At 34.7% G+C, this 72089-nt stretch overlaps 2 long non-coding RNA genes across 3 annotated transcripts; one reads left to right on the top strand and one right to left on the bottom strand.

Moving 5' to 3' along the window:
- Positions 1-5811: 5811 nt before the first annotated feature.
- Positions 5812-28238, bottom strand: LOC127838877 (uncharacterized). Its single transcript, XR_008030016.1, has 5 exons — positions 27992-28238; positions 10134-10284; positions 7992-8070; positions 6565-6994; positions 5812-6130 (listed from the first exon to the last, which is right to left on the bottom strand). It is a non-coding gene; the product is annotated as an uncharacterized LOC127838877 (long non-coding RNA).
- Positions 28239-30789: 2551 nt separating this feature from the next.
- LOC127839283 (uncharacterized) lies at positions 30790-36268 on the top strand. 2 transcript variants are annotated; one of them, XR_008030270.1, is made up of 4 exons: positions 30790-31063; positions 32020-32069; positions 32453-32558; positions 35819-36268. It is a non-coding gene; the product is annotated as an uncharacterized LOC127839283 (long non-coding RNA). The 2 variants fall into 2 exon arrangements; XR_008030269.1 differs by lacking the exon at positions 30790-31063 and having other exon boundaries at positions 31161-32069.
- Positions 36269-72089: the final 35821 nt, after the last annotated feature.

Genomic DNA, 72089 nt, shown 5'->3' on the forward strand with positions numbered 1-72089 from the left:
TTAATATGATTATAGGTGCTACCTAATTTACGGGCAAAAGCTTTTTAAGTTTTTTGATAACCATGTTTTTTATATATATATATGGACATGATTGTGTTCAAAATATTATAATTGTTGCAATAATTAAGTAATGCATTCAAAAAAATTAATCTTAAAACGAGTTGCATGTTTCTAGCATCTTATATATATTTTTTTCTAGCCACAGTAATTTAAAGCTGGTTCGGTGGCTGTGGTATAGTGGGTGGGGTGTCTGCTAAATGCCTTAGTCACTGGGAGGTCTCTGTATTGATCCCTTAATTGGGTGCATTCTTAAAGCGGGTATATACGATTTTGTCAAATATTTATGAATTTATATAAGCTGTGTAAAAAACGTATTATATATATAATTCCATATAATTTAAAATAAAAGTTAAGAAGAACATGTGTCGAAAAATGCGAAATAAGCCAGATATTTAATTCTGAAATGGAAAACGGCTGTACAGCCGAATTCGCCAGCATGTATACCATACATGTACGATTTGAATCTAAACTTAGTTTAACGGTTTATTTGAATTCCTGCAACGATATCTATTCCTACGACACACGGACACTATCTCCGATCCTAATACAAAGACGAATACTTCGGTTATTGTAGGAAAATATGTACGTCACTATCGGCTCGGGGCGCTAATTTGTCTTTGCTGCATTTTATGAAATTCGGCTTTAATGTATAATTTTTCTTGCCTATTTTGTGTTATTGTAACATATTTTATCAATATATTACAATTAAACACATACAAAAATCGTATATACCCGCTTTAAGGTAGTGCACCTCTAATGATTTCCCGCGATTTCTTCGAAGGTTGAAGAGCCTACTATTAGGTGCCGTAGCCTAGTGGTTAAGGCGATAGACTAGAAATCTTTTGGGATATTCCCGCGCAGGTTCGAATCCTGCCGACGACGTATACTTTTTTGCGACGCGTTTTATTTATTTTCTAACGTAATTTGATTTAATATATGGCATATAAGCTATATTTATTGTTAAATATGTTGCAATTTTTATGCACATTTTTCAATTATTAAAATTAAAACAACGTTATGGCGAAATTGGGTGATTTACTGTTGAAAATACGAACCATGCATGTTGCATTTTTATTTTTATTTCAAAAAGTAAACGGTAAATCTGTCTAGTTCTTGGTATTTTTGCTGTATATAGTGTTTCTATAAAAACTAAGTTTAAAATATGACTTAAATGATACTATTTTGAATTTTATGACACTTTGTTTTTAACCGACCCAATTTTTACTTGGCTGAAATCACTTACATTTCATGGTGCTCTTCCATAGATAAAAACTTGTAAAAAATAAATGTCTGTAAAAGAATACTTATTTCATCTTGTTTAAACTTTAAACACCTTTACAGCATCTGTACACACCAACTGCATGCCCATATTTGGAAATTTGAATGAATTATGGAACTTTTATATACCCCAGGGGTGAAAATAAACTGGACAAAAGCCGAGCGTGGGGGTGGTTTTGAAAAAATCGGTATATTTTTTTAAAAAGCATGGAAAGCCTACCTACAAATTTGCATGTAGTTCAGTGAAATGATGCTGATTAAGAAAATAATTAATTAGATTATATTTGGATATGTGCCTATTAGAGGTGCACTACCTTAAGATAAACCTAAAGATATACTATTGCGTACCATTTGGGTTGAAAGTCAAGAAGACCTACAAGGTAAAACGAGAAATGTACGTTGAAGTACAATAATTGTACGTCGACATACACATATAAAATACACTTCGAAGTATATATTTGTACGTCAAAGTACAATTTGTACTTCGACATACATGTTTGTTCTTCGACGTACACATTTTCTGAACAGCCAATAAAAAACCTTGTCTCTTGAGCCGCTTTTCCTTCAGATTTATTCATAATAAATGCTTAAAATCTCTTTTTTAATTGAGGACAAAATGAATAAAAATATCAGAATGGCAAAAAAACCACATAGAAGTATCAAGTATTTAATGCATTGAAATAGATTATATACAAATTTGAAAAAAAAAAATTCAATTGTTACCTTTTTAAAATTAAAATTATTCAGCATATTGTGAGTATTTATTGATCATGCGGGGCGTAGTATCACGACCATCCAGCGCATTACTGTGTAGGAAATTCCCAACGGTAACCAAACAGTTACCAAAAATTTACGGGATAAATAATGTATAATAACCTCCCCGTTGGTCGTATTTTGCGATAACCATAACTTGCATAAGTCAGAGGTCAATTCCGCCACGCCAGGTCAATAAATACGCACAATATCTATGAGTTAGCGGTCGATTGTAGCATAGTTTGGTATAAATAATAATAATAATAATAATGTTCAAAGTCAAATATCTCTAAAAGCAACAGATGTAATGTGTCTTCTGATTGGCTAACACTCAAGGGTCGGTAAAAATTGTACGTTGAAGTACATTTCTCGTTCTACCTAGTAGGTTTTGTAGACTTTCGACGTCATGGTACGTCATATAGACACTAAGTACTGGTCCTACCCAGGAAACAGTTTGTTTCATCAAATATCTCAATTCAACTTTACAGCTTGCTAAAGCAGTTGCATTTAGCATACAGTACACTGATTTAACATAATCAAAATCATGTGATGCGTCAAATCAATTTTGATTGACAAATTTGACAGGATTTTTTTTAATCCAATAAGTTTTAGACTGTCAAATAACACACACTACGTATTGAAAGCCATGCCTGGAGCTTTCGTCTGTATACAAATGACTTCATCAGAAGAATGATTTCTACTGTTGGGAAACGTTAACAACGCTAATTGTCTTCTTATTTATTATTCATGTATAATTATATGTAACAGCATAACAACATACTTTTTTCGCAATTTAAATATTTGATACATACAGGTATCTTGCAGGTTTCTAATTTTCTTTCCCAAACTATTGTTGAATAGTTTAAATTTTGTCGCCACTAAAAAACTAGCCATTTTGTAGCAATTCTAAAATCACAGTCTAAACTGCATACACTAAGCTCTATAGTTACAATTTGAATGCAAATATTAGAATGCATCATGTTATATCATCCATATGTTTTTATTTAAACATTCAAATAAAACATAACACAGTACATATATAAAAAGGTATGTGGTATTGTGTGGAGATACAAAACACTTCACATCATTTATTTGCACATAAAATAATAGTTACAAAATAAGTAATACTAAAACAATGTCATCAACCTACAGTACAATAATATTTACGTATATGAAATTACAAAGTGGTGTTATTTTATTACCTTTTACAAAATTAACAATGCTGGTTTTGTACTAGCCATTAAACATTTATCATGGATCAACAAGTAACAACCAATTTATTACACAATAGAAAGGAAATCATATTAATTGCATTATGCATTTACTAAACAAGCTATTTGCTACTGTTTAGAATTACACTATCGTACTAAAAATGATCACAACAATACTTAATGCTTTTACATACTTGTGATAAGTTTTGTATTACTAGTTTTACATTTATTGGGAGACACTTGTAGATATACAGACTAAATTTGCATGGGAACTTTCATATTTTTTCAGCATAATTGCCTTCAAATTGTTAATTTAACAACCCTTTGACATTGTTTGCACATCTGATCTTATTATACCATAGCTGATTTTTGTTTATAGATAGACAGATATAGACTTTTCAAAGTTCTATAAAAGTTCACACATGTTCCATCCAAGTAAACCAACAGAACCAATAAAGATCACCACAGATAATAACTGTGTGTATAGCTTGGAAATTTTGATAGTTCAGGAATCCCTCCTTGTTGATTTCTGTAAACCAAAACTGTCAGTTTTGCTTTATAGAATGGCTTGTGTGATGCCCAGCTCTTGCCTTGGCAGAACAGCTCCTAAAAACGGAAAACCAACAAATATCTTAAAAGTTGATCAATAATGCAGACAATTTATAGATGTCTTGTTTTTTGTTGACTTCGAATCTGGAAGATTTTTTACGTAAAATTGTGGTAAGAAAATCCAACGGTATCGGATTTTGTGGTTTTAGGCCTAAACTTATTATAGTGATATGTAACCTTTCGGGCGGTATGACTAGATACCGAAGAGTACTGTTTTCGCGAAAACAGTAAAATGTACCGACAACAGTGTTTTATAATATGAAAACAGTGAATATTAACACGAAAACATCGCTGTTTAAAAAATAATAGAAGTTGAATATAAAGAAATGAAACTCCAGCTGCTGTAGCAGTATTGAATTCTTATATTATAAACAATTAGTTGGTCCTTTATTTAAGGCAAGTGACCGATTGCCCAAAAAGTACAAAACAGCACAAAACAGCACAATACAAAACAACATAAACACATATAAAGATATTTCAACGTATATGTTAAAACTTTTTAATAAAATTAATTTTTATCAAAAAAACCAACATTCAGTTTTTGTCATATACGAAAACAGTAAAATGTACGCCCGAAAACAGTGAACAAATATACGAAAACAGTATGTATTCAACATGTTAGTAAGAAATAGATATCGATAATACATAACCAACACTATTTTATTCTTTTGTAATGAAATTTATTATTCCAAGAAACCAAAAACAGCATACCAAATGGGTGTAATAACTGATCGCTTTAATATATAAGTTTGCAAAGTCGGCAATATGTTTGATTCAAGTACCGGTTCGTGTGTTCTTTTGTGTTGCATTTTCTATAAATATCAACCTGTCATCATTAAGGGATTGTAATAAGAGAAAAACTAAAGAACCTGATTGGTATAATTTGTTTGTTGTTCTCACAATTCCATAATCGTAATTTTAATTGTTTCAACAAACATTGTTGTAATTACTGTAAGTTTTCGTTTACGCAAAATTTAGATACGAAAAAATTCCAAAAATACAGGTGTCTGAAAATTTAGCGACTCTAAAATGATTGAATTGACGATCGGATTCGAGTGTGCAATATGTATAACGTTCATTGTATTAACGACTAATATTACGTGCATGTAAAATACCACGCCGTATACTCCGGATAACCGTATAGATCAGCAATATGGGCAGAAATATGCTTGTTTATGTGTATATTATTATAACCAAAATCATTAATATATTATAATTTATTATAACCGTAAATGCAATGAGATTGCAAAAATTAATTATTACAAGAAAAAGAACGGTCAATGTAGCTTGTATAAAAAAAAAACAACTGAAAAAGCGTTGAGCAAAACTTAACGTGGTTATTTTTTAGCCATTTTTTTTTTACAGCTTTTCTATAACGAGCATCATGTTATGGATGGTTGAAGAACAATATAATGAGACTTTAATTCATATTTACTTTTTAATATACTTACATTTTAGTAGAAATAATTTCACATAATTTATTCTTGTACAGAAAGTTACTTTAAAATAAACAAAATATGCAACCTATAAATTCTTTGTTTGTTCGTCAGTGGTTGTCAAACACCTTCAATTGTTTGTATAAATATAGAACAGAACAGAACAGAACTGAGTCGCCATTTTTTTTTTCAACCCGATCTTCAAAAAGTAATTTTCAGTACAAAAGTACATGTAAGCGGTCCCAATTTAACCAATATTCTGTAAGTATGGATCACCTTGATAGCTTTGACAGCTACAGCTACGAGAATTCTCAGGACGAGCCCTTTATAACCCAAAACAGGTTCGTCAATCCACACGTGGGGAACAATGTAAACAATGTAAAAAATGACAACACAAATAGGAAGCGGACTAGAATAAACACAGGTGGTGAGTGTAGCAATGGTGCAGTAATAACAAACGAAAATGACTTTGAGCAATTATCTCTTGATGGAAAAGTGACAGAAATATTTAAACAAATGAAGAATTTCGATCACAAGGTTGATGAATGTTTAAAGATGCATACAAAATTGACATCAATAGAAGGCTCACTATCCGAACACGACCAGCGCTTAAAACTGCTTGAGTACAAATCCATTGACATCGAGGCAAGGAGCCGAAGAAATAACCTCATATTTGGTGGAATATGTGAACAAAGAAATGAAAACTGTTTTGATGTCATAGGTCAATTTCTTGACGAACAGCTCCAGATAACGCACCGTCCAATAATCCAGCGAGCCCACCGCCTTGGAAGATTCTCTCCAAGCAACAGTAGGGGAATCATTGTGAACTTCCTGAACTTTCAAGACACAGTAGATGTTCTCTCTCATGCAAAACACTTAGCAGGGTCAAACTTCAGCATAAACCGAGACTACCCTAAAGAAATCTCACAAGCTCGGAAAACGCTCTGGCCAAAATACAAAAAACTCCGTGAAAGTAATCCACGCAGCAAAATTGCACTAGTCTTCCCTGCAAAAATAGTTATGGATGGAAGGGTAGTCGAGGACATATATCCTGATTGGAACTCAATTCTCAACGGTTACAGAGTTCGCACAATCCCCGAAGTCTTCGGGACGAGTCAGGCACACAGTTTCCGTTCTCGCCAAAGCACCTGGAACAATATCCCGCCAGCTTCTATCACAACCTCTGGCAACCGGAGGAACACAACTGCGGTCGCCACTCCCATTACTCCAACTGCCACGATCCCCGAAGTACCACGGTCGAATCAGGCACACAGTGTCCCTCCTCCCCAAAGCGCCAGGAACAATATCCCGCCAGAGCCTATCACAACCTCTGCTAACCAGAGGAAAACAACTGTGGTCATCACTCCCAATACTCCAACTCCCAATTCCGAACACGTATCAAGACGCTCGCAGTCTGCTTCTCCTAATTCTTCAAAAGCTCATGCTCGTAATCATCCTCCAGTATCTCCCAGAACTCCACTGAACACCCAGTCATCTGTGCCCAGCATCCAACGCCCCTGGGATTCTGCGCGTACTGATAACCGTGTGCCCTCTAGGGACACTCCACAGTCCAATAACCATAGTAGGACCACAGCAGACAGCAACCATAACCATTAGGCCAGTGGGGGGACAGAACCCTCATCCAACCTGAAAGTAAACACCATAAAATTAGGAACTTTAAATGTTAGCGGCATCAAGAAAAGACTAAATTACCAGGAATTCACTGATTTCATAGGTTGTTATGATATATTTTGTATCTGTGAATCTCACACTGATACACACGATATTATAAAGATAAATAACTATGATTATTTTGCGAACCATAGAAAGCAAGAATATAAACGCAAGTCTGGTGGCATTGGTATATTTGTTAAAGACAAGCTTGTACCCTCAATTAACATTTTAAAGTCAAATTGCGAATATGCCCTTTGGATCTCTATTGATAAATCTCTAACGATGCTTGACGAAAATATTGTCATTGGTGCTGTATACGTCCCACCCGAAAACTCTAAAATTTTTTAACGACGATGAATTTATGACCTTTGAAAATGAAATCTCCCAGATATGTAGTGACCATAAATATGTAATTCTTGCAGGTGATTTCAATGGCAGAGTAGGCAGCATGAAAGATTACATAACCACTGACCCACATTTAAATGACATTTTCGATATCGATGACGACATACAGAGTCAACTAGACAAATACAAAACTCTTGAAAAATTATCCGTCCCACTTGCCCGCACCTCTCAAGACCATCGAACGAATGCACATGGCCTCCGTCTTATAGACTTATGTAAGAACAACAACATTTTCATTCTAAACGGTAGACTAACCTCTGGAAATAATCACGATATGCTTACATTCAGAAATAAATCCACAATAGACTATGTTATTGCCTCATCTGATTGTTTCTATTTTGTTTCGGAATTTCAAATCATTGAAACTGACCCAATATTCTCGGATGGCCATAATGCACTCTCATGGTCAATAAATATATCACATAGCAATCATCCAAATATAACTCCAAAAAGTAAAACTCACACCAATCAAAAACCAAAATGGAAACCTGATCTCGCCAGCCAATTTGTTAGCAATATCAACCCTAATGCGATTGACCAAATACTTAACCAAATGGATACTTACCCCAAATCGCAGCAGACCATAGAGCACATAACTGATGAGCTGCAATCAGTCTTCCATCAAGCATCCACCAGCACCTTCCCTGAAAATAAAACACATTTTCAAAATAACCATTCAGCTAACAATAAACCATGGTTTGGTCCTCAATGTTTCAAAGCACGCAAAAAGTATCACACTGCCAAAAAAATTTATAATAGCAACAAAACCACATTTAACAAAAAAGAAATGACGAACGCCAGCAAAAAATACAAACAAACAATGAACCACCATATTAATGCAAACAAACAAAACATGTCAAACAAACTTCGATCAATGTCCGACAAAAACCCTAAACAATATTGGTCATATCTTAACAAACTAAAACCAAAATCAAAAATCACAACTACACCAACTCTAGAAGAATTACAGGAACACTTCAAAGAACTAAATACAAACACTATCAATGACAACCGTTTCAATGACACAAACGACCAATCACATTATACAAGCACCACACTTAATTCCACAATCACCAAAGAAGAAATAGAAAAATGTATTTCAAACCTTAAAAACTCAAAAACTCCTAGCCCATTTGACAACATTCTTAACGAATACATAAAGTCCACAAAACATCTACTTATGCCTGTTTATTGCAAACTATTTAACTACATACTAGAAACCGGGTTCATCCCACAAAGTTGGCTCAATGGAATTATAATACCCATATTTAAAAACAAAGGTGACCCTAAAGATCCTAGTAACTACAGACTCATAACTATCCTCAGCTGTCTTGGAAAACTTTTTACTTCAATACTTAACAATAGATTAACTAAGTTCTTAAATGAAAACAATATCTTAGATGAAAATCAAGCTGGCTTTAGAAAAGGCTATTCCTGTTCTGATCACATATTTACACTTCACTCACTAATTGAATTAATGAAAAAAAAGAAACAAAAACTTTACTGCGCATTTATTGACTTCTCCCAAGCCTTCGATAAAGTCTGGCGTACTGGCCTCTGGCACAAACTAATCAAACAAAATATAACAGGTAAATTTCTCACTTTAGTTCAAAACATGTATAGCAACATCAAATCTAGTATCTCACTTAACGGTAACATATCTGAACCATTCATATCAGAAATTGGCGTAAGACAAGGTGAAAACCTGTCCCCTCTCCTATTTTCCCTCTTCCTTAATGATCTGCAAACACATATGCACCTCCAAGGCTCAAACGGCATAGAACTTACAAATCCTGAAGACCTAACTTTGTGGCTAAAACTACTTATATTACTTTATGCTGATGACACTGTTATCATTTCTGACTCAAAAACTGACTTCCAAAATAGCTTAAACATTTTCCATGATTACTGCGAGAATTGGCATTTAAAAATAAACCTCAGCAAAACTAAAATTATAATCTTCGGTGCTAGACAACTTCAAAACTATCATTTCACACTAGGCAACCATCCCATAGACATAACTGACCGTTACCACTACCTAGGGATAACACTCTCCAGCAATGGCTCTTTCCTAAACGCAAGAAAACACCTAGCTGAACAAGCAACAAAAGCAATGCACCTATTATATATCAGAGCAAACAACGCAGAACTTCCCATAGACTTAATCCTTAAACTTTTCGACCACACAGTGCTACCAATTTTAACATATGGTTCAGAAATATTTGGTTTTGAAAACATAGACATTCTGGAGAGAGTACACAACAACTTCCTCAGAAAAATTACTAAAGCCAGAAAATCTACTCCTATATCTTTGCTATACGGTGAACTTGGCAGGCATCCAATTGCAATCAATATTAAAACTCGTATGATCTCCTTCTGGTGTAGAACTCTTCAAGGCAAAGAACAGAAAATATCACATCAGATTTATAAGTACATGATGAACCTCCCAAAATCAAATTTTAAATGGTCAAACAAAATAAAAGAAATACTCACATCAGTTAACCAAAGTAGCATATGGGATAATCAGTTTCAAATAAACCAAATTAATATCCACCGCTTAGTTAAATCACAGTTACTAACTCAGTTCAAAACCCAATGGCACCACCAATTACAGCAAACACACAAAGGACAAATATATACCAGCTTCAAACAATCACCATCCCTTGAAAACTACCTTATTAAACTCACCAAAAAAGAATACGTTTACCTATTCCAATTCAGGACTGCTAACCACTGGTTTCCAGTCGAGACAGGCCGATACGACGGAACCCCATTTGAAGATAGACTCTGCAGGCTATGTAATTCGGGTCAGGTTGGCACCGAACACCACTACCTCCTTAACTGCGATTTCTTTAATACTGAAAGAGAACAATTCTTAGGTAATGACACACATAATGCTTCCCTTAGCTCATTCTTATCATCAGAATCCTTACCTTTACTTAAAAATACAAGCAAATTTATACGCTTTATATTCAGTAAATTTAAACGCTAACAAAGATTCAATACAAGTACACATTTGTTTATAAATACAAATGCCACCAGACCACCAAATTATAGTATATGTTCTACTACAGTGCACTAATTGATTGTTAGTTTTTGTTAAGTCTCGATCTAATGCGTTATTATGTACTTTGAAATGAATTTCATTTCAAAACCTGTATAGCCATCCTTTTTATTATTAATTAGGGCACATTATTGTCTAAATAGTCTCCCTTTAATGATAATAACTACATTACTGCTTCTTCAAAGAGTCTACTTTTTTCTTACATCCGTTTACTACTGTATAATCTGTGGTTACCTACTTGAAATTGAATAAATTCAATTTACATGCCACATTCTCAGTCTTATGTACATGTATGCTTTACCGTTATAAACATTAATTGTTAAGCATGAGGAACATTTATGCTTATAAGTTATATTTAATTACTTGTTAATACTTAATATGTGTATCAGTGTGAGAAATGTACATAAATTTGCTATATTCTTAATTTCATTCGCTAGTTGATGATTGTATTATATTAATTCGGTTGGGTTTTTCTAATAATGTTATATATCATGAGGAACATTTATGCTTATAAATTATATTTAATTACTTGTTAATACTTAATATGTGTATCAGTGTTAGAAATGTACATAAATTTGCTATATTCTTAATTTCATTCGCTAATTGATGATGTATTATATTAATTTGGTTGTGTTTTTCTAATAATGTAATTAAACAATAAAAAAAAATATTTTTAAATGACTGGGGGATTTTTTTGAAGAGTCATAGCGCACCAAATGACGTCTTTTGACGCTGTTTTTCTTTGAGTTATAACGCACCATAGAACGTGAATTGACATGTTAATTTTTTTTTAAATCAACGTCGCGAGGGGACACCCCTCCCGATCCCACCCCCGGGGTGCCTGAAAAAATTCCTGGGGAAAGCCCTGATGTTATATATCATTACTATGTGTACTTTTGCATCATTTTGATATGTTAAAAATCTGTACATATATTTATTTGCTTTTCATGATCATGGCTTCTTAAACAAATACTTCCTCGGAAAACCGGCCAAAAATTTATAGAATAAATTGCAATAATAATAACCAGTTTATAACTTATTACAATTTCCTTTTGCTAGTGATTTTTATAATTCTGTACCATTTCTATCTACAAATTTGTGTTTTGTTTTAAATAGCCGACTTATACCACCAGTATAATAGAAAGTTGACTGTAGTTACCTACTTGATACTAGAGTTGCGACACCTTAAGGGTTTCGCGGGATGGAATGAGTGGGAACTAAAAAAATGTGGGTTCGAAAATTTTGGGTCTAAACAAATGTGGGTACGAACATTTTGGTTACGAAAAAAAATGTGGGTACGAAAATTGTGGGTACAATGGGTCAATGTTAAGGTTTTAGCATGGCGGACGCCGGACAGCGAAAAGACACGACACGACACGATGAGCTGGCTATGACAATACCTCAGGTATTCTCCTAAAACAGCCGAGCGCATATGCATAAGTCAGTGAGTAATACTCAACAAGACTCATAATTGTCAAGCAAATTTGTCCCCTACCGGCTCCACCATTGTCAGAATTTATTTTATGTTTTTATTTATTGCCATAGAAACCAGAATTTTTGACGTAGGAACAAAATGAAATCACGTGCATAATGTCCTTATTGCCATCTATCCATGTTTCAAATTTCATGAAAAAATATTAAGAACTTTTAAAGTTATCGCAGGATTCAGAAAAGTGTGACAGACTGACTGACTGACTAACTGACGGACACACAGAGTGCAAACCGTAAGTCCCCTCCGGTGAAACCGGTAGTGGACTAATAAAAGCTAGGCACGGCGTATAAAATCAGAACCACTGGGCCGAATCTGCTGAAACGTGGCCACATTATAGAATATAGTCCAAACAAGCTACAGAATGAGCGTTTTTGGACCTGAAGCGTAAAACATTAACCAATGATGGACAGCACAAAATGGGTCTTTTGTACAAAACATGTAAACTTTAAGTGGCATTTAATGACCTTTAGACATCAGAAAGTTGCAAATTTTTAATATTCTGCACACTTCGACTTGTTTTTTTTACAAATTTAGAAGCATTTATGCTTGGGATGTATATAAACCGTGTTATTCAGTGTCAAATTTGGCCAAAAATCACAATAACATCCCAAAAATGGCTAAGCAGCAATGCCCCTTTAACATTATTCCTTATATTTAATTGTATTGTTTAAAACTGTGCAGCTCCATGAGATACATATGCATTCCAAATATCAAGTTGCTATCTTCAATATCGCAAAAGTATTCATAAAATAAGCGATTTGGGCCACATATATTTGACCTCTGACCTTGAAGAATGACCTTGACCTTTCACCACTCAAAATGTGCAGCTCCATGAGATACAAATGCATGCCAAATATGAAGTTGCTATCTTCAATATCGCAAAAGTACATGTATTCATAAAATAAGCGATTTGGGCCACATATATTTGACCTCTGACCTTGAAGGATGACCTTGACCTTTCACCACTCAAAATGTGCAGCTCCATGAGATACACATGCATGCCAAATATCAAGTTGCTATATTCAATATTGCAAAAGTATTTATAAAATGAGCGATTTTGGCCACATATATTTGACCTCTGACCTTGAAGGATGACCTTGACCTTTCACCACTCAAAATGTGCAGCTTCATGAGATACACATGCATGCCAAATATGAAGTTGCTATCTTCAATATAGCAAAAGTTATTGCAAAATGTTTAAGTTGGCGCAAACAGACAGACAGACAGACAGACAGACCAACCAACAGACAGGGCAAAAACAATATGTCCCCCACTACTATAGTGGGGGACATAAAAAGATAACTGTGTATATTTAATCATAATGGCTCTGTATATCACACATGATAGGCCACTGCTGGGGCTTGAACCCAGAACTCATCTTACATTGTAAGATGCGTTTTTCAATTAAACTACAATGACTGTATCTTGTGAAGTGGAGCCAACATACACCCACATACCGGTAAGTGAAAAAATTATTCTGTCCATATATGTGTACTGGGCGTTTCTGACACATGTCGCATAACTGTTTACAACAAAAGATGTATACATAGATATATATACATAAATGGGGAAAAATAAACTGTCTATTTTTTTTTTTTTCATATATACACATTTGCTAGCAATGATTTATAATTATATCATGTTGAAATCATTTATAGACAGAATATTACTGAAACTGCAATAAACTATAAGATGGATAGATATAATGTTTCATTCCATATAGTACAATGAACAAATGTTCTTCCGATGCCATTTTCACTAAGGTATAGGAATTAAATCCTGATATACAACTAAAAATGTATGTTGGTTAGCATGAAATATTCAACAAATCCTCATATTCAAGCTTGGTCATCAATTAGTGAAATAATTTGTGGACATATCATAATAGAAAAATGCATTTCATGCCTCTAGATTGCATTATTACAGGGTTCCCAGCTTTTTGTATGAACAAAATTCCCTGACTTTTCCCTGATGGAAAATAAAACGTCCAGGATCATAATTTCGACCTATTTCTTGTTTTCTTTGTGTGTCGCCAGGTACCAAGTAAGAGAAAAATCAGCATTTTTATGTAGGGTCTTCACACGGTAAAATTATTTGTGCCCAAATAATAATAGATGAATGCATATTAGGCTTCAATGTTGCTTATACTATGACTACTGGTTCATACGATGCCAATTTTATAAATATCTATGCCAAATTTAATGAAATAGACTTGAAAATGTGTGTCGCCAGGTACCAAGTAAGAAAAAAAGCAGCATTTTTATGTAGGGTCTTCACACGGTAAAATTATTTGTTCCCAAATAATAATAGATGAATGCATATTAGGCTATAATGTTGCTTTTACTATGACGACATGTTCATACGATGCCATTTTTATTAATATATATGCCAAATTTAATGAAATAGAATTGAAAATGTGTGTTGCCAGTTACCAAGTAAGAAAAAAATCAGCATTTTTATGTAGGGTCTTCACATGGTAAAATTATTTGTGCCCAAAATAATAATAGATGAATGCATATTAGGCTTCAATGTTGCTTATACCATGACTACTGGTTCATACGATGCTATTTTTAAAAATATCTATGCCAAATTTAATGAAATAGACTTGAAAATGTGTGTCGCCAGGTACCAAGTAAGAGAAAAATCAGCATTTTTATGTAGGGTCTTCACACGGTAAAATTATTTGTGCCCAAATTATAATAGATGAATGCATATTAGGCTTCAATGTTGCTTATACTATGACTACTGGTTCATACGATGCCAATTTTATAAATATCTATGCCAAATTTAATGAAATAGACTTGAAAATGTGTGTCGCCAGGTACCAAGTAAGAAAAAAACAGCATTTTTATGTAGGGTCTTCACACAGTAAAATTATTTGTGCCCAAATAATAATAGATTAATGCATATTAGGCTTCAATATTGCTTATACTACGACTAATGGTTCATACGATACCATTTCTATAAATATCTATGCCAAATTTAATAAAATAGACTTGAAAATGTGTGTCGCCAGGTACCAAGTAAGAACAAAATTAGCATTTTTATGTAGGGTCTTCACACGTTAAAATTATTTGTTCCCAAATAATAATAGATGAATGCATATTAGGCTTCAATGGTCCTTTTTTCTATGAAGACATGTTCATACGATGCCATTTTTATTAATATATATGCCAAATTTAATGAAATAGAATTGAAAATGTGTGTCGCCAGTTACCAAGTAAGAAAAAAATCATCATTTTTATGTAATAATAGATGAATGCATATTAGGCTTCAATGTTGCTTATACTATGACTACTGGCGCGACTTAATAGTTATGGACCAACCCCATTAGGAGAGTCAACCAGAAAATCCCGAAAAGTTGACAGTTAACAAAGACCGGTCCAAAACAGGTTTTAAATGCAGTTATTGGCCCAAATCAATCACGTCTTGATTGGAAAGATTGACATTTTTCACATTTAACCGATACATTCTTTCACAAAATACTATCTTAAACATTTAAAATTTATCTATTCTGCTCTTTCATATCGAGAAAAACAGCGATGTGTCAGACTTTCTTGAAATGCAAATCTCCCGAGATTTCACGGTATTTCTACTTTTAGTAACATACCATATGTCAGTCAATAGCGATACATCGCTAATGTTATACTTGTTATGTACAAACTGACTTAAAATAAAATTTGTATTTGTATACCATGTGCTCAAGTGTTTTCAAATTCAGAATGACATTTCCCGGTATTTTAGAATATTCTGGCTTGTTTTGTTAACAAATTGTAGTGTAAATACAAACTCAAAGTAAATATTTAAAACTACCCGATTCACACTGAAATCAGTTTTATAATCCACCAGACGTTTGTTGTTAATCACAAATAATAGATTTCAGAAAACAAAGGTAATGTTTTATTGTTTACAATATCAGCAAAAGATGTCAAGGATGATCCGACAGTATCCAAATGAAAACTAGTCTTGGACAAAGCGACAATGGCTTCAAAATTGTGAATTTCAGACTGATGAGAGTTATTTTCATCTATTGTTAGATGCATTTGAAACATTTAAACCTTAAAATATTCCTCGATGCAGTAATTTATATTCATTCACCAATATATGTAGTAATGTATCCAAGAAAATGAGTATTCTTTGATTTATTGCGTGACATAAATATGTTACGACTCTGGTTGACTTTAGATACAGAGTTGGCCTCAGAGAACAGGTATGTCAATACCATATAAATTGTACGCTAAAACTTACCGGGGAATTTTAACGCTAAATCTGTTGTTGTCAGCTATAAAAATTCATTTTGTTCACATATATGTCAATTTTCTGCTAAATGGCCTTTATATTATCGAAACTCATTCTCAAAAAGCATTTTGATGCAGATTTTTTAAAAGATAAGTTTGTTTAAGGTGATCATTTTACGGTAATTGGTAGCGCGTTTTACGACATGGGATTTTGGGCGGATATACAACTCATGTCCAGTCAAATATGACCGTGTACGTTTAAGTATATTAACCGTATCCGGGGTACATGTAAGTATACTTAAGAGTACCCGGGGTACATGTAAGTAGTACCCGAGCTGACAATGACCAATCTAGCCTTAGTAAGTGAGTGATGGTGTATGGAATATACACCCTCAGTAATTTCATACCATGAAATAACATGCACTGAGGGGTGTATACACCATCACTTTCTAACAGTGTAAAAGGGATGTAAAATTTTGCTAAAAACAAGTGGCCCTGCAGGTCCACCTGAGTACAAAATGAAGTCGCCCATACTGATTTTGTGGTTGGCTTGATTCTTAAAAATTAAATGAGTTCTGTATAATGATTCTTTGTTTTAAGCTATCAATTGTTTACTTAACTATACTTCTGATCCATGGATCATGATCATGATAAAGCTTGCAATGTACATAGATATACATGTAACTTGTATAGCTCTCATTTGTTGAATACATGTATAATTTATTTAAAATACTCTATTGACTCACTGGATTAAATGAATGTTATTAACTTAAATTATCAAAATTTATTTAGTTAAATCAATTTTGAATATTAATTATGACATATACAAACATGTAGCTATTTTTAGTCCCAAAAGCGTTTCTGACTTTTTATACACACAAGGCACATGATTACATAAAATAAGCTGGTGTGAACGTTACAACAATGCATATATTTTGTGTGTAAGAAACAAAGAACAAAACTTGATTCCATAAATTACATGTTGTCTGCGTGAAACGCATGGGCTTATTGATTGCTATAATTTTTAAAACTTTGTAGTGTAGAGAACCTTGAGATCTTTACTTTTGGTATAAAAAATCGTAGCTTGTGTTAACTAAATTTCAGTGCCTACTATATCGCAAACAGTGTTTAATTTGTAAGATCAGTATTGAATCAAAATTATTCACTGTATTCACACCTTCCACGAGCACTGCATGTAACTCAGGTGCTAATGTGTGGCACGCTTTTTTTGTGCTGATGACATGAAACTGTTACAATGCAAGGGTGTTGAGCATTCGGCCGACTTGTTTGTCGCTCTATTAGGGTGTAGACACCATGACGGGGTGAACAACTGGATTAAACTGGATTCATTCATGGGCGTTTAGAAAGCGATTTTTATGTCAATGAAAATGCAGTTGCCAGATCGGGCTAGTAATTTGGAAATTGAATTCGCCCGAGGCTTATATGAAGTCGCAAATGCGAGCGGGCAACCGTAATTTTACACCCCTGTGTTAGTTATAATAAAAAAAAATCATCGTTTATATAAAAATACTAATTAACCATTAGCATGAAAATAAATGTGGTTTTAATACTTATAACCGTAATTTAAGTTATCAAAGGTGTGAGTGTGCTACATGTAGTGTGTATAATTTTTCATGAATAAGTCAATTCAACGTGTTAGAGGTGCATTGATTCAACCATAAGATTAAAATGGGTGATTAAAAACCAGGCGTACAATGCTGAAAGGAAGAGTGTTCAAATTAATGAAAACAATAATATTAAAACAATGACATTAATCGATTATAATTACCAGCTGATGATGGTAACGAAAGTGATCGCAGAGATTCTAATATACACTTTTTCAATTAATGCTATTTTCAGACGTCTGGTTCCTTTGCCGTTTGTTATGGTTCATATAATGTATAATACTGTATAAAGTCCAAATGAATCCTAAGCTTGCAATATTGTAAATGATGTAAACCACTTACCTTGTATTAAGTTGGCACTTTGTTGTCCGGTGTAGACACTTTAAATACTTATTTCTGTTGAGTTGCATTGGCTGAACCACAAGAATAATGTAGTCCTTTCTAAGAAATCACGAAACAACCAACTTATGTATATGTTTGCCAGTTACTGAGTTTGTGCATTTCCATTCATATTGTTAAATACCTGCAATTTCGTACGCTGAAGATTTCAGAAATGATCAAAGGCTCTGGGAGTCCGTTTAATTGGACTAGGTTGTTTCTGATTGAGTCGTGGGTTCATGTTGAGTCGTGTTTATAAAGATCGCATGAAATGACATGATAGAACGTTCTTTCACACTGTAGTTCGTTCAGGCAAAAAGGGTATTTTCCATTGTTCTGTTTACATTTTTTGCAAATGGCGGACTGATATTTAATTTTTCTTAGCATATTCAATTGATAAAAAAAAACTCAAATGGATGTCTATTCTTAGTTTGCTGTCTTATTGTACCCTCAAATTATAAATGTTTCTTCAATAATTGAATTTTCAGAAACCATATTCTTTAAAATAAATTTTCAAAGTTATTTGGTTAAAGCCACACACTTTGAAATGAAATACATGTTAATCAATACATAAAGATGCAATTTAAAGTGTGCAAAATTGTCATTTAATCTATAGCCTAGGTAGAAAGTAATTTATTATTTTTTTATTTAAAAACAGTAAGTAGGATTTCTATATACGTATTCTCATATTTTGACCAAGGCAATTATTTTTTAGTTTTAAAGCGCAAAATAGACGGATTTCTACCTTGTAACCACCAGATACATTGTATATTCTAATTGGCATAGATAAAATTAAATCTATAGCCTAGTTACAAAGTAATATATTATTGTTCAAACGGTACCGCTTTTAAACTGAAAGTAGGATTTGTAGACATTTACGTCTATTTCTACAAACGCGATTATTTTTAAGTTTTAAAGCGCAAAAAAGACGGATTTCTACCTTGTAATCACCAGATATATTCTAAATGGCAAAGATAAAGATATGTTTCTTATTTATACTTAAATTTACTATGCCATGCAGTTAATTTTAAGGTGTGTGGCTCAAAGTCATTTAAAAAGATGAGCAAATATAATCATTTTTCTAAAAATAAATCATCCTCTGAAGCCCCCACTGAGATTCAAACTCAGACCTCTCTCCTCTGTGAAGGAAAGTATTCTATCTTGAAATACAAGGGCATGTAAGAGGAAAGTCAGCTATTTTAAATTTATCAACAAATAGATTTAAACAATATTTATATGGTATTAAAATATGCAAATATTAATGTAATATGACCAGAATTGGAGGTTCAAATCTTTGTAACTTTATTGTTCAAAGCAAAGAATTAAAGTTAAAATTGATGTACATGTAACAGGGCTTTTTTTCCTTATTTATGAGTGGCCGTGGAAGGACATTTCACAATTTTGAAAAGGACAATTCACAAACCTAACATGGCCATGAATTTTTACAAAATGGGCCGTTTTTCACAATTTTAATAATTTCACGACTTGGTTTTTCACAATTTTAAGAAGTTCGCGACTCAATTTTTCACAATTTTGAAAAGTTCGCGACTCAATTTGTCACAATTTTGAAAAGATTGCAACTCATTTTTTCACAATTTTGAAAAGTTCGCGACTCATTTTTTCACAAAGTAAGGGGGCCAGGGCCGCTTCACAAAGTCAGGAAAAAAAGCCCTGCATGTAAGCATGTTGTTAATACTAAATTGAGTTTTTTTATGACTCCTTCGCTTCTGTATAGTATGAAATACATATCTCGTGTAACAATTAACTAACATAATTTCATGTAAACTCTGGACTTTAATGACGACAAGTTGGATGTATGGTTTCCTGTATTGTGTTTTAGGTCAGAATGGTTAACATTTTATACTTGACAAAGATTTGAACCTCCAATTCTGATCATCCGTCTCTTTCTCAAAATTTATTAAAAACCACACTATTTTTTTTAAAACTTGTGTATCAAATGCTAACCATTCTTACCTAAAACATGATTAAGGAAACCGAAATATTGACACAGCGAGTTATTTTATTCTTATGGAAGATTAAATTATGCATGACAAAAATACAATCGGAAATATTTTTTACAATCTCTTGATGCTTTAAAAATATTTTACTGTTAAATAAAATAACACGTCTGACTTGTCGTCATTAAAATCCAGAGTTTGAATGAAATTACGTTACACGAGATACGCATTTCATACCATATAAGAGCAAAGGAGATATTAAGAACTTAATTTAGTATAAGCGACACGCTTACCTAAATTTAAACTTTAATCCAATTCTTAAAACAATAAAGTTGCAAGATACAGTAACATGCACGCACTTCCATTTTGTGTGTTTTTTTTTCGTTCCATTTTGTCAAAATTTATTTACAACCACACTCATTCTTAATAACATTTGTATCAAATGCTTACCATAACAAAGCCGTAATCCTGTCGCTGTAAGTTATTTTATTCCTATGAAAATTTAAATTATGCATGACAAACACAAAATCCAAAATAATTTTGGAATATTTCTATGCTTTAAAAAATATTTAACTGCACGGCCGACTTGTTGTCATTAAACCCAGAGTTTAAATGAAAATACGCCACACGAGATATATATGTATTTCATATCAAGTCATGTGTGCTGAATTAATGTTACTCAGCTTTACATATTCTACCATTTATTAATTAAACAGAACCTTGTCAAGTTGACGATGCTTATAATTTGAGAAGTTAATGATTTATAATCATCGAGGGGGGTATTCCAGACGTAAAACATTGCATCATTACATGGAAAACAGCTGCACAACTGTATGCGAAAGGTAAAACAGTATATTCTATCGAGAACTAACTTTCAATTTGCATAGCAACGTCCGAAATGTGCAAACTCCGACATCTATTTCGATATTTATAAATTCAAGATATAACGTTAACTGAACTGTTATACAGAAATCAAACTATAAAACTTGTGTTTTGATAAAAAAAATAAGCAAAGCAAACCAAAAAAAATTACCCTTTTAACGGCAAAACGATTAATTTATCCAATATTCAACACATGTATTTCCATTCAAATTATGCCCTTGAACTTTAACGGTTGATTGTCGTTTCGTGCCAATACCAGTTCGTGCCACTAATATTTGTGTTGTTTATTTTTAAAGGTAAGTTTCGTGAGAAATAAATGTGTTTGAAAACTTTCTCGCATGGTAATGGTATATAAAATTCAACTCATCGGACAAATTCAAGAACACAATGACACTTACCAAGTTTTCTGAACAACCGTACACAGCGCAAAATGCGGGAGCCGCGTGATGTCTATTTCCATATCCACGGGTGTGTTTATGTCAAATGCTAGTGTTTTTCAATAGATCGTATACTTATCTAAAAAACGGCGAAGTAGCGTTCACTTTAATTATTTTGATGATGTTATTTTGTAAATATTTCTCGCGTTCTTTTCGAACGTTCATTGGCAGCCATATTGAATGTTGGTTGTATACTTCCGAAATTATGTGTTTTAATGACTCTCAAAAATGTTTTTAGTGCAGAAATTGTATTTTTAAGTATCAATTTCTCGGATTTATTTTATATATTTTGTTAACTTATTTGCGTTTAAATTTGATTGTGTGTTGTTTACTTGCGAACTATTTTTCATGTGTACGCTAGTGGATATGTAATCAGGTTACCATATTTACATTAATGAAATTTAACTGTTGTTTGTTTTTGTTTGTTTTGTTAATATTTTCTAAACGGGTTCAGCTATGTATGTTAAACGCAATATGAATTTATTTATTAATTTGGGAATAAAATCGCAATATGTATTAATTAAAATCAAATTTGAAGTGTCTATCGCGTGAATTGTCTCCTTGGGTTGAATTGTGTTTGGGTTGCTATTAACGCTATTAACGCTTCCGGCGAGAACTCATTTTATAGCGATTGCGCAATAAAAAACACCACTTTTTCGTAATTTTATCAAAAACTGGACTTTTCCCAGATATGACGAATACGCCATCGTGTAGATCGAGTTCTGGTCCATATACATGTCAAATTTCAGCAAAAGTTACAGACCAGTTTTCAAGACTCCCAAATCGCTGCTATACGCTGGAGCTTAACGAATTTTAGCCCCCTTTATCATTCGTTCGATTGAACGTCATCAATGATGACGTCCAATACAGCACTCATTCCATATTTACTAGAGTTGCGACACCTTAAGGGTTTCGCGGGATGGAATGAGTGGGGAGATCAAATCAAATTGAAAGCCGATTATTTCGACAAAAATTTGGGTACGAAAAAATATGTGGGCAGTGGGTACGAAAAAAAAATAATTTGGGTACGAAAACAAATTTGAGTACGAAAAAAAAGGGTACAAACAAAATAAAGGTACGAAAAACTATTTGGGTACGAAAAAAATGGGTACGAATAAAAAATTAGGTACGAACAAATTTGTGTACGAAAAAAATTTGAGTACGACATATGGGTACGAAAAAACTTGGGTACGAACAAATTTGTGTACGAAGAAATAATGGGTACGAACATAATATGGGCAGGAAAAAAAACTAATTTGGTTACGAAAACAAATTAGAGTACAAAAAAATAAAGGAAACAAAAAAAAATAGGGTACGAAAACTATTTGGGTACGAAAAAAATGTGTACAAATAAAAATTTGGGTACGAAACAAATTTAGGTACTAAAAAAATGGGTACGATTTTTTATTTGGGTACGAAAAAAATGGGTATGAAAAAAAAATTGGGTACGAACAAATTTGGGTACGAAAAAGATTGGTACGAAAAAAAAATGGGTACGAACAAATTTGGGTACGAAAAACATTTTGGTACGAAAAAAATGGGTACGAAAAAAAAATTGGGTACGAAAACAATTAGGAACAAAAAACATTTGGGTACGAAAAAAATGGGTACGAAAAAAAAAAATTGTTACGAAAAAAATTTGGTACGAACAAAAATTTAGGTACGAAAAAAATGGGTACGAAAAAAATTGGGCACGAAAAAAAAGGGGTACGAAAAAAATTGGGTACGTAAAATTTGGGTACGAAAAACATTTGGGTACGAAAATAATGGGCACGAATTTTTTTTTAGGTACGAACAAATTTGGGTACGAAAAACATTTGGGTACGACAAAAATGATTACGAAAATCGAAAAATTGGGGTATGAAAAATCTAATTTGAATTGTCTAGCCCGTCAATTGTCTCCTGGGGGTGAATTGTCTTGGGGTTGCTATTAAGGCTACATGTACTTCCGGCCAAGCCACATGTTTATAGCGATTGTGCAATAAAAAACACCACTTTTTCGTGATTTAATCAAAAACTAGATTTTTCCCAGTAATAGCGAATACGCCAACAGGTAGATCGCGTTATATGTACAGTTAATGGAAAATTTCATAGGGCCATACATTGTAACTCTGTGAAAAATCATCTGACCAGAACCGGCTGATAATATGCATGTCTCCTCTTGGTAGTGAAGCTTCCCATTAAGTTAAATTGAATTCCAGTCATTAGTTGCTGAGAAATAGTCCGGACAAAAATTGTGCATGGACGGACAGACGAAGCGGCGACTATATGCTCCCCCCTTAAAAAATTTGGGGAGAGCATAATAAAAAAGTTGTGGCAATTTAAAGGTGGTACGCAAACTTTAAAATAGATTTATCAATTATATGCTTATTCTTAGTGAAAAAAAGGCCATAATTGTTACAAAATGCTTGATACAGTTATCTGCTTTTGTTTATACATTGGGGTCATGTTGGTTAAGAAGCAAAATACATGTATGAAAGCAATATGTCAATGGACATAGGAAATATATTCGAGGTGGTACGCAAACATTCCAATGCGCGCACCTACGCCAGGGTGAGTAGGATAGCTACACTATATATATATTTCATATATAATAGTCGAGCTCAAAAGTAAATATACTATAAACAACAAGCTTACCTCAATCACAATTTTAATGCAATGCAGTTAAACAATAAAGTTACAATGATATGCCAGGGATTGAAACTAACTTTTTACTATTGTGGGCAACCATCTTTAGTATTTTGGTTGCCCAGATAAAGAATAACGAGCCCAGAAATATGAACATGTGAATATTATTATATTTTTTTAATAAAATAATAGATAATTATATACATTTGCTGACAATACACATGTTCAATGCATGATGTATTATTATGAGCCTGAATTGAATCATGTCCTATTCCTATATAATGAATGTTATTTAACTAGTATTGATCCATGGTGATCAATTGTTTTTCAATTTTTATTGCACTGAATTGTTTTAAGATTAAAAAAAAAACAAGTTTACCAACTTTTGAAATTGAGTTGCCCAGGCCAAAATCTACTTGCCCCGGGCTCATGGGAAACCACTTATTTCCATCCCTGTATGCTCTTCATTTTCTGTTCTTCCATCCCATTCTCAAAATTAATTTTAAAGCACAATATTTTTTAATAACATTTGTATGAATTACTAACCATTATCACCCAAAACACAATTTTACAACGCTGTAATCGTGTCGTAGAGATTTAGTTTACTATTATCAGTGTTCTCTTTAAATACCGGCAGCCAGCGATTCTGCCGGTTACATTTACTCTTACATTTACATGACTGCTTCTTTTCCCAAATATATCAAGTAAATGTCATAAATGCTTTTCTTTTACTGCATAGTTGCCGGCCATATAACTGGTACTCAATTTTCTGGAAAACACTGAATTATGCATGAAAAACACACAATACTTAAAATCTTAGATTCGTTTTTAAAATAAATTGACACTTCCAGCTTGTCGCCATTAAAATCCAAAGATTCAAATAATTTTCCACGAGGTACGTCAACAATTGCGTAATCAAATGAATGAAAAAAAAAAAGTAAAGAAAGCCGGACTTTACATAAATTCCAGGTTGATAAACACAACAAGGTAAAGGTACCTTGTAGTCGGTGAGATATAATAATAATACAGTTAGTAAGGCTCGTACCTTGGGTACGGTAAATATACTAAAACGTACCTGGGAATTTAAACACTAAATCGGTTGTTGTCGGGTATTTTGTAAAAATTAATTATGTTTACATTTATGTCAATTTTCTGTTCAATGGCATTTATATTATCAAAACTCATTGTTAAAATCAATGATGTGATTTAATTTTAAATCTTAAATTGTTTAAAGTCGCGTCATTGTATGACGTCGTCAAGTATAATATTTTCCGCGACATCGCACGCTCACTTTTTACCATCATAGATTTTTTTTAAAGAAACATTTTTTGGTTTGCAAGGTCCGTTAAATGGGGAACACCATATTCGGTATTATGTTTTAACAATTAATTCATGCTGTATAATAAATATTGAATAAGATATTTCGATATTGATTGAAAATGTTTCATATGTTATTTATGAAACCTCTTATTCTAATGAGTGTATGCTATTATATTATACTTTGAAAAGCATATCTGTTGTACTATAATCTTATTATTCAAATTAAATCGTTAATTTAACAATGCTTGTCGTCAGTGTTAGTCGTAAATGCTTGTGATCATTGTCGTCAATGTTAGTCGTCAATCCTTATCATCATTATACATGAAGGAAATAAAAGCAGAAACAGAGACGTATTCTTGATTACTTGCTTATTCCTACGACGTCCTCTCAACACTCAAACTAAAAAGCATGTTGATGCAGATTTTTTAAAAGAGAAGGTTGTTTAAGGTTAACAATATTGTTTTACGTTATCGGTAGCATGTTTAACAACATCGGATTTTTGGCGGATATACAACTCGGATACAATCTAATATTTGCGGGTATGTTTAAGTTTATTTACCGTACCCAGGGAACATGTAAGTAAAGTTAAGAGTACCCGGGGTACATGTACCGGTAAGTAGTACCCGAGCCGAGAATGACCAATCGAGCCTTCGTAAGTGATTGATGGTGTATGGGATAACATGCACTGAGGGTGTATATTTTTCATGAACAAGTCAATTGAAGGTGTTAGAGATGCATTGATCCATAACATTAAAAAGGGTAATTAACCAAGGGCTTATTAAAATTAAAACGATGATATTACATTGTACCAGCTGTTTATTGTTGAGTACTGTAAGCTTGCAATATTTTAAATAATGTAAACAACTTACCTTGTATTAAGTTGGCACATTGTTGTCAGATGTAGAAACGTTTTATACTTATTTCTGTTAAGTTGCACTGGCTGAACCAAAAGAATTATGTAGTCGTTTCTGAATAATCACGAAACAACCTACTAATGCATATGTGCTTGCCAGTTACTGAGTTTGTGCATTTCCATTCATTATATTATCGGCCTTGGCAAACAGCGTAGACCCAGATGAGACGCCGTGCGATGTCTGCTATTTCGTTACGCTGAAGATTTCCATATCCACGGGTGTTTTTGTGTCAAATGTTATGGTTTTTCAATAGATCGTATACTTATCTACAAAACAGCGAATTAGCGTTCACTTTACATCATCTATGTTATTTTGTTAATACTTTCTCGCGTTCTTTTCGAACTTGTATTGACAGCCATTGGTCGACGCCGTCTGCTATTTCCAACGATGAAGATTTCCATATCCACTGGCGTTTTTTTATGTCAAATGCTAGTGTTTTCCAATTGATCGTATACTGATCTACAAAACGGATAAGTAGCGTTCACTTTACATCGTTTGTGATGATGTTATTTTGTAAATACTTTTAAGCGTTCTTTCTGTCGAAGTCGGCCATTTTGACGTGTGTGAAAAAATACCGACATTCCCGCAATTACCAAAATCCCCAGGAATCCCCGAGATCCCACGAAATCCCCATTAATATTGATTATTTATCGAAAAACTGCGTATTTTAATATAGATTGTTGCGAAATACACTGAAATAACTAATGAAACATTGTTTTTATGAAAGTTTGATTTCGGATATTTCGGTAGGGTATCGGTATATCCACATAACGCATTTTGTAAATCCGGTTATGTAAAACTTGCGAAATTTTTTCGTGATTTCATCAAAAACTAGATTTTTCCCAGGTATAACGCCTACGCCAACAGGTAGATCGCATTCTTGTCCATATACATGTCAAATTTCAGCAAAATTAACCGACCCGTTTTCAAGGCGCCCAAATCGCGACTATATGCACCAACTTAATGAAACTTAGCCCCCTTTATCATTCGTTCGATTGAACGTCATCAATGATGACGTCCAATACATCACTCATTCCATATTAAATAAATTCCATAAATTCAATTTACATGACACATTTTCAGTCCTATGTACATCTATACTTTACCGTTAAAAACATTAATTGTTAAACATGAGGAACGTTTATGCTTATTTAATTACTTGTTAATACTTAAAATGTGTATCAATGTGAGAAATGTACATAAATTTGTTATATCCTTTTTTTCACTCGCTAACTGATAATTTATATATCATGACTACGTCTACTTTTGCATCATTCTGATATGTTAAAAATCTGTACATATATTTATTTGCTTTTCATGACCCTGGCTTCTTAAACAAATACTTTCTCGGAAAACCAGCTAAAAAATAAAAAATAAATCAAAAAAAATCATAGAATATATTGCAATAATAATAATATCAGTTTATAACTTATAACAATTCCTTTTGCTAGTGATTTTCATATTTTTGTACCGTCTCGATTCACGAATTATCGTTTTGTTTTAAATAAGCCGACTCATACCACCATTATAATAGTAAGTTGACAAAAAATCACCTCTTGATACCGCTTAGGCCTTGCTCATCCCTTTTGCATGCAGTACACACAATTTGCTTAATCCTAACGGTAGTACCTTATCTATTGTGTCCTTGAGAAGTACAGCTATCATGGCCTCGGGTTGCTCCGACATTATCCATTCGCCCATTGGCAAATTTCATTGTGCGGGCGCAGTCGAGCGAATAAATCACGAAAAAACATGTCTGCAACTATTCCGAATACAGAAATTAAAGCTACCAACTGCAAGTTGCATTATCGCCTTAAACGCACTGTTTTAAATAAACATTTTACTTTCCTGAAAACTGCTATCGGTAACAGCGCGTGCACAGTTAAGTGACGTGTGAACAAGACAACCCCGCATAATTAAGGTTAAAGATCACTAATAATATTAGAATCCTCGACAAATTAGGCTACACAATTACGAACCGTTATTTCATTCTCATGCATTGCTCACTATGTATGATAATTTGGTGTTTTTTGTAATTGATTAACTTTTCCCACATTCTCGTAGTCAATATCTTTATATATGCTCATTCTGAATACCCCCACCCTCGCTGGATAATATGTGCTGTTGTTGCTAAATTATCGGAAGTCAAAATATTGTTATAAAAATTGTACTTTGTTATATTGCCCTTATTGTATATGTTATATACTTGGGTGAAAATAAAAGTTCTGTTCTGTTCTGTTCTGTTCTGATTATTATTCCCTTATGTGGGGATTATTTATAGGCTTGTGACTTCAAAGTTGTTGTCTTAATGGTCGTTTGCGATCAGCACATGTTTTAAACTTTTAAACACGATCCGATACCGAACGACATATTATGCATCTTATTATGAAATGTTATTTTTTTCCAGATTGTCTTTATGTAAAAAATTATGTTCGTTTAATTTAATTTTGTCTACCAGAAATACTAATATTTAAAAAGTGTTAAATAATAATATATATATTTTGATGATGTATTCTTTTATAATACCATTGACTTTATTACATGTACCGTACGTCTTATACATATTTGAATCTTCGCTTAAATGCTTAATGAAGTCATCATATATTAAAATCATGATTTAACGCCACTATCACGATGTAAATGTGGGAAATCTAACTGTTTTCGGTAAATTAACTGTTTTCGGTATCGTGTCCTCGTATTATATAATGCTTCCGTTTTAAACAGGAATAAAATGCTTTTTGTAAACAAGAAATAATTAATAAATAGCATTCTTTAAATGCGTACTGGAGTAGCATCTAAACATTCATTCAATCATAGTTTAACGCAACTATCACGATGTAAAGGTGGGAAATCTAACTGTTTTCGGTACATTTACGGTTTTCGCGAAAACAGTACTTTTTTCGGTATCTAGTCATACCCCCTTTCGGGATATCGGTAAAGTGCGAGCAGACGAGGTGTAAATACGTTTAAAATTAAAGCTAAACGACTAAAAAGTTAGATAGGAATATCTTTAAATTTTGTGAATAAATGCGTTTCTAATGGATAACAACGACAACTTACCAGAATATTGCTCATGATCACACGTACAACTTCTTTCTGAGAGCGAATGGAAAATGCGTCACGAATTCTGACAAATAAACAGAAGGGTGTCGTTATTGAAATACCGCGATAATACTGGAAGAATAGAGATGCCAACTATAATGTTTAAAACAAATATTTTTTTTAACAAGCGTTTGTGATTTGTCAGGATAATAATAACAATAAGATATCGAAAAGATCAAAGCAAATAAATTCGACAGAAATCTGAGATTCGGCAATATATTTAAGACGGGTTGTGTTCACGTAAATTGTGTTTGGTAAAGACTGTCACTATATGTAGTGAACCAGTCTTCGGCTTATACTCACTGAAGAAGAGTATTCAGGGGAGAAAATTGAGCAATGTCTTAATTCTGGAACGGTTGCGAAGAAAAACAAATGATGCGAGAATATTTAGTGCAATTCGCTACACAATTATGATGTCATTGATATAATTTTTGTTGAGTATGTATTTACATGTGATTTAGCATATGTCAAAGTGTTTTTTATTTGTTCAAGGTCATAAATAGCATCGCGAAAATATATGTCGCGTGGCAATTTTTTTGAGACGCATCCATATGTGGTATTTTTATGTAATTTTATGTCTAAATTTCCATATGTATGAACGGTCAACGCCCGCTTCGCGGGTTTTTGCCCGTATTATTATTTTATTTTTTAGCAGTCACATAAACAACCAAGCAAGGCAACACCTATTATTGCTGCTTCTTCCTGTATTTGCGCGACGATTATCTGAAATATTAACTTAATGACGCTATATTCTTAAATCTTTTTCTATAAAGAATGAATGTAGTTGACTCTTGTTTGTAGTTTCATTTGATCGTTCGTCAAAACGTTGTAACTCTGTTGCTCTGGTATCTTCAATACCATTGAGTAATTAAAGTGTAATTAAATTGAATGCGTTTTAATTCCCTTTTATTGTTGTTTAATTTAAGTTACAATGCTATGACGTTAAATTTTATTTACACTTAAATGTATTATGATATTGCTTGGCCAAGTGTGAGGTTGAGCGCTCTATAACCGGTTTAAACCCCCAATGCTTTGCATTGACCGTTCCAAGGCGGTGACCCCAGCTTTATTCATATTTTGTGTTTATGTTGGTTTGTATTGTGCTGTTTTGTGCTGTTTTGTACTGTTTGGGCAATCGGTCACTTGCCTTAAATAAAGGACCAACTAATTGTTTATAATGAGAATTCAATACTGCTCCAGCAGCTGGAGTTTCACTTTTTTATATTGACTTAAAATAGAAAGGACATAAACTTCGATTTGTAAGTAAATATTCACTTGAATTATTGCATTTGCTTGCACAAATATATATATAGATGAATGACAGATGCCTTTAAGTAAACATTTAGATGAATGTTCACATAATGAACCAAAATTTAAAATATTTCCATTTTATAAGCTATTTTCGAACAATATTTCAGCTAGGTTAGCAAAAGAACAACATTTTATACATGTATTTAAACCCAAATTAAATTTCATTTAATATTTATTGACGTTATGACGTCATAATTGATATGACGTTATCTCCATGACATTTTGACGTTGTAATATATTGTATTATGTCCTGATGAGCTATGCGAAACGCGTTGGCTAAATCAATATGTATTTAAAATCCCAGACACGTGTTTTTACTTTTATTATATATATATATATATATATATATATAAATATATATATATATATCTTAATAAACAAAAACGTGATTATTTGATGAACAGTTTAATTACTTTTTATAAAGTTACTATATAATATATACTTATTTTAAAGATTATATTCTGTTTTGTATTTTAAGAAGCATTGTGATTGTATACAATATTGCATCTTGTACTTTTTCCTACCAAAAAGTATCGATAAGTTTAGGGCTTCATACCTTCCAACAGCATTCGGCTGAGCAAACCTTACTACATGCTTAATACCAAACAACAAAACGATTATGGATCTATCAAGCTTGCAAGCTTTTGAAATATGAGCAACTGTGACATTGTAATGGTCTGTTTATTTGCTATGATGACAAAAAATGGACTATACAGACATTGCAATTATTATACATAGTGTATGCCTGTCTGTGAGCGAAATGCAGCTAAGGCGACCTTAAGAAATTGTTATAAAAAATTAACTACTGGCAGGAGGCAAATATGTAATATATTTAATAAATATTAATATTGATAGTGCTTTATGAGCTTACTTATACATACTATTATTGTCTGATATTGGTTTAAATAATAGTTTCAAAGTCCCAAGTATATTTATCACATTATGGATGTTTATTTTTTACCAGTTTATTTGACTGATAAAATCCATGACTTGATCTGGCAAAATGACGTCGAGCACGTAAATGCCAATTCCAGTAAAACAGAATTCAAAGTTAGTCAGACATTTGAAGAATGTTTTCGTAAAATGTGTTTTTGGTCCAAGGAAGGCTCTCTTATACACTTCCTTTAAGTATAATGTTAAATATGAGATCATGACAAACGGTGTGAGATCGCATATGTTTGTGACAGAGTTTTGAAAAATATTAAAAGGTTTTCAACTAAAACTATATTTTTACTACAAAAAAGGATGTGAGTGGTGATTTGCTGCGTCTTGCTGTTGACCCTTGCAACATCAGGTAAGTAAGTCTATGGTTCTTGGACACATTTGTTAGGTTTTGCAGTAAACAAACTTAGTATGTGTAAAAGCGCAGTTTTATTGCGATAAAGTAGATGTGTTGTCAACAAATAATCGATAAATACTTTAGTAAAATACACCCAGATAAGTAAAATACATGTATCAAATAGCAATAACGCATAATGATTGCTTAATTAACATTTTTAAAATTAAGATTTTTGAAAATTAAGTATTATTCAGTTTAATTATTTATGTTTAATTTTCTCAAACGTAATTTACATTCTGCTGTTGTTAAATTAACTCATTTTCGTGTAATAGTCATTATGTTTGTGTTCTTATATTATGTAACAAAGAGACACTTGCATGTTATTTTCAATGAAACAGGTATTTTTGCCACTTCCACTCGAGGCTGCTTGTGCCCGTATAATTTGGATCCAGTCTGCGGAATCAACGGTCGAACATACCCTAACTTGTGTTCTCTGAGATGCTAGTGAGTATTCAACCTGCTTATGGATCTTTCTACATGAGTTAACTGTATCATGACGATACTATTTATCAAAGTCAAAAAAGCATAAGAAAACGTAAAAAGTGGTAAGTAAATTTTCATAATTTACAATATAGCAACATAATATGAAACCAAAACATTTCTTATACGAAACCTGCATGTAACGTTTAGATAAATAAACTTAGGTCCACCAACAATGCTTCATTTGTGTTTGAATTAAACAGCGTGTGTTGAATATAACAGACGGTTTATGAATAAGACAGGGTGTGTTTAAATGGAACAGTGTGTGTTTGAATGACACAGTGTGTGTTTGACTGAGACAGTGTGTGTTTGACTGAGACAGACTGATTTTTAACAAAGACCTATAGATAACACAGATTGGAAACTTCGCGCCTTATCGGGCTATCTCTCGGCGGGGTCACGTGGTCGAGAAACCGATAAGTACACTGAGGATCAGCAGACGATTTATTCCATGAATCAATCGGAGTAGTCCGGAGATAGCCGGTGTATCATGATTGCGATAAGATAGGGACGCGTCAGTAGCAACGGCTACGATTATCGAGCAAAGTTATGCGAAAATGTTACGGCGCTATGAAAGGCGGTTGTAATTTGGTCAATAATGATCCGATTTTTATAAAATAAAGTTTCATAGAAACATGAGTAATTATGTGTTTTTTTTATATAAAATCTCGATTTTATTTACCTACAATAAAAATTTATAATGCCGCGATCGTTGAAGAAATAGCGCTAAGAACTTCCAAATCGCGGCGAGAATGCTGTTGAATAGTTTATTTGAAAGGCTTTTGCTGATACAATATTCTTGTATAATTTGGTATTTCAAACAGTTAAAACCTTATAAAATATTATTATTTCAAAACGGATAGATATATGTGGACACATAGATCTAGGTCTCTGATTAAAACATTACAGTATAATAAATGCTATGATCGTTCGAACCAAAAACGGTTTCAGTTAGACTTATTTCAATATTAATTGTGTAGATTTTTTCAATTGTTTAATTCTCTTTTTATTTAGATCTTATTCATGAGTTATAGGTTATTAAAGTTTTGTTTGTAATCCAGTTTTTTTTCTTTTGGTAATTAAATTAATCTTTCAGTATCGTGGGCTAGGATTTCGCGAAAAGAAAAAAAACAACATTTCACGCGCGTGTTAATCGTCGGATCAATTAGCGAACTGAAGAAGATGCTTTTTGTGTTTTTTCTTTATTCTTGAGAATTAATTAAAAGAAGGGATCCTAACTTCAATTATCAGTTTGCGTTGTTGATTGATTTTAGTTGTGTGATCAGTGGCCGCGGCCGGCGAATTATAGTCATCTCACAGCTTTTGTTTGTGTTTTAATAGTAATCTCACAGCTATCTGTTAAAATATGTTTGTATATTAACTTGCATGTGTAACATTGACAGGAAAACTGGTAATACTAATAAAAGATATTAAATGAGAATTTAAACCCATACATTGTACTTTCATCTTGTTTTTTATTCATACCAAGATAAACATATTACCCAGAATAAAAATCTTATTTCTTCGATTTGAGGTGAATAAAGACACAGTTTTTCGCAATTAACCAGAGCACCTTTGACGACATGTGTGTATAATAGGGTAAAAGAGCTTAAAATTGTACCATCTTTGTACAAGGCCAAAATCCTTTAAAATGAACATTTTCCTCCAGTTTAGTTTATTCATACCTAGATAAACATATCACCAAGCATACAAATCTGACTTAATCTATTTGGGATGAAAAATGAAAAAGTTTATCAAAAAGAATAAAAACACGTTTGACAGCAATCTTGTACAACAGAAGAAAAGAGCTTAAAATTGTACCAACATTGTATAAGGCCAAATACTTTAAATTGATTATTTTCTTCTGGTTTGTTTAAATCTATACTTAGATTAACATCTTGCCTAGCATAAAAATCTTACTTCAACGATATGGGATGAGAAATAGAAAAGTTTGTCAAAAAGAAACAAACCACTTTGGCGACAGGTGTGAAAAATGATTGAATGGAATAACAGTATAAAATAGTACAAAATGTACAAAGGCAAAATCCTTTAAAATACCTCATTTTCGTCTACTTTTTATAAATCATACATAGATTAACATCTCACCTAGCATAAAAATCTTACGTTATCAATATGTGATGCTTAATGAAGATGTTTTAAAAAAAAATGCTTCGGGCCTTTCAATTCTTCAAAAATTATCAAAAATGAACGAATCCAGTGTTTTCTTTCAAATTCCAATAAATTAATAATTAATTAGAATAATAACTACCAAAACCTAAAGAATTATCAACACAGAAAATAAATACTTATATTTATTAACACAAAAAATATTCAATGTCTTTTTTCGGCGACCGAATTTCAGACATTCATTGCTCTGCAAACTGACAACCGAGCGCTAAAAACACTAATTAACACATTAAGATTGTTAATAAAAATATCAATATAATATAAACTACCAGATCATGCCAGAATACCCTACGACAACAAATATTAACGACTAATTACGAAGAATAATTGATTGCTTTATAACAAAATAGCCGACAGTAGCTAGAACAGGGAAGAATCTACAGGTACACCGGCATCTCCAAAATCAATGTCACGTGACCCGCGTCCGCCGTTAGATATTATCGCTATCGCGAAGAGGAGAGTTTCCAATCTGTGTTATCTATAGGTCTTTGTTTTTAATGAAAAAGTATTTGTTTGAAGGAGAGAGTGTTTGCTTGTCTGAAACAGTGTGTGTTTGACTAAGACAGTGCGTGTTTGAATATGACAGTATGTGTAAGACTGAGACAATGATATTTTGAAAGAGACAGTGTGTTTAAGAATAAGAAATTGTGTGTTTGAATGAGACATTGTGTGTTTGAATGCGACATTGTGTGTTTGAATGCGACAGAGTGTGTGTTTTAATGAGACAGTGTCTTTAAATGAGACCGTGTGTTTTGAATGAAACAGTGTGTGAGTATGTCTGAATGCCTGAATGAGGCAGCGGGCGCTGGGGGTCGATTATTCTAGCAGCTACTGGCCATTATTTCAAGATATATACCATGCATGACCTTAAGTGGTTTATGCCCTATCAAACATTTATACTGCTTTAATATGATTGTGACTATGGATATACACCATTAAAGGCTGAGAATAATATTTTTAACAAAGTGCTTTGGGAACCATTCTCTTTAAATGAGCAACATTTTACCAAACTATCGTTTTTCTGTTTTTTTTCCCAGTTGGGTACCGCTTTGGCATTGGGGCGAATGCTGGAGACGCACAAAATATTGATGTAATTCAAGCAGCCTTTGACACGAAGCGATCTACATAAACAATACCGTAGACGTGTTCTGTTCTCTTGAAGTGTACTTGAATATGAAAATAAAATGTATATTTATAAATCTCGAGAACTGTGTACTCCAGTAAATATCATCAACAACACTTGTGTCAGTTCCCTTTTTGGTATAACTATTATACTTATATATTTTATTGTATTGTTTATTTAAGCCAATCTAAATCACACCTATCATTTTTTTGTGTGTAGCCAAACTGAATTGGTGCAATTGTTATTGGTTTCACTGGTATCAACACATTGATTTAACGTGATTGATTAATGAAATTATGTTGTGTTTGTTTAATATTTTGTACGTAAGTATTGCAAATTCCTAAACAAATAGCTGTTTTTTTTGTATGACAAACCATGTCTATTTCAATATTTCTTACACTTAGGAATATATTATCCTATTATGAAACTTCTGTATTTGTATTAATGTTTTGACTATTGTAAATAAATGCAGTGCCTCTTTAGATACCGTATTCATTTTTGTAAATGCACAATGTATGAATCACATTTAAATACATTTGTAATTAGTTTTGTAAAATTATGCTTTTAAGTATTAATTGTAAGCTGGGGCCGAAGTTAACAAAAAGAAATAAATTATATATTTTGCTTATGTTTCAAGATAATACAACTTAATATATTTGGAAACGGTTGTTGGCATTTTGTTTTAGATCTATTCACAAAACATTGAATGGAATGTATAAACAATTAGCCATTAATTAAACAGCGACAAACTTATACAATGCTTTAATTAAATTATTACTTATACTCATTTGATTGTTAAACAATTAATTAAAAAATAAATACGATTTATTCACAACCCGCGTTTTATTAAAAGATAAATTCGACAAATGCCATCAGATAGTTCCGTGCGAAAATCGTAATGGAAACTCAGGAAGAGACAGTCGTTTTCTTTTCAAATCGTACAGTAGTTCGTTATCTATTTAGGCAATACCGTTAATTTTATGCTTTCCGATGGTTTATAAAGAAATATCAGGGAATTAAAACTGATATTTCACTGTTTCAAACAGTGAAAAATAACAGGAAAAATTATCGATAATTTTCATTGTTTTAACGGAACTATTGATGTGCCCCGCACATTGTTGTTGTTCAATAGTTTACCATATGTATATCATTTACATGTAACATTCATAATTTGTTTAATGTACTTACCTGTTTACTTTATTTCCTGAGCTACACATTATCCAATTTATCTGAGTGTCCACAGCTCCATTGTTTTGTTGATAGTTACAACTCACAAATACATTTTTACCTCATGAGCATATTGTATAATCAATCATTTAGGCAAAATGTAGAGTGAATTGTGTTAACTTTTCCAATGATTTTGTCGTTTCATATTTTACACTTGTTGTTTGATAAAGATTCTTCGTGTGTTTTAAATATACGACGCTATTCGCTCAAGTTTTCCATAAAACTAATAATTATACAGATAACTGCTCAGTGTTTATTGTGAAGCACTGTATTTTACCCTTTAAATCCAATGTTATTGTCCGTAAGTTTATGTTTGCAAACATGTGTTCCACCAATCTCCACGCAGAGTTGTCGTTCCTTGCTCTCACATACAACTCTGCATAAGGCTCAGCACGCCATTTTGTCTACCAAATAGCTAAAACCGAACAAACGCATACACTGTATATTTGTGTGGATATTTAAGATCGCATGCTTTTAATTAAGAAATATGACTTTTAAATGTACGATAAATCGTGCAAAAACTTGTGAGTTTTAATGCAACTCTTTGGAACTATTTTATTGCCCATTTACACAGATGTAATCATTCCACGCACTTCACAAATGTAAACAATTGTACATAATTTATTGAGTGACGTTAGGCATTGTTTTGACGTATTTATGTATGTTGGTTTCTTAACATAAAAAACATATCAATTTTATAATAATTAAGTAAGACTGATATAAGATATCATGATATGAGATGGTTTTCTTTAATGCAGTTAATGCAATGTAACCGTCGTGCAAGAGATTGTTTAGTATACTGTAACCTCAATGATGAACGCTTGGAATGATCATGACATGAATGAGACGCTTTCATAACAATAGTCCGTTCTGAGCCCAACACAGAGGTGAATGTAATGTGACCGTCGTGCAAGAGATTGGTGTTCCACCATTTTGTCTTGAATGCTGGGACGTAGGTTAAAATTTACCTTATTTGCATCGTCTGGTCTATTGTAACTTGCGGAGAAAACATGAAAAGATCATTCTCTATTATGAATTCAGTAGGTTTTACTGTCAAATATTGATTGTTTAAGTAATTTTGATAGATTGTTATCAATTTCCAATATGGCGACTGTTTCTTCCCGTTTCCTTCTGGTATCCATGGAGCGCGTTCCATAAATGGGTTATTTTTGGGACTGAGCGTTCGTTTTGTTGGTCATTATTTGGGCATTTTCGGGGATGGGACAAAAACGGGTTTTTAGTGGGTTTTATTTGGTCTTAGTCCAGTTTGGGGTTTTTGCCCATCCATGGGTATAAAAGGAGCGGTTTTCAGTATTCAAGACACACTTAAAATTTTCATAACTTTAAACACTTGTCGCATAACATCTTAAGCGAAATATTAATGTAACGGAAACGATCATTGTTAAAGTACGTTTAATTGATAAATCTGAATAAGAATAAGAAACATATTTAATTTAATTGTAAATTGTTTTACGCTTTTTGCTACTATTTTAATAAGCCTGTGTCATTGCACTTAATTTATTAGTGGACTGTAACCTTTTTAAAAGACGACGTGGACACTCAAATCGCTAAGACACATTGTTTATTTGTTAACATTTTATGCCAAGAACTGTAACAGTTGAATTTTGACGCTATATAACAATATAAAGAAGTGAAACTCCAGCTGCAAGCCATTAAATGGCAGAGAAATAAAAAGTAAAGCGTCAAACATACTTGTTTTCCATTTATATTGACGATATGAAATAACAATTACAAGCCCTATAGAGCTGGGCGCTACATTATGGTGTCTTGGAAGTGGAATCTTTATAATAAATAAATATTCAGTGATCTGAACCTACACATAGTGACATCAAATATAATGACAGTTAACACTTGGCGTAAAGTTTGGAAAAGTCTTATTGACTTTATATGGTAAATTTGAAAGAAATCACTTGAAAAATATAATTTGTTGTCGATTTAAACATCCTGTTTAATTATGGCAAATAACTCAATAGATAGTGAGGGTGAAATAACACTAAGACCAGGCTTTTTAACTGGGAATTTGTCAACCGAAAATGATGACAACGGAAACATTTCTGATGACGAAGCTGCTACGGGAACTGAAACAGGTGGAAAATTACCTCGCAGTGGAACAAACAAGGAGCACAGCGCTGATGAAGCCAACCCTTTTACAACAAATGACGTGGCTAGTATTTTGCAAACAGTTGTTCAAGAATTAAGACAATTACAGCAGCAAAGTAGGTACAGCAAAGGTCCACAACATAGAGATTTGGGATACAGTACTGAGGAACGTGGTGATTGTCATACACAGTCGTACAGTATTGTACGTCGCTGTATTTCATGTGGTCAACATGATCCAGACGAAGAATGCTTGCCGATCTGATAGAAGCAACACGCATTCTCTGAGAACAGTAGCCACGACTGAAGATGGACTTGAAGACAGTGACAGCGAATACCAAGAGCCAGTAAATAGAATACCCTTTAAACAGACAGAGTCAAACAGTGGTAAACAAACGCAGAATCCCAGACATCAACCCTTTAAAATGGACGAAACAATTAACCAGAATGAACTGATAGCCAAACTTCTCAAAAGGATTGAGAAGCTAGAGGAAGCACAGCATTCCAAAGACAGGAAAAGGTCAACATTTAAGAGAGATGTAGAGTGTTTTGCGTGTCATGACATAGGACATTACGCCAGAGATTGTCCTAAAAGAACATGGAGCCAACCAAGAAAGGAGCAACCGGCTTTAAACATGCAGGGGGCTTCTCTCGAGTCCAGAGGGAGGTCCTGTTAGAAGAAGTTAAAAACATGGTTGAGGGCAACGAAAAGCGAACCGAGGTCAGCGAGGTAAAGGCGGATGCAGCCTGTTTAGGAGTGAAAGATGGAAAGGTGTTAAGTACTGGCATTTACATCAAAGGTCTGATTGGTAAAACGCCAGTGACTTTCACGGCCGACACAGGTGCATCTAGAACAGTAGTTTCCAGTCGAGTATACGACCAACTAAGTCCAGAGGACAAACCAGTCTTGAAAGGGTCAGTCAAGCTGCAAGGTGCTGGAGGTTCACCTATCAGGGACAGAGGAATAGGCATATTTAGTATGACTTCAGGCCCTGTTGAGGTGACCAAAGAAGCAGTGGTAGCTGACATTGAGGATCAAGTACTGTTAGGGTTGGATGTACTGGCTGGAGGTAATGGGGAGCAAGCAGATATCGTCCTTAGCAAGAATGTTATTAATTTAAGAGGGAGAGAGATCCCATTGGTGCAAGAAGGCAAAATGCTGAGGAAGGTTACAGTTGCGGAGGATGTTACAGTTCCAGCGCTCTCAGAGGCTTTGGTGGACATATTTGTTAAAAGCCAAGACTCATCATTCGAACAATCAACTGTTGTTAAACCTAAAAGGGAAAGACATGTGGTAGCTGATTTCCTGGTTAAATTATCAAACCCTTTTACAATAGGCAAGCAAAACAGCAATCTGACCCATCATGCAGAACAAACCATTGAAAGGGGTAATGATGCCCAAATAAAGCAATGCTCAGGGCGATTTTCTTTAGGATATGTAGGAAAGGAAAAGAAAGGGCAAGGTGACTTGCTTCAAAAGAACGTCATACAGGAGAGTATTTCACTAGGGGCGAGTCAAATTGTACCAGTGAAAAGGAATTGGGCACTATACAACCTATCATTGATTGTTATGGTGTTGACGGTCTTTTTAAAGATGGTGGTCTTTCTTCTCTTTGGGTCAAAGATGGCAAACACAGCATCTGGTTCAGCAGACAGTACCAGTCAAGACGCAAAGAAGTTCCAGACACGAGTGTTGAAGGCACATGGGGTGGCGAGAAAAGTGTCGATTTCGCTAAGACAGTTGAATTCAAGTTCTTCTAGAAATAAAGAAACATATGAAGTTAAATTATCATTTAATAAATTTAAAAAGGGAGATATTGTGTGGTGTATACATGACACCAGGCAAGTAGGAGTAAATCCTAAGTTTGAAAAAACCCATGAAGGGCCATTTGTCATAGTGGAGAAACGTTCGAATGTAAATTTCATTATTCAATTAAATCCGGAAAGCCAAGTAAGACTGGTTCACCATGATAAACTCAAGAGGTATCGTGGACGGGAAAAAACCAAGTGGATACAAAGTGTGTTAAAAAAGTTAAATAAAATTCAAAAGAAACAAGAAAGAGCATAAACTTGCGCCAGTGTCATTTGTTTTGTAGAAATTAACTGTTCCTCAAACATTTAAATAATATGCAATTTTATAATACCTTGCTTATTTTTCTAAATTTCTAAAACTTAAATATCACAGTGAACTATTTAAATCACATTAGTATCACAGATAGGGAATATCACAGTGAACTATTGATATCATTATCCATTCGCCCATTGGCAAATTTCATTGTGCGGGCGCAGTCGAGCGAATAAATCACGAAAAAACATGTCTGCAACTATTCCGAATACAGAAATTAAAGCTACCAACTGCAAGTTGCATTATCGCCTTAAACGCACTGTTTTAAATAAACATTTTACTTTCCTGAAAACTTCTATCGGTAACAGCGCGTGCAAAGTTAAGTGACGTGTGAACAAGACAACCCCGCATAATTAAGGTTAAAGATCACTAATAATATTAGAATCCTCGACAAATTAGGCTACACAATTACGAACCGTTATTTCATTCTCATGCATTGCTCACTATGTATGATAATTTGGTGTTTTTTGTAATTGATTAACTTTTCCCACATTCTCGTAGTCAATATCTTTATATATGCTCATTCTGAATACCCCCACCCTCGCTGGATAATATGTGCTGTTGTTGCTAAATTATCGGAAGTCAAAATATTGTTATAAAAATTGTACTTTGTTATATTGCCCTTATTGTATATGTTATATACTTGGGTGAAAATAAAAGTTCTGTTCTGTTCTGTTCTGTTCTGATTATTATTCCCTTATGTGGGGATTATTTATAGGCTTGTGACTTTAAAGTTGTTGTCTTAATGGTCGTTTGCGATCAGCACATGTTTTAAACTTTTAAACACGATCCGATACCGAGCGACATATTATGCATCTTATTATGAAATGTTATTTTTTTCCAGATTGTCTTTATGTAAAAAATTATGTTCGTTTAATTTAATTTTGTCTACCAGAAATACTAATATTTAAAAAGTGTTAAATAATAATATATATATTTTGATGATGTATTCTTTTATAATACCATTGACTTTATTACATGTACCGTACGTCTTATACATATTTGAATCTTCGCTTAAATGCTTAATGAAGTCATCATATATTAAAATCATGATTTAACGCCACTATCACGATGCAAATGTGGGAAATCTAACTGTTTTCGGTAAATTAACTGTTTTCGGTATCGTGTCCTCGTATTATATAATGCTTCCGTTTTAAACAGGAATAAAATGCTTTTTGTAAACAAGAAATAATTAATAAATAGCATTCTTTAAATGCGTACTGGAGTAGCATCTAAACATTCATTCAATCATAGTTTAACGCAACTATCACGATGTAAAGGTGGGAAATCTAACTGTTTTCGGTACATTTACGGTTTTCGCGAAAACAGTACTTTTTTCGGTATCTAGTCATACCCCCTTTCGGGATATCGGTAAAGTGCGAGCAGACGAGGTGTAAATACGTTTAAAATTAAAGCTAAACGACTAAAAAGTTAGATAGGAATATCTTTAAATTTTGTGAATAAATGCGTTTCTAATGGATAACAACGACAACTTACCAGAATATTGCTCATGATCACACGTACAACTTCTTTCTGAGAGCGAATGGAAAATGCGTCACGAATTCTGACAAATAAACAGAAGGGTGTCGTTATTGAAATACCGCGATAATACTGGAAGAATAGAGATGCCAACTATAATGTTTAAAACAAATATTTTTTTTAACAAGCGTTTGTGATTTGTCAGGATAATAATAACAATAAGATATCGAAAAGATCAAAGCAAATAAATTCGACAGAAATCTGAGATTCGGCAATATATTTAAGACGGGTTGTGTTCACGTAAATTGTGTTTGGTAAAGACTGTCACTATATGTAGTGAACCAGTCTTCGGCTTACCGTATTCATTTTTGTAAATGCACAATGTATGAATCACATTTAAATACATTTGTAATTAGTTTTGTAAAATTATGCTTTTAAGTATTAATTGTAAGCTGGGGCCGAAGTTAACAAAAAGAAATAACTTATATATTTTGCTTATGTTTCAAGATAATATAACTTAATATATTTGGAAACGGTTGTTGGCATTTTGTTTTAGATCTATTCACAAAACATTGAATGTATAAACAATTAGCCATTAATTAAACAGCGACAAACTTATAAAATGCTTTAATTAAATTATTACTTATACTCATTTGATTGTTAAACAATTAATTAAAAAATAAAAACGATTTATTCACAACCCGCGTTTTATTAAAAGATAAATTCGACAAATGCCATCAGATAGTTCCGTGCGAAAATCGTAATGGAAACTCAGGAAGAGACAGTCGTTTTCTTTTCAAATCGTACAGAAGTTCGTTATCTATTTAGGCAATACCGTTAATTTTATGCTTTCCGATGGTTTATAAAGAAATATCAGGGAATTAAAACTGATATTTCACTGTTTCAAACAGTGAAAAATAACAGGAAAAATTATCGATAATTTTCATTGTTTTAACGGAACTATTGATGTGCCCCGCACATTGTTGTTGTACAATAGTTTACCATATGTATATCATTTACATGTAACATTCATAATTTGTTTAATGTACTTACCTGTTTACTTTATTTCCTGAGCTACACATTATCCAATTTATCTGAGTGTCCACAGCTCCATTGTTTTGTTGATAGTTACAACTCACAAATACATTTTTACCTCATGAGCATATTGTATAATCAATAATTTAGGCAAAATGTAGAGTGAATTGTGTTAACTTTTCCAATGATTTTGTCGTTTCATATTTTACACTTGTTGTTTGATAAAGATTCTTCGTGTGTTTTAAATATACGACGCTATTCGCTCAAGTTTTCCATAAAACTAATTATTATACAGATAACTGCTCAGTGTTTATTGTGAAGCACTGTATTTTGCCCTTTAAATCCAATGTTATTGTCCGTAAGTTTATGTTTGCAAACATGTGTTCCACCAATCTCCACGCAGAGTTGTCGTTCCTTGCTCTCACATACAACTCTGCATAAGGCTCAGCACGCCATTTTGTCTACCAAATAGCTAAAACCGAACAAACGCATACACTGTATATTTGTGTGGATATTTAAGATCGCATGCTTTTAATTAAGAAATATGACTTTTAAATGTACGATAAATCGTGCAAAAACTTGTGAGTTTTAATGCAACTCTTTGGAACTATTTTATTGCCCATTTACACAGATGTAATCATTCCACGCACTTCACAAATGTAAACAATTGTACATAATTTATTGAGTGACGTTAGGCATTGTTTTGACGTATTTATGTATGTTGGTTTCTTAACATAAAAAACATATCAATTTTATAATAATTAAGTAAGACTGATATAAGATATCATGATATGAGATGGTTTTCTTTAATGCAGTTAATGCAATGTAACCGTCGTGCAAGAGATTGTTTAGTATACTGTAACCTCAATGATGAACGCTTGGAATGATCATGACATAATTGAGACGCTTTCATAACAATAGTCCGTTCTGAGCCCAACACAGAGGTGAATGTAATGTGACCGTCGTGCAAGAGATTGGTGTTCCACCATTTTGTCTTGAATGCTGGGACGTAGGTTAAAATTTACCTTATTTGCATCTTCTGGTCTATTGTAACTTGCGGAGAAAACATGAAAAGATCATTCTCTATTATGAATTCAGTAGGTTTTACTGTCAAATATTGATTGTTTAAGTAATTTTGATAGATTGTTATCAATTTCCAATATGGCGACTGTTTCTTCCCGTTTCCTTCTGGTATCCATGGAGCGCGTTCCATAAATGGGTTATTTTTGGGACTGAGCGTTCGTTTTGTTGGTCATTATGTGGGCATTTTCGGGGATGGGACAAAAACGGGTTTTTAGTGGGTTTTATTTGGTCTTAGTCCAGTTTGGGGTTTTTGCCCATCCATGGGTATAAAAGGAGCGGTTTTCAGTATTCAAGACACACTTAAAATTTTCATAACTTTAAACACTTGTCGCATAACATCTTAAGCGAAATATTAATGTAACGGAAACGATCATTGTTAAAGTACGTTTGATTGATAAATCTGAATAAGAATAAGAAACATATTTAATTTAATTGTAAATTGTTTTACACTTTTTGCTACTATTTTAATAAGCCTGTGTCATTGCACTTAATTTATTAGTGGACTGTAACCTTTTTAAAAGACGACGTGGACACTCAAATCGCTAAGACACATTGTTTATTTGTTAACATTTTATGCCAAGAACTGTAACAGTTGAATTTTGACGCTATATAACAATATAAAGAAGTGAAACTCCAGCTGCAAGCCATTAAATGGCAGAGAAATAAAAAGTAAAGCGTCAAACATACTTGTTTTCCATTTATATTGACGATATGAAATAACAATTACAAGCCCTATAGAGCTGGGCGCTACATTATGGTGTCTTGGAAGTGGAATCTTTATAATAAATAAATATTCAGTGATCTGAACCTACACATAGTGACATCAAATATAATGACAGTTAACACTTGGCGTAAAGTTTGGAAAAGTCTTATTGACTTTATATGGTAAATTTGAAAGAAATAACTTGAAAAATATAATTTGTTGTCGATTTAAACATCCTGTTTAATTATGGCAAATAACTCAATAGATAGTGAGGGTGAAATAACACTAAGACCAGGCTTTTTAACTGGGAATTTGTCAACCGAAAATGATGACAACGGAAACATTTCTGATGACGAAGCTGCTACGGGAACTGAAACAGGTGGAAAATTACCTCGCAGTGGAACAAACAAGGAGCGCAGCGCTGATGAAGCCAACCCTTTTACAACAAATGACGTGGCTAGTATTTTGCAAACAGTTGTTCAAGAATTAAGACAATTACAGCAGCAAAGTAGGTACAGCAAAGGTCCACAACAGAGAGATTTGGGATACAGTACTGAGGAACGTGGTGATTGTCATACACAGTCGTACAGAAGCGATGGCGATAGGGACCAAGACTTTAACAACTGTCACTTTAATGACAGACAAGACATGGTTTACAGACCATTAAGTGACAATAGGAGAGATTACCAGTTTAGAGCGAGACAGCAAAGCAGAAGAAACAACGTACCATTACCAAAGATACCTCCATTTACGGGAAAAGAGGACTGGACTGTATGGCACTCTAAATTTGAGGCCATAGCCAGACGGTATGGCTGGGAGGTGGAAGACAAGCTTGACAATCTGTTACCAAGGCTTGAAGGTCAAGCAAGCGAATTTGTGTTCACACAGCTACCACCAAGAATACTTTCAGACTATGAAAGATTGACATGAGAAATAACAAGCCGTTACCGGGTGATTGAAACGCCTAGGTCATTCGCCGCCAAATTCAGTCGAAGAAGCCAACGACACGGTGAAACCGCCGAGGAATACGCCGCTGAACTGAAGAAATTGTATGACAAGGCACACGGGTATTGGGATCGTTTGACAAGAGACGAAGACCTTGTAAGAAGATTTCTTGACGGGCTGCTCGATCAAGAGGCTAAGTTCACGGTGGAGTTCCACAAAGAACCTAGAGATATAGACGAAGCTGTATTTCATGTGGTCAACATGATCCAGACGAAGAATGCTTGCCGATCTGATAGAAGCAACACGCATTCTCTGAGAACAGTAGCCACGACTGAAGATGGACTTGAAGACAGTGACAGCGAATACCAAGAGCCAGTAAATAGAATACCCTTTAAACAGACAGAGTCAAACAGTGGTAAACAAACGCAGAATCCCAGACATCAACCCTTTAAAATGGACGAAACAATTAACCAGAATGAACTGATAGCCAAACTTCTCAAAAGGATTGAGAAGCTAGAGGAAGCACAGCATTCCAAAGACAGGAAAAGGTCAACATTTAAGAGAGATGTAGAGTGTTTTGCGTGTCATGACATAGGACATTACGCCAGAGATTGTCCTAAAAGAACATGGAGCCAACCAAGAAAGGAGCAACCGGCTTTAAACATGCAGGGGGCTTCTCTCGAGTCCAGAGGGAGGTCCTGTTAGAAGAAGTTAAAAACATGGTTGAGGGCAACGAAAAGCGAACCGAGGTCAGCGAGGTAAAGGCGGATGCAGCCTGTTTAGGAGTGAAAGATGGAAAGGTGTTAAGTACTGGCATTTACATCAAAGGTCTGATTGGTAAAACGCCAGTGACTTTCACGGCCGACACAGGTGCATCTAGAACAGTAGTTTCCAGTCGAGTATACGACCAACTAAGTCCAGAGGACAAACCAGTCTTGAAAGGGTCAGTCAAGCTGCAAGGTGCTGGAGGTTCACCTATCAGGGACAGAGGAATAGGCATATTTAGTATGACTTCAGGCCCTGTTGAGGTGACCAAAGAAGCAGTGGTAGCTGACATTGAGGATCAAGTACTGTTAGGGTTGGATGTACTGGCTGGAGGTAATGGGGAGCAAGCAGATATCGTCCTTAGCAAGAATGTTATTAATTTAAGAGGGAGAGAGATCCCATTGGTGCAAGAAGGCAAAATGCTGAGGAAGGTTACAGTTGCGGAGGATGTTACAGTTCCAGCGCTCTCAGAGGCTTTGGTGGACATATTTGTTAAAAGCCAAGACTCATCATTCGAACAATCAACTGTTGTTAAACCTAAAAGGGAAAGACATGTGGTAGCTGATTTCCTGGTTAAATTATCAAACCCTTTTACAATAGGCAAGCAAAACAGCAATCTGACCCATCATGCAGAACAAACCATTGAAAGGGGTAATGATGCCCAAATAAAGCAATGCTCAGGGCGATTTTCTTTAGGATATGTAGGAAAAGGAAAAGAAAGGGCAAGGTGACTTGCTTCAAAAGAACGTCATACAGGAGAGTATTTCACTAGGGGCGAGTCAAATTGTACCAGTGAAAAGGAATTGGGCACTATACAACCTATCATTGATTGTTATGGTGTTGACGGTCTTTTTAAAGATGGTGGTCTTTCTTCTCTTTGGGTCAAAGATGGCAAACACAGCATCTGGTTCAGCAGACAGTACCAGTCAAGACGCAAAGAAGTTCCAGACACGAGTGTTGAAGGCACATGGGGTGGCGAGAAAAGTGTCGATTTCGCTAAGACAGTTGAATTCAAGTTCTTCTAGAAATAAAGAAACATATGAAGTTAAATTATCATTTAATAAATTTAAAAAGGGAGATATTGTGTGGTGTATACATGACACCAGGCAAGTAGGAGTAAATCCTAAGTTTGAAAAAACCCATGAAGGGCCATTTGTCATAGTGGAGAAACGTTCGAATGTAAATTTCATTATTCAATTAAATCCGGAAAGCCAAGTAAGACTGGTTCACCATGATAAACTCAAGAGGTATCGTGGACGGGAAAAAATCAAGTGGATACAAAGTGTGTTAAAAAAGTTAAATAAAATTCAAAAGAAACAAGAAAGAGCATAAACTTGCGCCAGTGTCATTTGTTTTGTAGAAATTAACTGTTCCTCAAACATTTAAATAATATGCAATTTTATAATACCTTGCTTATTTTTCTAAATTTCTAAAACTTAAATATCACAGTGAACTATTTAAATCACATTAGTATCACAGAAAGGGAATATCACAGTGAACTATTGATATCACAGTTAATTAATATCATAGACAGTGAATTTTGTATATCACAGACAGTGTATATCACAGACAGCAAGTTAATAGTATCACATACAATGAATATCACAGACAGTGAGTTAATAGTATCACAGACTGTAAATATCACAGAATATATTTTCGCACGAAATTTACTAACAGGACGGTTGAGTTATAACATACCTCTGAAAAGCAGGAAGTGACAGGCAATTCAAAGTGCAGTGACACAGTTTACATGACGCTTGTTGATGGTTAGGTGAAAATTATATTTTCCAGGGGCAGATGATGGAAACGCAGACAGACAAAAGGAAGTCCTGGCGGTGCAAACATTGTGGTAAAGAAGATCGTAAGGGGCGACTAATGGGCCACATCCTTAAGCACCATGTAGTATTTTACCGGGTGCCATTTAGTTGCAGTATATGCAGCTTCAGATGCAACGACAAGAAGACTCTGGTCGACCATTTGAAGAACTACAAGCGACATCTTGCAGAGGTAGCCGACCGGCAAGGCAGAATTAGTTTAGACCGTGTATTGCAACGTTCTGAGAACCCATACTGGGTGAGCCAGAAGGACATGGAGCCTGTACTAGGTTTATATGGGTGTTCCATCATGTCCGAGCCACCAACAACAGGGAACGCAGGATGTGACGAAGACGGCCTCTTTGAGCCTCAGAAGGAGGATATGCTGCCAGCATGGCTTCTTGACAATTACACCACTCCCTCTGCTCCAGAACCTGCAGCACTCTCAACCCTTCAGCCATTTCGATGCGCGACTTCAACTAGTCAAGGTTTCTCTGACACACCTGTCCAAGTAGGTCAAACACAGGCTCAAAGGAATGTCTCCACCAATGGTAATATGGATAAGGCTGCAGATGTTAGTGGGGTGGTGCCTTTCATGGACTTTTTGGCAAGTCCTGCCAAAATCGGCATGCGACGCGTAACTCCAACCAGTCAAGTTTTCTCCGCCACACCAGTCAGATTAAGTCAAACCCAGGCCAAAAGAAGTGTCTTTACCAATGATGTTCTGGGTAAGGCTGCAGAAGTTAGTGGGGTGGTGCCTTTCCTGGACCTTTTGGCAAGTCCAGCAAATATCGGCATACCCTCTGGTCGTACCTCAAGCAACTGTAACAGTGACGCTACACCACTAATGGACGAAAGCATGTTGCCTGAGCTTCTGCCTGAAAGTGACCGGGCTGACCCACTTTTTCAGGAGATTGATGAAGTACCCCACAAAAGAGCCAGGGTGGAAGGGACTTCTAGTGACGAAACAAGTCATGAAGATCCAAGCAATGTTATCGCAAAAGCCATTGGTGAGGCTTCACAAATTATACTCACCGCATTGGGCAAATCGATTGAGACCAGCGAGCAGACAATTGGATTTATGTCGGACCTGATAACCGTAATGAAAGAGGTGCAGAGCGATGTCCGACGGATTGAGCGGAAGGTAACATCCTTGGAACGCAAAGTTGAGATGCCACCTCCACGGGCCCCAATGCTGAAAAGTGTGGTTTCTGCAGCAAACAGGAAGAAATAAAAATGTGACTTTTTACTGATAGTTTCAAGTGTTTACTACATTAACTTGAGTGACAATTTGTGTTTGTTTAATTGTTAAAAGTTTGATAATTTACTTAAATTTAAAAAAAATGGAACTAGAACTTTGGCAACGGAGTGCCAACCTGTTTTCTTAAGGAGGGGGTAATGATGTGCCCCGCACATTGTTGTTGTTCAATAGTTTACCATATGTATATCATTTACATGTAACATTCATAATTTGTTTAATGTACTTACCTGTTTATTTTATTTCCAGAGCTACACATTATCCAATTTATCTGAGTGTCCACAGCTCCATTGTTTTGTTGATAGTAACAACTCACAAATACATTTTTACCTCATGAGCATATTGTATAATCAATCATTTAGGCAAAATGTAGAGTGAATTGTGTTAACTTTTCCAATGATTTTGTCGTTTCATATTTTACACTTGTTGTTTGATAAAGATTCTTCGTGTGTTTTAAATATACGACGCTATTCGCTCAAGTTTTCCATAAAACTAATAATTATACAGATAACTGCTCAGTGTTTATTGTGAAGCACTGTATTTTACCTTTTAAATCCAATGTTATTGTGCGTAAGTTTATGTTTGCAAACATGTGTTCCACCAATCTCCACGCAGAGTTTTCGTTCCTTGCTCTCACATACAACTCTGCATAAGGCTCAGCACGCCATTTTGTCTACCAAATAGCTAAAACCGAACAAACGCATACAATGTATATTTGTGTGGATATTTAAGATCGCATGCATTTAATTAAGAAATATGACTTTTAAATGTACGATAAATCGTGCAAAAACTTGTGAGGTTTAATGCAACTCTTTGGAACTATTTTATTGCCCATTTACACAGATGTAATCATTCCACGCACTTCACAAATGTAAACAATTGTACATATTTTTTATTGAGTGACGTTAGGCATTGTTTTGACGTATTTATGTATGTTGGTTTCTTAACATAAAAAAACATATCAATTTTATAATAATTAAGTAAGACTGATATAAGATATCATGATATGAGATGGTTTTCTTTAATGCAGTTAATGCAATGTAACCGTCGTGCAAGAGATTGTTTAGTATACTGTAACCTCAATGATGAACGCTTGGAATGATCATGACATGAATGAGACGCTTTCATAACAATAGTCCGTTCTGAGCCCAACACAGAGGTGAATGTAATGTGACCGTCGTGCAAGAGATTGGTGTTCCACCATTTTGTCTTGAATGCTGGGACGTAGGTTAAATTCTACATTATTTGCATCGTCTGGTCTATTGTAACTTGCGGAGAAAACATGAAAAGATCATTCTCTATTATGAATTCAGTAGGTTTTACTGTCAAATATTGATTGTTTAAGTAATTTTGATAGATTGTTATCAATTTCCAATATGGCGACTGTTTCTGCCCGTTTCCTTCTGGTATCCATGGAGCGCGTTCCATAAATGGGTTGTTTTTGGGACTGAGCGTTCTTTTTGTTGGTCATTATTTGGGCATTTTCGGGGATGGGACAAAAACGGGTTTTTAGTGGGTTTTATTTGGTCTTAGTACTAACCAGTTTGGGGTTTTTGCCCATCCATGGGTATAAAAGGAGCGGTTTTTACTATTCAAGACACACTTAAAATTTTCATAACTTTAAACACTTGTCGCATAACATCTTAAGCGAAATATTAAAGTAACGGAAACGATCATTGTTAAAGTACGTTTTATTAATAAATCTGAATAAGAATAAGAAACATATTTAATTTAATTGTAAATTGTTTTACGCTTTTTGCTACTATTTTAATAAACCTGTGTCATTGCACTTAATTTATTAGTGGACTGTAACCTTTTTAAAAGACGACGTGGATACTCAAATCGCTAAGACACATTGTTTATTTGTTAACATTTTATGCCAAAAACTGCAACAGTTGAATTTTGACGCTATATAACAATATAAAGAAGTGAAACTCCAGCTGCTGGAGCAGTATTGAATTTTCATTAAAAACAATTAGTTGGTCCTTTATTTAAGGCAAGTGACCGATTGCCCAAACAGTACAAAACAGCACAATACAGCACAATACAAACCAACATAAACACAAAATATGAATAAAGCTGGGGTCACCGCCTTGGAACGGTCAATGCAAAGCATTGGGGGTTTAAACCTGGTTATAGAGCGCTCAACCTCACACTTGGCCCAGCAATATTCATAATACATTCAAGTGTAAATAAAATTTAACGTCATAGCATTTTAACTCAAATTAAACAATAATAAAAGGGAATTAAAACGCATTCAATTTAATTACTATTTAATTACTCAATTTCATTGAAGATACAAGAGTAACAGAATTACAACTTTTAGACGAACGATCAAATAAAACTATTAACAATTGTCAACTACATTCCTTCTTTATAGAAAAGATTTGAGAATGTAGAATCATAGAGTTAATATCTCAGATAATCATCGCGCAAAAACAGGAAGAAGCAGCAATAATGGGTGTAAAAATTCCATATTACATAGCTTGGTTGTTTATGTGACTGCTAAACAAATTAAAAATAATTAAATCAAACAAGAAACGCCTATCAGAGAGAAAATATAAATAAAATGGAACGTTATAAACCCAATGACCTATGCATGTAGATTACAACTGGGAAAGTCGGTCGTATGACGTCACAAAAATCCATAATGACATAATGACGTGAACAAATTCCAAGGGCAGTACTAAATAAAAATATTAATCGGGCTGTGCTACTAATAAAACAAGTTTACGTGATTTAATATTAAGAAGCAAATGAATACAAATGGTAATTCCATTAAAGCGACATTATTGGAATCAAACAGTATATAGGTGTTTTGACAACTGAAGACAGAAATGATTTGATGTACGATTTGAGTCCAAATGTAGTTTACATGCAGATTTGTTCATACGACACAATGACACAATTTTATTCAACAGTGACAAATGCCTATAATGTAGTATTCATGCAGATTTGTTCATACGACACAATGACACAATTTTATTCAACAGTGAAAAATGCCTATAATATCACTAATGATTCCAAATTTTAAGGGAAGAAAGATATAGTGAATCGAAAACCATCAAACACGTGTTTTTAAGTACATAAGCATCGTATCCTTCTGATAAAAACAAGTTAATTAAATTGAAAAGTTTAATATGAACATTTGGTTTAACATATTTTAATTTGCGGACACGCTTCAAAACATCTCCGTAAAATGATGGATGGGAGATTCCATTACTTAAATGCCATTTTAAAGAAACATTATATTTTGAAATTAAATCACCATACTTATAGTAAAATCTAGCAAATTTATTTCTTAAGTTATGATACAAAAAGCCTTGTTTTAGCAATTTTTTAGTTAATATTAGATTACGATCATTAAAATCTTTAATACACGAACATGCTCTGGCATAACGTACCAACTGCGAAATGTAAATACCATAGGAAGGTCCTTTAGGGATGTTGCCATCTAGAAACGGAAAATTCACAATTTCAAAGTTAAAATCGTCCCGTTTGTCGTATAAACTAGTTTTGATCAAATTATTATTAATAGTTAAATGTAAGTCTAAATACGCAGAGTCTGTATTGGATATACACGATCTATTTAAGACTAGTTCTTTTGGGTAGATTTTGTGAATATATTGTTCAAATAATGGATTATCTAAATTAAGTATGTCATCAATGTACCTACTAGTAAGGTTAAAACAATTAATCAAATCTACTTGCTTAGTTTTAGATAATTCTAACATAAATTCGCTTTCATAACAATATAAAAAAAGGTCAGCTATAAGTGGCGCACAATTAGTACCCATAGGGACGCCAATAATTTGTTTAAATATTTTACCATTAAATTCAACAAACAAGTTATCCAAAAGAAAAGTAAGTGCTGCACAAAAGTCAAGACCAGTCCAAATGATGTAATTATCTAATATCTGATTAGTAAAAAAAGCTGTTTTAGTGTTTAAAGCTAGATACAAACATTTCTCTCTAGCAAAAGTTTGTTCAATCAAAGAAACAAGTTTGGATTTTATTAAAGCGTGAGGAAGCGTTGTATATAGTGTCGAAAAATCATAAGTACTTACCTGCGACACCTTATATTTTTTATTTTCAATTTTATCAATAACTTCTAAGGTGTTTTTTATTGACCAAAATAGGTTAATATTACTATTTTCATAAACTTTATTACAAAATTTAGCTATATGATATCTAATAGCACTCAATGCAGATGTAAGATACACTGATAATTGTTTGGTGGTACAAGACACTGAATTAGCGATAAAACGACTTTTATATGGCGTCTTATGTAATTTAGGTATCCAGTAAAGTGATGGCAATTTCTTGTCAGTAATATTGACTATTACATTTAACTTTATGCATTGGGCAATATGGTCGGTAATAATTTCATTAGGTAGCTTATTGTACTCACAATATGATGTAGTTTGTGAAAGTTCTTGTGAAATAGTTTGAACATAAAACACTCGTCATATTATGATAACATTATTAGCAGCCTTATCAGCAGGAACTAAGACGAATTTAGATTTTAAGTCTTCAAGCAATTTACAGAGATTTTGTTTATTAAATTTAGGTGAATGTGGTAGGGCCAAAGGATAAGCCATTAAATGGCAGAGAAATAAAAAGTAAAGCGTCAAACAGACTTGTTTTCTATTTATATTTATATGAAATAACAATATTTATATTTATATGAAATAACAATTACAAGCCCTATAGAGCTGGGCGCTACACTATTTTTATATATATTTAATTTCCCCATTACTCTGCATTGATGTTTATAAAAAACATACGGATGAGCTTCCTTTTAAAATACATGGTGGGCGCCCAACGGGGAATTATATTGTCATTTGTAAGCATAAAATAAAAAGAACATTTTTTGGATTCGGTGGAATATCGATTTTAATTCACTCGTGATCATAGAAAAAGTATATTTTTACTCGTGGCAGCGCCACTCGTCAAAAATCATTTTCTATGATCACTCGTGAAATAAAATCGATATTCTTTCAAATCCAACAATTATCCTCTATATCTTCATGTTCTATTTACGCAATACAGTGTCATCGTGTTATATTTAAGTCATACATAACCATCATGTTCTGTTCAAGTAATACAGTGTAGTCAATAATGATATCAATTCATTAAGCTTGCGACGACAAAGTCTAATACATGTTGCAAGAGGCCTAGCTATGCATTTGATCATAACAGAGAGCTTCATTGTATTATATTATACTTATGCATCGTCGTGACTGCATTTTTTTTAATTGAAAACATATATCGTAATAACACATCCACAAATAAGCTCAATTAATAGTTTTTTACACTTTACTCAGTTGTTAACATACTGTTCCAAGGTCCATTTAATTCTTTAAACTGGTTGTTAAAGCATTATTTCCTAGTCCATGTAATTGTCCAAGTAACTAATAACGTTTCAAAGACATGACAAAATCCGCCCAAATCCATCCGGATAGGACTCCACCCCTATGGGGTCCTGAAGATAATCCTCTAGCGTCTCTTCTATGAGTTAAATCCTTATTTTCTTTAGTGGCCAAATTAGCACTGCGTATATACATGTATCTTTACATAAAAAAGTCAACTTGATCGATCAGACTTATTTGTTGAACTGCATATTCGGGCGTAGTTTTATTATCTGGTAATACACCCGACACAAAAAAGCAAACATCAATTAACCATGTAATCGTATCACGATCTATAATTAAAACGGACTGAACCCAGTTGCAAGCGTTCGTCTGACTAATGGGGTTATTTACCCTCGGGACTTCGGTTAAAAACCATTGCCCGACAACACTGCTTAACATAGAACTCTGCATAAAAAAGCCGAAAACGGCCATAAAATGGACAGCCCGATTTTACTGGGCTGTACCATTGGTATAAATATAAAACTTTGCAGTGTTGGTGCGGTGCCTTAATAAAAATCTATTGGTTTAAAAATATCTAACATTTATAAGAAGCGTTAAAAAAACGCAGTGCTTTACAATAGATGGGCCTAACGCTGTTAAAAAGCGGCGTTTTTATTGGGTGATGTACTTTTAAAAAGCTGGCGCTGATTGGCCGAAATTTCTTATTAAGGATTTCAAGTAGGTCAATCCGTTTAAAAATAGATTTTCCCAAGGCTGACGTACTTTAAGAAAAAGTAAACAATAATAGTTTATATGCAAAAATATAAATGAAAGAAAAGGATGAATTAATCCAAAAGAACTTGGAGTTGCTTTATAGTATTAGATTACTATGTTTTTGTTATGTTACTGACCTTATTATTAATTATTATCATTAATATGATGTTGTTATTGTATGTTATTGTTTGTATTGTTTTTTTAAGGAGGAGAGGGAGAAAGAATAGCCCAATTTTTATAAGTAAAGATGGTGAAAACACACATACTGTTGTATGTGGCATCATCATTACCAGACCCACTGTTCAGTATATACTGCAATGGGTTTGTTGGAGTCTTTAGACTTTGTGATCTGTGTTTTAAATGTTTGAATCCAAATAGGACTATTTTAATATAATACTTATAGAAAAAGGGATACACAGATGTGTAATATGTTTGTGTAACAAAATAATAATATTTGAGGGTTTTCCAGATCACAAAGTGGTTGAACATTGCCACAATATGTTTACATACATAGTCAAGTACCATTTTTATGTGTATATTTAAAGTTTAAACTAAATGCCACAATACAAGATCTAATCATAGGAGAGATATGTTTATATCTATGAACATTAATTAATAGGGATGCCAGAGCTTGATTTAACAGCTCTCAAATGTAGAGTGAAGTTGCATGTGTAAATGCAATTTTATGAGAAGGAAAGGAAAAAAGACAATATATAATAACACATAGGGAGTGTAACTCTCAATTATATATTACTATTGCAATTGAGTATTGAGTTGTTAAAAAAGTAATGAGTACAAGTTTATGTATGTGGCTCATTGTTGAACACTTGCAGACAGGGAATATAGCCGTAATGCTCCAACATAAGTCTGTATGGAACTTAAGGAGGATTGGGCTATGGAGAAGAGAGGTCCTCCCAGAGTGGCATTAAAACAATATTTAAAAGTGGGTTTAGTAATAAACCCTTATATGTTAAGGGCAATAACTTACGTGTCTCCAAACGGTCACCTTCATAGGGCCACATAAAAATTAAGGGTAAGACAAAAAGCTTTACAGTTAAAAATGAGACAAAAACAGCTAAATTTGTACAAGAGGTACATTATTTACAATATGTACAGAACTATATGCATTTATATATTTAAAATACATGTTGCCACCCTGGAGGGTTGAAAGAAGGAGAGATTTTTGGAAGTGTAGGCCGATGTGGGTGGGGGAAAAGAAGAGCCAGCAGAGGTGGTGTCACTCAGTTGTACTAAGGGAGGTAATTGTGGTGATGGAGTCTACAATGGTTGTTTCCACTGGACCAGAGGAAGTGCACGGTAAATGAAAAATAGTTTGTATACTATTGAAGGAAGATTGATAATGGTAAGATGTAAAATGGTAAAAAGACCAAATATTACCTAGATGCATTAAGATAAACCCAAAAAGCTCTAATCTAACCAATATTATTAATATACTGATGATAACATTGGAGGAAATAATACTAAAGTACCTTGTATGGTATGCAAAATGACAATTAAACAGAAAAACCGAGGCAATTTGCTATATAAAATAGCAATTTAATATAAAAATTAGGATATTTGCTATAAAAGTAGCAATTTTAACATGAGTTAATGCAATACAAAGTAAAATGGTTGCTATGGTGTAGGAATAGCAATATTGAGATAAAAATTAAGGCAATTTGCTATATAAAATAGCAGTTTTCACAAAAATAAGGAAATTGCTACACAAAATAGCAGTTATAATAATACTTAATGTACTCCAAGGTACAAAATTAGCAGTTTCAACAAGGTCGACAATACTTTGTCCTAGATAAGGCTAAATAGGTGTTTATCATGGTATAAGGCCCTGCACCGTGCACTCCAGTCCGACATTGTTCTTCGAGTTTGAAGGGGAAAGGGTGGGATGTCAAAGAGGAAGGGAGGGGGTGCAATGCAGCCAACAATCCCAGGTTACTGGACAGCCTCATCCTTTCTTGTAGTAAGAAATGCCATAAAATATGATTTTATTAAAAAACTGAAAAATGTAAATGGTGGACTAACGTCATACTCTCATAAAAAATGTATTAAAATAAAGAAGACCAGGTCAATGCCATTGGCCTGATTTAGAAAGGGCGGGGTAAAACAATAAGCCCATTAAAAGCTAAAATAAAGGTTGTGTAAAAGCGACACAAATCCAACACAATTATTAGATTACATCAGGTTTGTGCAGAGATTACACATTTTAAAAGAAAACAGTCACAAGAATGTATAATTAGGTGGGTGTTGGCTGCTCTCCCTCCCCCAATGACCTAGATTTTGTCAGTTATTTGACAATCTAGTAAGGATTTGGCGAGGGCAGAGAAGACCGGGCCCCTAGCTGCTCCCTTGGGGTCTAGCACGTTGGTAAGGTTAAAAACTAGTCCATGGGAGTGCAATGCAGCTTCGAGGTGGTCCCTCTGCGCCTTATGGTTAGGACAGTGTAACAGCATGTGGGGCGCAGTGAGAGGTTCCTGGCACCTAGGACATGCAGGGTCTATACCGAGGACATGCTTTCCTACGCCACCGGGTAATAGGGTGGTTCCCATCCTCAGGCGCGTGATGGCTCTGTCAAGCACAATGCTTGCTGAGTATCTGTCAGGCGGCCTGAGGGTTTTCGCAGGTCTAGTAAAAGTATGTCGACGGGAAGACAAATTGTCGGTCCGGAGATTCCACTCGCCCAAAACAAATTTCTCAAGGAGTAGATCTCAGAAGGTGCCAGGGGTTCCCCAACATCTACGGTCCCCCTCAAGAGGCCCTCTTTGGCCCCCCTGTCGGCCTGTTCATTCCCACTGATGTTGACATGTGCTGGACACCATACTAATGTGACCTTTAAAGATTTATCTAGGCACTGTTGATGAAGTTCCAAAATGCTAGCTAAAATATCAGGCCTAGATCTGCTATTTCTGTTTTTTATGGACTCAAGAGATGACATTGAGTCTGATAAAATAGCAGTTTTAGTAGGTTTATTGACCAATATCCAGCACAGAGAGAATTTAATTGCCAAAAGTTCTGCTGTAAAAAAAGAGAGATTGTTGCTGAGCCTGTGCGTTTAACTAATGTTTTTTGAAGGGATTACAAAAGAGTTGGCTACCAAACCAGAGATAGGGCATTTGGAGCCGTCAGTGTAGATTTTTAGATGCTCAGCATACATATTATCTATAAGAGAGTGAGCTTCTGACTTGATGAGTTGTGGCAAGTCAGTTTTCGTTATTTTATTAGAGAGTGATAGGTCAACATCAATGGGTCCAAGCGTCCAGGGGGGGGGGCTTGGAGGGCCTCAGGTCTGCTACATGTACCTTGTCGAGACCGGCATCCTCAACCAGGGTCCTAATACTCGCACCAAAAGGTAGGGCGACATGCTTACGCTTAAGTATTTTCCCCTTGATGAAGGTGCCAGTCCCGACAAGTTTGTTAACGGGGTTTGAACCATGCCGAGACTTAACCCTGGCCCAGAAATTGAGGGACTGTTGTTTTCTACGCAAGTCAAGAGGTAACACACCGGCCTCCTCCTCTAGCAGTGCACCCGGTGTACAGTTTAGGGCTCTCAGAGCTATTTAGGGCCTTGTGTTGAATGGCATCAACCAATTTTAGGGCATTTGGCTTTGCACATGCATAGATTTGGGCTCCATAATCTAGCTTTGGACGTATAAGGGACTTGTAGAGGCTATTTTTATCTGATCCGAAACCTGTGCCTCTTAACATTCTCATTAAATTTAGGTCCCTTTCGCACCTTTCTGCCAAATATTTGAAGTGGTGAGTAAAAGTTAACTGTTTATCTAGGTACATACCTAGAAATTTCACCACTTTTTCAAAGATAATTTTGGTGCCGCATAAATTTAAGTCCAAAGAGTGCTGACATTGTTCGCCAAATAGTACTCCTACTGTTTTGGTTGGAGAAATTTTGAATCCCCATTCAATTGCCCATTTCCATATTGAGTCTAAGCCTGCTTGAGCCCTCTTTTGCAGGCGTAACATGTTAGACCCCTTTAACCAAGTGCCAGAGTCATCGGCAAACTGGGAGATAACCATTCCTGAGTCTTTTACGGCATCAGGTAGACCGTTTACGATGAGGGAGAACAGAGTTGGGGATATTACGGACCCCTGAGGGGTTCCGCGTTCAGTTATGGCTACCTCTGATAACTCCCCATCGACCCTGACCTGGATTTTGCGGCCCTCTAGGAAAGCTCTGAGGTAGTGGAAGCAGTATCCAGTGATTCCATAGTCAGCTAGCTTTTTTTATATGCCAAAGGTCCATGTTAAATCAAAGGCGGCCTGAAGGTCCAAAAAATTGCTAATACTGATTGCCCTTGATTTTTTTCAGAAAGAATATCATGTTGTAATCTAGCTAGCTGGTCAAGAGTAGATCGCCCCTTCCTAAAGCCAGACTGGAAGGGGTTTAGTAAATTATTAGATTCCAATAAGTGTTCTAATCTATTTTTGACCATTATTTCTAATAATTTACCTGCATGTGATGTTAAACTTATTGGACGATATGAGTTTGGATCATTTTTGTCTTTACCGGGTTTAGGAATTGGAATCACTGTGGCCTGCTTCCACTCTGGTGGTATCCTGCCTGCCCTATACACCTGATTGAATAGGTTAAGCCTGATTTTCAGAGTTATGGTTGGCATATTTTTAAACATTAATTATGCTATTTTGTCAGGCCCCGTGGCGGTGTTGCTCCTGCTGTTAATGGCACTTAATAATTCTGTAATAGTGAATGGTAAATTAAGAGGCGTGCTGTTATCCCCAGGCTCGTTTAAAATATTTCGGTGCTCAGTCTCAAACCGCTTTTGATAATTCAAAGTTTCAACGGGAAGGTTTGAGTCACTGGAGAAAGATTGGAAATGTCGTACCAAAAATTGAGCCTTTTCCCTTGGGGTATTGGCAATTTCGCCTTTGTATTTAAGTAGCGGTACAGGGGTGAATGAGTTTCTTTTAATTCTGTGAATTTTTTGCCAAAAATCCCTTGTATTTTTCTTATTAATGATAGCTGAATCACAGAATTCTTTCCAATTTTGAGTTTTTAAGTCCAAAATAACCCGCTTTGCCTGATTTTCAAGGGACCTATAATTAAGAAGATAATGCTCAGCGGGGTTCTTTTTAAGAATTTTTAAAGCATTTTTACGGTCCTGTACCGCATTAGAGCACGCCTCATTCCACCACGGTACCCTATTTCTAGCTTTAACCTTGCCGGAGGAGACCGGTATGCTACATTCCGCTATGGACAGTTTTTTGCTATTTAAGTTAATACAAAACAGATTTGGATCCTGGAAGTGAACATCTGCAAGGGATAGATCTGAGCAGAGGTCCCTAAACTGAGCCCAATTAGCTTTGTCCAATAAAAACTTTTGCTCTCCTGAGCATTGGGCCTCAGTTCCCTGTGCAATATAGTTGAGCAGGGTAACCTGTTGTGTGAGGTGATCAGATCCCATGGTATCTTTAACAGTTGCCCATGCAGACGCACTTGCTATCCTGGCATTAACAGCAGTAAGGTCAATGTGGGAGTTTAAACCAGTGGGGTTAAGTCTGGTTGGAGAACCGTCATTGAGCAGTATAAGATCTTGCTCGTCCAACCATTCTATTACCGCCCGACCTTCTGCATCTGAATGGATGGAACCCCAAGCAGGGTGATGTGCATTAAAGTCGCCTGTGAATATTACATCATAGGGTTCTTTAATGGTCCTTAATTCCTTAAAGAGGCCGTTCAGAGTTTCAAGATCACATCCTCTTGAATATAAATTGACCAGGATAAGAGGCCGGTTCTTGTCAATAACCAATTTAAATGCTAATGCCTCAATAGCAGTGCTACCATCAGATTTAAATTGGTTGTTCACTCCCAGGTGTTCATAATTAATTGTGTTTTTAATATAAATGGCAAGGCCACCGGCTATATTATGGTTTAAAGTAACATAATTTTTAAATTCACAGTTATACCCAGGTATTTGTTTAACAGAACTATTAGAAAATTTGGTCTCCTGTAAACATAAGATATGGGTATTAGGGTTGCAGTCAATAAAATATTTTAATTCTGTAAATTTGTTGGCGGAAAGACCACCAACATTGAATGAAATAATTTGCAGGTTACTGTCCATAGTGGTGCGAAATTGACTTGCGTTTAATCTAATTTATTGAGTGGTGAGGAGATTTAACTCCTAGTTTGTGGCCTGCACAGGCCCCTTTGAGTTTCGCGGGGGTCCTGGCAAGCCGAACATGATTCTTTTTAATGGGAAGGGTACCGCTGGCCGGTATATTTTCCTATATGTGGTACCTGTTGCTGGCGGATCCTTGATTTTAATAAATGAGTCCCCAGCAAACGAGTTACGTCTGCTGGTGTTGTCGGTAGGGGAGCTCATTGGGGATGTCTGGGAGTCGACCATTCTGGGACGGTTAGGGGGGACACTAACTCGGGGTTCCTCCTCTATTTCACAGATACCAGAGATAGAAAGGTTCTCCAATATACTGGAGTGCACTGACACCAGAGAGTTTCTCCCCGTGATATTAAACATAGAGTCGTCCGACAGTGTAGGACCACTACAGGTGGTGTCGCTAGCACCGTCGGTCAACGTGGTGGACGGGGAGGACCCCCTGGTAGCCACAGGAGGGCGTCTCTGAGTGGGTGGATCCCCCTGGATAGGCGATACAGGGGGGGGGGTGCATAAATCGGGTGTGTGTTTGGTTACCGGTTCCACAATAGTAACCTTGGGGGGGGGGTCCCTATTTAAAGGTTGAGGGGGGGTACTCTTACCCACTAGCCCCTCAACTAAAGGACATGACCTCTCGGTTTGGGGCGTGATACTACCGGCAGAGGCATGTTTGGTTGATAATTTGGAACCGGTTGTGTTGATTGTGTTACGGGCGCCCACGCTGTGGCTCGCAGTGTCAGGCGTAAATAGCCTGCTTTCCGCCTCGGACCAGGTGACCCCATAAAAATGAGCGAAGGTGGCTAAGGTGACAGCCTTCTTATAGGAGGGGCACCCCTGGTAGGAAGCAGAGTGCGGGCCGCCACAGTTGGCGCACCAACGAGTTTTGTTGGTGCACCTTCTCTGGCAAGTAGTTCCGGCGCAGCGGCAACAGGTAGTGATACTGGAGCATTTACCCCTGCTGGCTATGTGTCCGAAACCCTGGCAGTTAAAACCCCGGGCAGGTTGGACCGGGCAGGGACGAATGTCAAGGGCAATATTCGTGCCCTTCACAAGGATTTTGTTAGGGACTGGGATAGATGTAAGGAAAGTTATTTTGACCAGTCTCGGAAAGCCAGGGGGCGCAGGGCGATAGGGGTTAACCCTTTCCAAGTTAGTTATAGAGAGTTCGGAAAGGGGAATCGCAGGGCTAAATATAAGATTTCCTTGAAGTTCCATGAGTTCCTGACTTTCCGGGATCCCTGCTATGAAACCTGAAACTGACCTCATGTTTGAAGGTGATAAGGCCCGGACTGCGACGCTGCCAAGGTGGAAAGTCCCCCTAGAGAGTAGGGTGGCAAGCGCCTGAGCGGACTTGAGTTGCAGTAAGATGCAACCGGACGCAAGAGGCACAGTCCGCTCAACGAGTCCAGGAAGCTCCTTAGCCAAACACGAGGCAAGTTGAAAAATAGTGAAAAAAGACATAATGGGGCCTACGCTTCCGACTGACTGGAGGAGGCACCTAAAGGGCATGATGTTGTGAGTAAGATGATGGGAATCTAACCCTGAACGTGCCTCCCCTAGTAAAGGGGTCAGGTTCTTGCTCTGCCCCTTGGATGTTTTGTTGTGAAAGGACATTGTAGGAATTGAATGAGAAAAGGAAATCGACAGGGGATAAAGAAAGAATAATTACTACCAACGCAATCCTGGGACAATAAACCAATATATATAAATTTATTCTAATCGCCGTTAATAACCTGACAGTAAAACATAAATAACAAGCACCGCACCGGTAAACAATCCAAAAAGTTTATATAAAAAAATAATTATGTTATATTAAGTCATTTGGTAGTTGCTATATGCTGTAATATAAAAACCAAGAAAAAAGTTTCCGAAACCAAATGACGTCCGAAATAGTGCTATTAAAGAATTTACGAAAAAGAAAAAAAATTAGTCATGGACGGGCAAGGTATCAATAGCGGTAGTGTAGTGGATTTGGATTTCTCTGTTCTTGCAGGACCTCTCTGTTTTTCTTTAACTTTGGCGGTTAATTTCAGAAGCTTTAAAATATAACTTTATTGACAAACAGCCAACATGGCGGCCGGAAACACGACGATGATGTGCAAGCGTTCGTCTACTGTTAATAAACTAATAAGTGTCTGGTTATATTGAGGTAAATATAGGTCATGCATTATTGCGAAACCAGCTGTATACATGAATTTTGTTACAAACAAACCGTATGTTCTTTTGCTATGGTGTTTTTATGAAGAGCGCGCGTTAGTGAGAAACTAGCAGACAAGAACAATAAACGACTATGATTAATAATTTACGGATAAACATTAGATTTCTTTAGTGAACTCTTTTTCAATAATAACATCAATGGAAATAATCATAACAGTGCTAGAATTGGGAATTTTATTACCGTAAACAAGCAAAGAAACTACAACATTTCCATTTTGTGCATTACGTAAACTCACGGTAAGAATTAATCAACTTATTATGCCATCTATCAATAACGACATGAATGTTACCAGCAAAAACAACTTCTCTGATGTGGAAACCATTAAATGTTATAGCTTCACACACTTGAATATACCAAGCAGTATCACGACATGCAAATAGGTTAATATTTATATCACCGGTGACGCGCACATGACAATGATTTACATGTAACAAGCAAGAAACAAGTAGAATATTTAATAAATTATTTGAGCTAATTTAACTTAGCTTGGCAAGCATACTGAAATATCCGTCACGTATCAATATAGAAAGGGTCCGTTATGATTTATTATATATCGCGCGTTAAAATGCCCTCTTTTGAATTAACTTCGCCATCCCCCTACGCTATCAAGGGTAATTTACAACTATAAACGACATGCTATGCTTATGAACTTTACCTTCAATAAAAATGTCATATTTTAAGGCCGAAGGTCAAAATGCAGCCTTCTTTAGAAACAATATCTCATACCTTGTGTCTTATTTCGGAATGAAAAATGTCATTGATTCCAAAGACGGAATAAATGTATTCAAATTTGGTCATAAGTCAATTTTATTACAGAAACATATAAAGCCATCATACATGTTCTTTGGATCTCAGGTAAGCGTTTCAAGACCCTTGGGCTTTCTTGGTTTTAGTTAGGATCTAAGTTGGTTAAAATAAGCCATCCTTTAAACTGTTTATCATTTGGGTAAAATTTCACCCAATACTGTATTCATTTAAACGTGACCGTGTTATGCTGTTAACTGGTATCAGGAAACTGAGGGCAAAAAGCGAGCTTTTCGGCTCATAATTTAGGATCTAATAAATATGTTCAGATGCGAGTTTCTGAGTCATTGGAACCCCTCAGGCAAGGAGTCACCTGTCAAGGGGAAGTCTGAGGTGAGAATACTAAGTGATTCATCTGAATGCTATATCAGACATTGCTGTGCTCTCCCAGATGGACAGGTACTGGTTGCAGACAATATTAATAACAAAGTCAAGCTGCTGGACCAGCAGTGCCAGATGATCAGTCACTGGGATGTGGGTGTTGTCCAAGGCGCATACGTCGGATTACACTCAATGAGATTGTAGTGACTGTGGATGATTGTAAAATACATCAGGTCCAATTCATTACAGTTAAAGAGAGCCAGCTTTGTAACAGGAAGGAAACATCTGTTACATCATACATGTAGAGGTATTGCCCACCAGCCCACCAACAGGTACTGTACTGTGCAAGTGTTCACTGAGTGGGAAACTTGTAATTTGCCTCATTGAGGATGGACAAGGTGAATAGACAGTTGATACTTATGTTGTTTTCATCGTGATATTATTTTGAATATATGTTACAAAGTCATTGTTAATATGTTAATGTGTATCATTAAAGTGTGTTCATTGATTGTTACTATATACATAAAGATTTTCTGTATAATATTTAGATAAACATGAGTAATTTTTACTGCCGCTTAATGATTTGTCTATAAATAGAAACGTAATGTGAAAGGAACGATTTCTGACCTTGGTCTTGATATTTTCTGGTTTCAAATCGCTGTTCATATACAATGTGTTTTTTATTTAATGCTTTCCGGTGGTTTATAGAGAAGTATCAGTAAATTAAAACTGATAATTTCACTGTTTCAAACAGTGAAAATTATTAGTGAAAAGTATCGATAATTTTCACTGTTAACTGTGAAATGACGTCATTTTTTTACGAAACGACGTCATTATCCGAGCGACGTTCTTTAGTTAAACTCTTAAACAATGTATATTAACGGTGAAAAAAGCATAAAATAAAAAGAAAATTTGTTTGATTCGGTGGATAATCGATCTTTATTCACTCGTAATCATAGAAAATATTTTTTTTTCACGAGTGGTGCAGCAACTGGTGAAAATATTATTTTATATGATCACTCGTGAATTAAAATCGATAATCCACCGAATCCAACAAATATCCTCTATATAAATTTAAAATTGCGTCATATAGAATAAAACATATTGTCTGTATGTTTGTACTTGGAATTTAATTTTTTAAGCAGTTTTGTAAATACAATTATATACATATAATTAGTTATTTTACAATACATGCGTTTGTAAATGGTTAAGAAAATAAAATATGGACAAGTTTCGAACTTGGTGGTTTGAAACATTATTTTTCTGATTATGAACACTTACCAAACACAACAACAGTCGTAACACTGCAAATGCTCCGTGTATGCCTGCTCGATTCAATTTTACTTATTTTCAGTAAATTGTTTTCAAAAATGTAAATGAGAAGTAAATTTATTATTACTGCATATAGTTAAATTCATAATGATTAAGCGTGTGATTGGTCCTACTGTGTTCGTCTACTAGACTGATAGACTGATGCTGCACATACATGTCACAATAAACTTTATTTATTATAATCTGATTTTTTTCTGATATTTAAGACGTGCAATTTCCTATTTACAACAGCACGCAATATACAACTGAATTTTGTTCATTCAGATTATTGAACATTTACAGTGATTGCATATCTTGTTGTTATGTTGTTTTGCAGCAGACAAGTGTGCTGTAGTCTCACAAGGGACAAGCTGTACATAACCAGCCCCTCCCAGAAGATGCCCCTCACCCTTGGCAGGGATGGAATAGTCCTGGCTACATTATCAGATCCAGAACTACTAGTTACACGTGGTTTACATGTTACCTCTGACGCCCACGTTCTTATCTGCTGATAGGGGCCCGACACAATACTACAGGTGGACAGTGGGGGGTGGAAGTCGCTGACCACTCTTACTGCAAGGGGGAGGTTAGTCTGATATAGCAGAACCATATCTTCCATTATTGTGGGACATTGTATGAACAATAATAAACTGCTTTTCAGAGCGGAATAATTGACTTACAAGTATCTGATATTTATATGTAATATGATATATGTATAAACATGTAAGTATGAGTGTTTATTCATTGTTTGTACAAATATTCTTGTTTGATGACAAAATGTGAACAGTTTACTTGAACAGTTGAACTAAATAGTACATGCAGTAGAATATAACCTCCCATGTTGTTATTCTAAAACAATTATTTTAGTTAAGTATTTTATTTTTAAAATTGTCATTTACTGTTTATGGAAGAACCAAAGCATTTTTAGTGCAAATGTAATCTTAAAAGTTACACTTGTACATAAAGTTTGAGATGTTTGTAGCCTTTCATGACAACAAACGTGTATGTTACCTAAGACATGCAAGGATAACTGGATAATAGCAACATTTTTTATTTTAGTATTGTCATATTTTTTTTATAAGTCAAATAGAATCTTATATTATGTTATCAGCAAAAAATACCCTCTGTTCTGTTGTGCAATAACTGTTGTTCACACGTAGTTTTATGTGCTGTCCTATCTTACGTACTGTTAAAAAGTACTTTTTTGAACAGGTGTAACTGTAAACGTTTTGCTTACGTGACTATACGCGCAAAATCGTTAAAGAACTGACCAATCTATCGATCAGGGAGAATGTCAACAAATATGCACTTCATCCCGAAATAAGCTAGCAAGCCTTTAACAAAGCTGATCTCTAAAGGGCTCAAAATTGAAGATGCTAAATTGTTTCGACAAAGGATAATTTTAAACGTGTTGGAATGAATGAAAAACCAATGCTGTGATGGCTGTGGAACTGATACTTGGATGCCAGAAATATGTGTTGTAATATTATCTCGTGAATTCTTTTAGAATTAAATCGCTAAAGGGTGCGGCATATGTGGTGGTAGATTGTGCATATTGTGATACCCGGTCATCAAGTGGATACAGTGTATTGATATCGGAAGTCAGACAAGTGTGTTTGATGAACACAAATCACAAGGCATCGTAATTGACTACGACACAGGGACTTACCAATCATCCAGGATTATATATATCGCACGGATAATAATCATATTGCAGATTCATCACCATAAGACAACTGGAGGTACATTCCTGTCTCATGAACTGAGCGTAAGGAAAATAAATCGCATTGTTGTTGATGTGCTACTACGTCTCCCTATCCAACCCTCTTGGCTGCATGGACACCAATATGGTCAACCGCTTTGATCAGGCGTCACACTCCAGCCGCTTACCGGCTGCTATGGGGGTATGCGTGACCCCCGACCCGACTAGTGGACCGGACCGAAAGACGGGCCACGTCCGGGCAGCTTTGTCAGCAAACCACGTCTTCTGCCGGATCATTTATATATGATCTTGGAGCACCTAAATGTCAGGCCTCTTGTTTGTTTTAATGTGTGGGATGTGTTGTATTTGAGTCATGTAATTGTAGTTTATTTGCATCTGTTGTGTAAATCTCGATCACTGTGCTTAAATTTATATGGGTTAAATATAATATTTTCCAAGATGGACGAAGTTGACACAATTGTCTATATGGACACGTGATGTTGTTATTATAATTAACATGTTTTAATCTATATTCACAGGTAGGTGTTGTTGACACAACAAAGTCCTGCTAAGAACAAACACCAACTCCTAATTTGTCGTTGTGTTATTATTTATAATAAAATAACTTGTTAAGATGAACGGAATAATAATAATAATAATGATGATGATGATGATGATGATGATGATGATGATGATGATGATGATGATGATGATGATGATGATATACTTGAGCAGAGGTGATACGCCTTGAATACGTTTAACATGATATCCCAACCCAGTGTACTCCCTTTAGTTTCATGGTCAGGTAAGCTAAACAGATGATACATCATACCTGTTAAACTGTTGCTAAAATATAAATACATTTCAAACGACAATAATAGAGTTCGGTTTAAAATCTACTGATTGATAATGTGTATGGATGCAAGGATACATCAAATCCCATATTGTGATACTGTTACATCATGTTGAAAAACGTATTTAAAACAAGAAATACATTTCGATTAAAATAACATAATACATTAGCAAACTGATAGTATTTGCATATACTATCGGCATAAGTTTTCTGAAATGGAATAGACTGTCGCGAAATTATATCATTACATAAGCTTTTGCTTTGGTGGAATTCGATTTATGGAAGATAAAACTCGATATCTAATTATGTATTTATCATTTAAAGCACGTATCGCACCATTAACATTACAAATTATCAACCTCTGGATGTTCTATAAGTTTAATGTAAACGTGTTTATTAAATCTAGATTGCATGGAAATTTTAAGGCTTATCGTAAGGATCACGTGTTCATGTTCTGAAAAAAACAAATGTGTGTGGCCTATTTGGAATATCATTAAAACTCTACCACAGTAGGGATCAAAGCTAGGACCTCATGGTCGGAAGTAAGACACCATATCAAATGTTAGATCAGTGCCAAATCACACGAACAGCTTGACTTGCCCAAGCGATTGCCTATATGTATGTGTGTATTTATCTACAACAGAAAGCTCTTCGATAACTGTTGTGAATAACTAATTGTTGACTGTAAGTTTCAGATATCAGAAAATAGTCTCTAGTCTGTGCTTGTAGCCAAGTTCAAGTGTTGCTTTTGAAATTGAATATTTTGGAGCTATACAAAACTGCTCAATTTAATATCTGATCATACCACTTTTAATAACAGTGATTGTATACCATTTATTAAAGTGTTTATACCGTATTTACGAATACATGTTGTTATCGATCGAACATAACATAATGTCCTTGATTTTAAGAAATACAAGGTCATTATATCCCTTCCTCATTTTTAAAGCCCCGGTTACGGAATAACAAGCCGTGTATACGTGATTAACGTTGGACGTTCTTGTGTCTGGCTGTAGTCACACACTTCTCAATATACAACATTCAACATTATTGTATGCATATGCAATTTTAATGATTCCAAGCAACACGTCAGCCAACGAGTACGCTTACGTAAATAAGCACCATTAATAATGTTTGATGTCACTGTGCTGGTTCAGAAATGAAGCATTCTGTATAAGGGCAACATGCATTGTCGATTGCGAACGATGAAATAACGGAATGTTTCGTAAAACACCCGTCTTCAGTACTTAACTTACTTTAAATAGTACACCTGCAAAAAATTTGGTGCTGCACACGAATCAGTTGCACAATTTTGGGGTGAGTAAAATGTAAGTAACCTTTAATAATCTTGTCAAACAGGTAAACCTAAATAAAATCTATTGGCATATTTTGTGTCCCGATTGATAAATAACGCTTTGTTTCTTATTTTAATTTCAAATAAGTTCTTTGCGATCGTTTTTGTATATGTATGGACAAACTAGAGTGAGGACCAGAGGATAGATTTTTAAAAAGAAAGATTTGTGTTACAGTGGTTGTGGTAAGAACTTATAATTCATTATTTGACGTTAGATATTCTTACACGCTTAAAGGCGGTCGAGTTGATATTTCTCACACCAATTTGGTTTCCTCAACTGACCAGAATTGATCAGTATTTGTCTGATACATTCTATAGCTTAACTCTTCCATACTGATTTTTGCAAAAACTGTACCAAAACATGCCAAAAGCATCAAAAATACGAAACCTTATCATGTACATTGCGGAATCCTCAAGACTATTATTAACCTGTGACGTATGCACGCTTTGGGTCACGTGAGCGCCAATATCACGTGATTTCCACTTCCGCGCTTTTCAAAACAAAGAAGATACAACACACGAATTATGTCTACGAATAGCCCTAGCAAAGTGCGTGAGTATAAACATGTTTTAGTCTTAATGGATAAACGAGGATCATTGAGTATTTAATATCATGTTCGTAAAAAGTGAGAATGCAAGCTGATCGCATAAAATAAAAAATCTCATATCAGAGCGAATTCAAGAAGCTCAATTTGTAGTTCTGGCTACCATAACTTTAAATGTCGCTTTTTATGATTTTTGACTGGCGCGACAGGTATGTCAATACTAAATAAACTGT

This window comes from Dreissena polymorpha, chromosome 7, assembly GCF_020536995.1.
Source record: "Dreissena polymorpha isolate Duluth1 chromosome 7, UMN_Dpol_1.0, whole genome shotgun sequence".
In the NCBI taxonomy this organism is placed as follows: domain Eukaryota; kingdom Metazoa; phylum Mollusca; class Bivalvia; order Myida; family Dreissenidae; genus Dreissena; species Dreissena polymorpha.